The 66536-nt window shown below is 40.2% G+C and overlaps 1 protein-coding gene across 1 annotated transcript; it reads left to right on the top strand.

Annotated features, from left to right (window-relative positions):
- The first annotated feature begins 6178 nt into the window (after nt 1–6178).
- On the top strand, nt 6179–32051 carry CDC7 (cell division cycle 7). Its single transcript, XM_082660830.1, has 12 exons — nt 6179–6298; nt 6985–7173; nt 14827–14910; nt 16718–16853; nt 20172–20265; nt 20350–20492; nt 21404–21656; nt 22274–22369; nt 23128–23306; nt 24131–24213; nt 26732–26881; nt 30303–32051. The coding sequence occupies exons 2-12, from the start codon at nt 7065–7067 to the stop codon at nt 30695–30697; spliced, it is 1722 nt and encodes a 573-aa protein (XP_082516956.1). The 5' UTR covers nt 6179–6298; nt 6985–7064; the 3' UTR covers nt 30698–32051.
- The last annotated feature ends 34485 nt before the right edge of the window (nt 32052–66536 follow it).

The following is a 66536-nucleotide window of genomic DNA, read 5'->3' as shown; positions in this document are numbered from 1 at the left end:
AGGTATACTGGAAAAACTGGATATCCACATGCAAACAAGTGAAGTTGGACTTTTACCTGACACCATATACAAACATTAACTCAAAATGGATCAAAAACCTAAACATAAGAGCAAAAACTAAATGTCTCTTAGAAGGAAGCAAAGGGCAAAAGTCAGATTTGGCAGTTTCTTGAATATGACACCAAAAGCATGGGCAACAAAAGAAAAAAAATAGACAAATTGAATGTCATAAAAATGAAAAACTTTTATGCATCAAAAGACATTATCAATGGAGTAAAAAGACAACCCACAGAACAGGAGAAAATATTGGCAAATCATATATCTGATAAGGGATTAATATCCAGAATATGTAGAGAACCCCTAAAATTCAACAAAAACAAAATGCAATTCAAAAAGGGTGAAGAACTTGAATAGTTATTTCTTCAAATAGGATATACAAATGACCAAGGAGCACTTGAAAAGATGCTCAACATCACTAATCACTGGGGAAATGTAAATCAGAACTACAATGAGATACAACCTCACACCCATTAGTATGGCTCCTATCTAAAACAAAACCAAAAACCAGAAAATAAGAAGTGCTGGCAAGGATGTGGAGAAATTAGATCCCTTTATGCACTGTTGATGGGACTGTAAAATGGTACAGCTGCTGTGGAAAACGGTACGGAAAACTCAAAAAATTAAAAATAGAATTACCATATGAACCAGCAATTCCTCTTCTGGGTATATACCCCAAAGAAATGAAAACAAGGTTTTGAAAAGATATTTGTACACCCAAGTTTATAGCAGCATTATTTATAATAGCTAAAATGTGGAAGAAACTTGTGTCCACTGATCGATTAATGGATAATCAAAATGTGGTATATGTACACAGGGGAATATTATTAATCCATAAAAGGAAGGAAATTCTGACATATGCTACAACGTGGATGAACCTTAAAGACATTCTGCTTAGTGAAATAACTCAGGCACAAGAAGACAAATACTGTATGATTCCTCTTTTAGGTGGTACATAGAGTAGTCAAATTCATAGAGATAGAAAGTAGAATGGTGGCTGCCAGGGGCTGAGGGAAGCAGGGAATGGGGAGTTACTGTTTCACGGGTATAGAGTTTCTGCTTTGCAAGGTAAAAAAGAGTTCTGGAGTTGGCTGGTGCTGATGTCGCACAACAATATGCGTGGACTTAATACCACTGAACTGCATGCTTAAAAATGGTTAAGATGGGTAAGGTTATGTGTATTTTTGTTTTAAAAAATTTGTGTTTTAAATATAGTCGAGGTCTAATATAAACCAAGACCTTTGTAATCAAAGAGTCCTGGATTCAGATTCCAGTTCTGCCACTTACTGGCTGGTAGTCGTCAGCAATTTACTTAGTCTTTTCTAAAGCTCATTTTCCTAGGCCATAAAATAATTTCAATAATTAAAGAATTAATGAGATAGCACATATAAAGATCTTACTACAGGGCCCGACTGTGTGCCTGTGACAGTACCCATTCAATATATCCTTTTCTCTTCTTCTCATTATACCAATAATTCAAACATACATCAAACGGGATTGAAAGGGAATTCTTGGAAGTTTTCCCTTATTGCACTGCTATTGAACTTTCCTAATTTCCATTCAGGATGCCTGGATGAGAGGGAAGTCCCCTAGTTCGGTTGCTAGAATTTATGTCCCTCAATGCCACTACTGTGTTCTTTTACCTATAAATGTCCATTTCTCTCACTATTCCAATTTAAGACTAAGCTTAAACATTATCCACCTACCTCAGCTGGAGCTCGGCCCTGAGAACAGGGGCGGGGTGGGACCCATTTATCCCAATTCTCTCTCAACGATCCACCAGGTTTTTAAAAACAAACAGGCCTGTTTATTCGAGAGGCAGCAAGCCAAAAAGAAAGTAGTGCCAACAGCTGTCAGCCTCCTTTTGTGAGCCAGCACCTGTATACAGGGAATATCTGTTCTGTTTGTTCATATTCTCCCACCATGGACCCCAGAGCAGTGTAGTCTCTTGTTTTAGGTGTTTTCTCACCTAAAACAGAGATGTGTCTGAAGGCAAGTGTCATGTTAGTGACCTTTCCTGGACTGTGACTTCAATTGCAACTGACTCTCATCTTCAGGGGGAAGCAAGAAAAGGTAGAACCCAGTCTCAATCATCACCCAGACAAGCAGGATACACATAGGAAGTTCCTCCTGTGCCCAGGGTTCAGGCTGTCCCCTCTCTAGCCCCTACTCCACACAGGGCCCCACTGCTCACTAATCCACCTCCCTCAAAAATGGCTACATCAGAAGAAGGGATGTCTTCTTCATTGGCTAATTTGTTCCTACATCCACTCATTAGAATCACTGACCTAGTTATTATTGCTTCAGCTGTTTTCTCCTGCAAAGGAGACCACATTTGGCAACACTAGAAATAACATTCTTGTGGTCACATCAGCAATGATGAGAACAGGGTTGTTACTTTTGCTTTCTTGTAAACTTTTTAGTTTATAAACAAACTAGATGTGTCTCTCCTTTCAACATCTCTCAAGGAGAAATAAGCACAAACAAAATAGAAGGAACTTGTATGCAGCATAAAGCATCATGTAGGAATAAACTCCTTCTGAAACTTTTCCATAAAGAGACCATTACAGATCATCTGTTTCAAGTTTTCACTCTTGTTCGCTCTCTCTCTAAACACTTATTGAAAAGGGCACCTTGCTTATAGCTGCTTCCTCCTACACTCTCTCCTAAGTGATCTTAATAAAACTTGTGTTTTTCTCTCTCTCTCCTGCAGTTAATATCCTTTACTAGCTCTCTACCGCCCTCATTTTGAGAATAGCACACGAGAAGCTTCACGATGAGGTTCCTGTTTGTTTACTCTCTAGCTTTTCTGCTACCAATCTTTCTCTATTTGTGCTGAAATAATACCAAGCAACTTATAGTTCCCTGAACAGTCCTCTTAGAAAGCCTAAGAGAATGCCTCTTCCTTCCCCCATCACTGGGGAATTTCTATCAAATTTTCAAAACCCACCTTGGACTTCAACGCCCCTGGAAAAAGTTTTCTGATTCAGAATTAATAACTCCTTCTTCTATGCACTTATTCCATTCTACTCATTCATTTATTTGACAAATTCAATAACATTCGACAAATATTTACTGACCTACGTAACACATGTCAAGTACTGTGCTAGAGAATTTCATCACCATTATTGTCATCCTGGCTAACACTCACATAGAGTTCACACTGTGCCAGGCACTGTTTTAAATTATATACATGTACTAATTCATTGACCTGAGTAACAACTCTTTGAAGTAGATACTCTTACTATCACCATTGTGTAAATGAAGCAACTGAATCCCAGAGAAGTTAAGTAACTTGCCCTTGCTCCCCCGGCAGTCCAGCTTCAGAGTGCATGTTCAAGACAAGCCTCATCCGTATCGTAACAGAGATAACAAGGCTAATGAGGAAGATTGACATTAACAAGCAATTATAGCACAATGTGGTAAAAGAATGTATACAAGATGCCATGGAAGCGTGCATTTGAAGAACTAACCTATTCAGTTGGTGAGTTCCAATTCATTGTTCCCAGCACTTCTTATCTACCTATCTATTGATTCAACAGTCCATCAATCTATATATATCATTATCTATCACCTTCCTAAAATCTTTCCCCTTCACCTCCCAGAGATTCCGTGGTGCATCATTACAATCACTTCCTTGTAAATATCCTTACTTGCCCCTCTCTGTGTGATGTCCATCCTTAGTTAAATCCAGCTATTCCTTTCCACATCTGCATTCTCTTGACTGAAGTTTACTTCAGGACTCTTGACTGAAGTTTACTTGAGAAATAAACATAACACTATGCTGTCTGGACTCACTTTAAATTTATGACACAAATAGAAAATGGGCATTCAACCCCGCTGGCAATGTCACAATCTTTTTACACTTCACCTCCTCACAGAAGATACCTCTGACCTTCTCACTCCTCCAACCTTTAATATCCCCTTCTTGCTGAAGACCTCATCTCATATATTATTAAGAAAATTGATGCGATCAGGTAGGAGCTATCTTATTCTCCCATCCAAACACAAACCATTGCATCTGAATTAAATCTTCTGTCTTTTCCTCCTGTTAAAATGTTGGGAATCTGGGTTCTTTTCAAAGGTCCGTCCCCCCTCCTTATGCTTTGGATCCATTCCTTCATCCTCCTCTATAATTTCATTCCTGTAGGTATTCCCTTTTTCTCCAGCATCAAATAGTTCTTTCTGCATTACATCATTCCCACAAAAATACAAGCATTTATCTGCCAACACAACATCAACAACAAAAAACTTCCCTTTCTCTATTTGACCAACTATAGCCACCATCCTATTTCTCTGATCTTCCCCCTCCAAAAAAACAAAAACAACAAAAAGAAAACAAAAAAACAAACAAACCCAGAAACCAAAGAAACAAAACCTTAAGACTTGTCCTACTTGTACACCTTTTGTTCTTCATACACTTCAGTCTTTCTGTCTCACTATACCTCTGAAACTACTCTTGCCAGAGACTAATGATTGCCATGTTGCCAAATCCGTTGTCACTTCTGTCCTTGATACTTGACTTCCATGAAGCATTTACTATCGTTGACCACTCCTGTTCAATTGTAAAACATTCTCCTCTTGATTACTATGACATCACCTTCTATACCTCACAGGTTATTCCTTCTCATTCTCTTGCTGGTTCATCTTCTTCCTCTGCCCAACTTTGAAATGTTGGAGATTCCCCTAGCCCAGTTCTCTATCTACAGTCTTTGATTAGATAATCTCATCTAGTCCCAAAGTTTTAAGTTTCATGTATAAACTCATAACAACCAAGTTTATGTCTCCAGCCCAGAATCCATTCCAGACCAGTATATTCATCTGTTTACTTGACATTATCACTTAGATATCTAACAGGCATCTTGGACTTGATTATTGTCAATGCCCTCCAGCAAAAGACCGCTAGGAACACAACTGTAATTGAACGAGTTAGGTTTATTACTTGCTTCTGTGAGAATGCAAACCATGGAGAACCATGTGACATCTCAGTAAGAGGGTGTTAGCTACTTGGGTTTGTGTTATGTGATTTAGGGAAGGGTTCAAGGAAGAGGGATTTTGCTCTGGATTGGAAGCTGTAGGAAGGCAGGAGTAATTCTATAATTGTGTATTTTAATTAGTACTATCTAGAATGACTGAATGTTATCTACTGGACAGAGGCTAAGTAATTAGTACAGGAGCAGCAGTTCAGTCATATTATCCAGGATAAGGAAATGTTTGCTCATTTTTGTGGCTTGGACAATGTTTATGTTTAGTCTATATCCAGGCATGATTACAGTGATCTTTTTTTTTTTTTTTTTGTCTTCAAAAAGACTTTTTTTTTTTTGTCATCAATCATGGTCACAGAGTAGCCTTGTCTGGTGTTGATGTTCTGTGAAATTTCCCCCCTCTAACTTACCAAGCTCATTTCTACCTCTGCACTTACTCTGTCCTTTGCCAATTAGTCTCTTTCCGTTTTGGCTCCCATCATGGTGAGTCCTTCTTAGTCACCATCACATCCTTCCACTATTTTTCCTTCTTTGGAGCCCTAATCAATATCTAAAAAGAATGTTGCTCATTTGTTTGTTTATTGCCACTGCCTCACTGGAATTTAGCTTCATAAAGGGATGGCGGTTTTTTCTATCATGCGTTCGCCGCTGTAACTCCAGCCTCTAGAAACCAGCCTCAGAGCCAAGGGCTCAAATATATACTGACTGACCGGCTGACTGAGTGAATGTCACTGGGCTCATTTCTTCGAATACAGCCATAAACAAGTAGTATTTGCCTTTCTCTGTTTGCTTGCTTTTAACGGAGAGTAGGGCACTCAACAAAAACAAGTGAAGCTGGGAGTCAAGAAAATGAATGTCTTTTATTCAGCGTGCCCAATATCTCTGTAAGTCGGGATGTGTTACGACTCCAGTACCTGAGACTTTTATGTCTCTGAATTATCCTCTTTCCTGAAAATACTGTTAGATCCTTAACCTTACGTTTCACTCTATTTTTTAGTAAAGGATTATGCCCGGACTCTATAACTGTAACCGTTATTTCAGCCAGCCACAGCCTTGCGGAAGAAACCCAACCCGCTTGCGCAAGCGCCCAGTAGCAGATAACGCGGCGCACAGGGATTTACAGTGCGCATGAGCAATTAGAAGCAGCAACGCGAGAAGTGTTGCGCAGGCGCGTTTGGCAGACTCGCTAGGTGGGCGCTCTCGGAGGCGGCGACCTAGGCCTTTGGGGAACCAGAGAAGTCGTATTCCTTTAAACCGTGAGTTTCCGACGGTTTGCTCCATGGCGCGGGATTGTGAGGGATTAGAAACGAATTCTGGATCGTGACTTCGGTCTTTTAGCAGTGCGGTTACCCCCCCACACCCCACCCCCACTTCGGATCCCCCTGACCTGCGGCGGGAAAGTCGTGCGCCTGCGCACTAAGCATCCCGTTCGGTCTGGAGTCTGAGGGAAGAAGGTCCTTCCCCGCGGAGCTCGCAATCCGCGCTCGCCGAGGGATCCCATTCATTCTCTTCCTCCGCCCGGCGCTCGTGAGCCGTGTCGTATCAGTTCTCCACCAACTTGCGTGGGGCCTTGGACAAGCCTCCTGGCGCTCCCTTTCAGCAATCAAACGATCTCCTCCTCCAACCCTCTTCCTCAGGTCGAACCGCTCTCCCCACTAAGGCCTCTCCCCCCGCATTCGCTGCCTCTGCAGTTCCCACCGCCTCCCTTGCCCCTGACGGCGGCTGCCGGGGAGACTCCTGTTAGGCACATTTCCCTTCGGCCCCCTGCCGGTGTTTCTGGGAGGTGAAAGTGGACCCATGGAATCCTTAGGAATGGCTCACGGTTTTCCTTCCTTTGGGGATTTGGACATACGGTGCGCTTTTAATTGTTTGCCCCTTTGGGGACAGTAGCATTTTTTAGTGCTTAGTTCACTGAGTGATTTAAACTTCTCATCTTCTCCAGTATGCCGAGTTTCACAGCTGCTTTGCTCCCCCTGTGGACATGACCCCTTAGCTGGCGTTTTGCGCCGCAGTCGCTTTGCGATGGAGGCTTCTTTAGGGATTCAGATGCAGGAGCCAACGGCTTTTTCTCCTCGCGGCCGGTTTCTGGCGGATGGCTCATTAAAACATGAGCAGAATTTTAAACTACCAGGTATGTGTTCATTGCCAAAGATGTACAGGCAACAATTCTGGAATTTCGATTATTTAAAAACAAACAACAAAAAACACGTCCTGAATCTTAAAGTGAGTTGTATGTTTATATAGGAGCATTTTATGAATCAGTGAAGCTTCATAAGATCTAGATTTAGGATTGGATTGCATTTTAGAAGGAGGATTGTAGTCCAACCATGTCATTTTACAGATGAAGTTGCTGCAGTCTAATATTAGTCGTTGTCTAAGAACACAAAGTTTGTTGATACCCAAACTAGACAAACAAAGTTTGTTGATACCCAAACTAGAATTTCTCTTCTAGACCAATATGGTGATTATTTCTAATCACCATATTGCATTAAGCTTGAATTTAGAAATCGGCATTGGAGGGACTTTAACTTACATATTCAAAGGCAGAATTAGTTGACAAAAGTAAATGAAATGTTTGTAGCAGTAATGAAGGACTGTATCTCAGTGTACATCATGAAGTGTTGCTTCACCCTTACCCAGACCTTGAAATGAGAAGGAGAGGGTCAAACAATGCCTAATCTTGTACACTGTAACATGCACCTTCATTCCTGCAGCGTGCCTGGGACATAGCAGGCATTTAATAAATATTGGTTAAATAGGAGTTCCAATTGACTGTTTTTTTTTTCTCTTTTCTTTTCTTAAAATGTAGCTAAATGTTATTTTCTCTTTGTCTTAAGCATATTTAGTGCTTTTTCAAAAATATTAATTTTGACCTTTCATCCATGATATATACTTATGCACTACAAAATAGACTTTAACTCGACCCTAGAAAAATATGACATCCCATACTTTTGCTTTCTGACTAAGGGTAAACTCATCTTTATGTTAAAATGAGTACCATTCCTGATGTCCCTATTTGATGAAAGCCACTATTATTCCAGTTAAAGTTTCTATGCTTAAAACTTTAGAGTTATCTTTGACTTGTGCTTTGTATTTGCTCCCCTCATCCAGTCACCCAATTTTATCTTACTTCTTTTTAGTATGTATAGTGTTGCCTCTTCCCATTCCCACTTTCACCACATTCATTCATTCCCTTACACTTTGCTCCTGAATTACAACGAAGTTTCTTACTTAAACTGCCTGCTTTCACTTCTTTTTTCATCCTCCAGTTCATTTTGTACACTGCCACTAGAATAATCTTAAAATGCCACTTTCATCCAGTTTCATGGATGCTTTCCTTCTTGCCTTCCATATTTCTTGCAATTACCTGTTTTTCATGGTTCACCTTTCCCTATGTCATCAGACACATAATACAATAACAGTCATTATATTATTATTATTCTTGTATTGTTTAGCACTCTGTGTATTCTGTCTCTTCAGTTATACTATAAGGTCCTTGAAGGCAGTATCTTGTATAGCTCCTGATGTACATTGTGCATTAGGCAGAGTGTATGAATGAATGAATCTGACTTGGATCTAGCATACGTTCAGGTAAAAACTACTATTCTAATACTCTTCTGAACACCTGCTAGGAAATGAAGAGTGGTGTGAATTTTATTCCAAATTTCCAAAGTTTGGTGGCTTTTATATGTAACAGAACATTGAGCATTATAAACAGTACCTTTGATAATTTATAAAACATGCTGAAATTTTATTCATATGGTTCTTTTTTATTTGACCCTTAATAAAAGCTAAGATTATATCAAAAACATAACTTGAATAAGGAGTAAAGCTGATGAAGTCCAGGCACATAACTGTCTCATGATCTAATATGATTTACTCTCCTTTGATGTAATAACTTTTGAATGGTGGGATTTTTATATATCTTTGTATTCCCAGGGCCTAACAGTCTTCAGCACATAGTAGGTGCCTGAAAATATTAGGTTGAATGATTAGATATCATTCATCCAAAGAATAGAAAGTAAAATTTTTAGTACAATGCCTGCATAGTATGACCCTTTGTTTGGGGATATTTGTCAGCTTTTTATAACTATTTTTCTGATAAAAATTATAGATGCTTATTGAAGAAAATACAGAAAGTCAAAGTAAGAAAATATCCCACTGTACAGATATTGCTACTGTTGACATTTTGTTATATTTCTTTGGTCTTCCTGTGCATACAGAGATACATTTTTTAAAAAACAATTAGGATCACAGCGAACTTATTTCTGATCTCCATTTTTAACTTAGCAATATATATCTTGAACATTTCTTAATGTAACTAAATACTCTGCGCTTGGACTGCCTAATGTTCCACTGCATGGTATCGTATAATTTATTTAATTGCCTTTTCTTATTGAACCTTTAGATTGTTTTCCATTTTTTCCTATTAAGAAAAATGCTGGTGAACAAAGTACCTGGCAAAGTATTAGCTCAAATGTTTATTCTTTCATTCTTTCAGCAGGCTTTTTTTTTTTTTAAGTATCTACCATATGCCAAGTTTAGTAAGTGATAAATATCTTTTCAGTGAAAAATGAAGTATAAACTGTATATATACTGAATGTCTCCTCCATACTGTTGAACTGTACTGGAAGGCTTGCTTTCATTGTGTTATATGGATGCTCTTAGCCTACGATTCTAAAGTGGGTTATAGGTAACGTCCTGGTTTGCCTGAGACAGATCCAGTTTATTCCTGTTGTCACAGTGTAATTATTAGTGCCCCCTTTCACTCTGAAGACTCTCCCAGTTTCGGCTAAATTATATGATCTCCCTAGTTATAGGAAGCATTATTTTAGGCAAAACATGAAGCCCCAGAATAAGCATGACATATATTCCTGGAGGTCAGTTTTACTCCATGGTAAGTAATTGAAAACATTTCATTTGTATGATGAATATTTCTTAAATGTCTATGTCTTTTATGTGCAGGCACCTTTCTAGGTGCTAGGAATAAATCCGTTTGTAAAACAGACAAAAATCAGTGCCCTCAATCTAGTGGATAGAGATAGAAAATGAATAAATAGTATGTTCAAAAGTGATTAGTGCTGTGAAGAAAATGTAGAGGGGAAGGGGAGATAGGAGGTATTGGGAGAGGAGATTGTGATTTTAGTAAGTGTAATTGGTTGGAGAAGGCTTCAGTGTGGTAACATTTGAACTAGGACTTGAAGGTGGTGAAGGAGTGAGCTGTGCGTGTATCTGGGGAAGAGCATTCCAGACAGAGGAATCAGCAAGTACGAAGGCCCTAAGCTGGGAGTGTGACTAGCATTTAGAAATAGCTAGGAGGTCGTGGGAGAGTGATGGGAGTGAAGTCGAAGAGAGGGGTGAGGAAAGGAGGTAGTTCTTTGGCTTTTATGTGGAACAAGATGAGGGTGAAAGCAGGGAGTATAGTTAAGGATGCTGTTGCTGTAGCCAACTTGGATATATTATGTAGCAGAAAAAAAAATCGCTTAAAATTTCAAAACAGAAGCGTAGACCTTCATAATATTTAATGAAGACCTAAATAATATTTTAGTTTGTGGACTTTTTTCAGGGTCTTTCCCCAGTCCTCAAAGTATATATTCATTGGTCTCTGCCTTTAGTAGTATTTTCTAGCTTTTGATATGAGTACTCTCTTTCACTGTTTCCTCTCATCTCCCAATTCATAATCTGGGGATTTTTCATTCACTTTGGTTGTCAGGAAATTTTTCTGTTGTTCAGAAACATCAGAGTTGTTCTGCAGTGACAGGAAACCTTAACATAAACATAGTTTGAGTTTTGTAGAGATATGTAAGTGCATAGTAAGTGAGTGTTGGTGTGGAAGCATATTGAGCTTGCATAGTCATTCACATGGCCTTGCATTACAGTATTTTCTTACTACTTATATTTTCTTCCTGCTTATTTCTAACAGTTAACCAGCATCTCTACTACTAACTGCCAGCTCATGTTTATGCAAAGGGAAGTTCCAAAATGTGGAACTCGTAGGAAAAGCATAGAATATTGTAGTTGGAAGGTAAAGTTCATCTAATCCAGTTCCTTTGTTTTAAGGGTTAAAAACCTGAACAGTAATGTGGTTTAATTATAGGAGTTGAGTGAATCCAGACTCTTTAGATTCCAGGCTTTTTTCTGTATCAGCACTGTTCATTAGAACTTTATGCACTAACAGAAATGTTTGTATGTTGTCACATATGGCTAATGTGACTGAGGAAGTTGATTTTTAATTTTATTTAATTTTAATTTAAATAGCCACATGAAACTATATCATCCTACTACAAAGCTTTTGGTGTAATTAATCATGTATATACAACAAAGCATGCACACAAACACTTCAATACATTTAGTAATAAAAAGACCACAAATGGTTCTTAAAATATTTTGTCATACCTAAACACCATTAATTGTAAGATACACCATTATTTTATGTACTGCTCAGAAATACTGCCAGTTATACTGTGACAGTGCTTTCCTTAACACCTAGAATTTTTTTTTATAGTTATTGGAAGAGTTCTTTTAGATGTAATTAGACAAATAATTGTATATCTCTGGGACATACATGAAATGGAAAATAAACATTTCAGATCTGTCCCTTCTGAATCACTTTTTATACTCAGACTTGTTAATATCCTATTTTTTTCCCCTCACAATATTGTTCTCATACATTAGTTTTTGTTTTTTTGGCTGCATTGGGTCTTCATTGCAGTGCGCAGGCTTCTCACGGTGATGGCTTCTCTTGTTGCCGAGCACAGGCTGTAGACGCGTGGGCTTCAGTAGTTGCAGTATGCGGGCTCAGTAGTTGTGGCTCACGGGCTCTAGAGCGAGGCTTAGTAGTTGTGGATCACGGGCTTAGCTGCTCTGCGGCATGTGGGATCTTCCCGGACCAGGGCTCGAACCCATGTCCCCTGCATTGGCAGGCAGATTCTTAACCACTGCACCACCAGGGAAGTCCCTGTTCTCAAACATTAGTGATGCAGAATTTCTTTGAAGAATTCATTTTTTAAAAAAGCCATTGTTAATGAGTTCTTAAGAACAACCCAGTTATGTGGAGCTGGCCTACATTTGATTTCTACTTCACCACCTCTACTATTCCTCCCTACAGCCATTTTGGCTCTTAAGGATTAAATGTGAATGCTCCTCTGTGATTTCTTGAATTTTCTTCAGGTCATTGACACCTGTTGTATAAGTTTTGATGCTGGCCAGCAACAGTTGTAAGTTGCATCCCAATTTCAGAGTCGTTAAAATTGTGTCTTAGAATCAAAGAAATGTAATAACAAATTGAATATATCATTGTAGTGCCTTTTCATGATGCCTTTCCTATGACACTGGAATTTGAAGCTGGTTGGACTTGACACTCATTAGGAATGATTGTAATTGACTGTGGCAACTATTACTGCTAGAAAGCCAGCTTTTCCCCCAGGCCTTGGTTTTGTTTTCGAGAGAGAAGTAGTGTGGTAGCTGATGGTGAAGTGATTGCTTTTGTCTTTGGCTTCACTCTCTTGTAACTTGTAAACTTTTGCTTTTTTTTTTTTCCTACAGCTGTCTCTGAACAACCATGATGATAGTAAGAATTCATTCATTCAACAAACATGCCAGGAAGTTTTCTAAGAGCCGAGTGCATTGTGGTGAATTATACAGACAGGGAGCCTGTACTGGTGGAGCTTATATTCTAGTGGGAGGAGGCAGACAGCAAACAAATAAATAAACAGGATAATTTTATAGTGAATAAGAACTCCAAAGACAATAAACAGGGTAATGTGGATAATGGGAGGAGCGCTAATTTAACTAGCGATGTCAGAGGAAACTGTGACAATTGAGCCAGCCATACGAAGTTATAAGGGAAGAGGATTTCAAGCAGAGGGAATAGTAAGAGCAAAAGCCCTAAAGAAATAATGTTAATAATAGTAACCACAGCAATAAGAATCACCAGTATAATTTAATATTTACAATGTGTCGGGCATTGTGTTAGAAGCTGCTCTTGTGTTGTGTATATTATTTCATTTAATCCTCACAGTATTTCAGCAGCATGGGTACTGTTATGCCCCCTTTTCTATAGATGGGGAAATTAAGGCTCACAGAGGATAAGTTGTATGCTCTAGAAAGGTCATACCTGCTGGGTAATAGTGGAGCCAGCATTTTGATTTAGGCCTGTCATCTCCAAAACTGGTTCACAGGATTATTGTTATATTGCCTGTTATATTGAAATCCATGAAGCTTCTCCAGTTCATCTGCAAGGTAGATGGGAAGGTGAGGGTAATTTAAGTAAGTTCTTCCCATTACCTTAGATGGAGTGATGTAGTGGAAAGGCTACTGGATTAGGTCTTCTTGGCCTCTTATTTAATCTACACCTCTTAGTATTCTTAGTATTCTTCACCTCAGATTTATCCTCCACTTGTCATCTTCCTGCTTAAAAACTTTACATGGCCTTCCTTTGCATCCTCTGCCTTTCCTTCCTCAGCCACATTGAATTTTATTATCTCTCCTACTCTCCCCTCCCTCCACAATAACCCATGCCTTTTTCCTTTTCCATGTCTTTGCATACATAATAGTTCCTTCCTAAAATGCCTTCTTGCACTTTCTCTACTTGGTGAATGCTTCAAAACACAGGTTAACAGTCACCTGAAGCCACCTGGCACCTTCAGGAGTGTTCATTCCCCTCCCCCCTTCTACCTAGTAATATGTGCATTCCTCTAATATTACAGTTAAAATCTTGTATTAAAAGTGAGCTTTTAACATCTGTCTCTTCTACTAGGCTAAGCTCCTAGAGAACAGGGGCTTCCACTACCTTTGTTCATTTGTATTTTTAATATGCCAATTGCTGGGCACTTTTAAAAACACAGTGTTTGTTAAATGAGTGAGTCTATAAACTTACCAGCAGTACCTCTGTGAAATTGGATAAGTGATTTAATTTCCCTGAATATGGATTCCTTCTCTGAAAGATCAGGATAATTATTTCTGTTCTCCCAATATCACAGTGCTGTTATGTAGATCTGAAAAGATAATATGTGTGAAGGTGCTTTGAAAATGCCTTAAAACTGTTGCATGATGCAGAATGTTATTATAACTTTAAAAGTAGCTGATGCTTGGCCTAGATATTGTAATAAAATTTGAGGACTCTTAAGTATGTAGTTCTTTTTTGTATCCAGTAGTTTATCACATTTTGTATTATTGCCTCTCTGAATTTTAACCATGTAGGTTTTTGTAAAGAGCTTATATTTATTTAAAAGTAATGATTTTTCTGCTGTCAAGATATAGGATACTACTGTTAATTGGGACAATTTTTAAAGAATATATTTTTTAACATTCTTGAGACCTTTAGTAGACCTTCTTTCTAGAGTATACTGTGAATATTCAATATGTAAAACTTTTCCAAGCCTGTAAGATTTTGTATCTTTGGGGGAAAGAAACAGTTTTCAAGAAGATTGCATTGTGTCCTTGTCATGCCATCTAGTGATCGCAGCACAAATTGTTTAGTTATTTTTTAAATTTAGCCTCTTCATTGTGTTGTACTCTATGCAGTGACAATGTATCTATATGTTAGTATGTAATTTCAGAGTAGCAGCAATTGGGTGTGAGTGATTCAGTTACTTTGCAGTTTTGTCTGTTCAGGAGGTGTGTGAGTTAGAGCAACTTGATGGGGTTTTAGTCTTATCATGAGTTTAAGGTTTATTATAGATACTTTTATTTGTAATGTAATTACTTATGTTTTAGAAATTATTTTATTGAGATTTTTCAACCTAAGTAATTAATTGTACCTAAATTCTTTTTTCCTTGATAGGTGTTAAGAAAGATATTCAGAAGCTTTACGAAGCTGTACCACAGCTTGGTAATGTGTTTAAGATTAAGGACAAAATTGGAGAAGGTAATCTGGGGATATACTTCATTATCTTTATAAGCTTTTTTTCCTCCTGTTTTCCTTTATATAATCTTGATTTTCATTATTATTTCTTATTGGAAAAATACCCCTTTTAAAAATACTAAGACTATGGTTATATTACTAATTATCAGCTTTTCTTTTTTCCTTGGAAAGAATCTAAGAATAAATAAATATTTACAGTAAAATGAACAGTCCTATTTTAACCTTTATAATTTTATACTATGAAAAGTATTGCTGGGGGCTTCCCTGGTGGTGCAGTGGTTGAGAATCTACCTGCCAATGCAAGGGACACGGGTTCGAGCCCTGGTCTGGGAAGATCCCACATGCCGCGGAGCAACTAGGCACGTGAGCCACAACTACTGAGCCTGCGCATCTGGAGCCTGTGCTCCGCAACAGGAGAGGCCGCGACAGTGAGAGGCCCGCGCACTGCGATGAAGAGTGGCCCCCGCTCGCCACAACTAGAGAAAGCCCTCACACAGAAACGAAGACCCAACACAGCCAAAAATTAATTAATTAATTAATTAATTAAAAATAAAAAGGCAGATGCTTGCTTTAAAAAAAGTATTGCTATATTAATAATATATTATTAAAGATAATTATTAAAAATAAAAAGTTTAAGATTTAAGTGGGGGGATTTGATCATGGAAAGCTGAATCTTTTTTCTCTTTCTCCATTGCGTTTAGGTAGAATTGTACGTTGAACAATGGCAATTTTTCATGGCAAAATGATGAAAATAAAGTGGTACAATATTTATAGGATAGTCAGTATTTACGTAAATACCATCGAGAGACTAGCAATCATATTGATTGAATGAAGGGTAAATTTGGCAGACAAATGTGAAGGGATTGAGAAGATAACAGATAATAGAACTTTTTAGTGACTATATTGAGAAATAGTAAATAAAAACTTAACAGTAAAAAAAAAAACAACAAAACTTCCGTTTATTCATTGCTTGCTTTTCACAATGGAAAGTGTGAGATGAGAAAAGGCTGAGTCAGCGAGGGCAGAGAGATTAGAAGATGAGATGATTTGGGATGTAAGAAGCAAATCTTTATATTTTTTTTCTTACCTTTTTTTGAACACTGACTTAGTGTTCAAAAACTTTGTTCTGGAAAACTGATGTCCTCATAACAAATAGCGAACTATTCCTGGAGAGGGGGAGGAGTGGAGTGTGTTCTAAGGCTAATAAGTTTGAAAACTATAGCATGTATAGCTCCCTTTTCGTTATTTATGATGTACTTCAGTACATTAAAGTTCTAGAAATAATCTATCAATTTGCTTTAACTCAGTATTTCTCAGATTTAACTGACCACCAAATCTTATATTTTTTTCTCTTTAGTTTCATGGTGAATTTACAAGTTTAAAAAAACTTTTTAAAATAAAAAATGTAGTTTTTTTTGCCCCCTAAGACTGTTATCATTTTTACTTCTAACAGAACTGAATCCAAGTCTTAAGAAAGTAATTTACAATGATAAATTGTAGAAAGATACTTGGTAGATTGGGTCATACCGTGGAAATATTTTATGCTAACTCAGTTAAACAGATTTACTGTATAGCTTTGCTGAATTAATATACCCCCTAAAGATGTGAGGACAGTTAAGAATGTATTAAAAATTGAAAATAAGTTGTATTTACAAATGTGTTTGCTTTTTGTATTCAGTGTCATTAAAATATTGATGACAGATTATGATAATTTTATGGATTCCAAACAGTTTTTAAGAATTATTTTAGCATTGTCTCATAAACATTTTTAAAAACCAAATATTGAAAAATCTAATAAATTGTTTTACAGGCACTTTCAGCTCTGTGTATTTGGCCACAACACAGTTAAAAGTGGGACCTGAAGAGAAAATTGCTCTGAAACACTTAATTCCAACAAGTCATCCTGTAAGAATTGCAGCTGAGCTTCAGTGCCTAACAGTGGCTGGGTAGGCAATTTAAAGATATTTTTAATTGAACTGCTGTATATAATTTTTAAGATTTTTAAGTAGATATCTAATAGGGATGGTGAGATTGTGGATTAAACATATTCTTCAGTCAGGTGTTTGCAGTTTGCTAGCACTTTTCCACTAATCTTGGAATGGCTAGTTAAGTTTATATTAATTTTTAAAGTGGATTTCTCCTGAGGCTCAGCTTGACTTTCTGTTCTCTTACCACTTCTTTTTCTAATCTTCCTGCCAAATCATAAACCTTGGCTTCATGGTGTAGATATTTTTAAAAATGTGGGGAACTCATATTTCACATCTCCCCAGATATTGACAGCCTCATCTCATATTTTATTTTGAACAACAGAATCCTCTGGCATGTCTTTCTGTTTGGTTTCTCTCTGCTAGGTCATTCCTGTCAACATAGAGACGTGATGTAGTATCTCTTATCCTCCCTGTACCGCCGTCCCCCTTCCAGCTACTCCATTATTTCTTTGCTTCCCTTCATGGCCAGACTTCTCAAAAATTACCTGCACAGACTGTTTTCACTTCCACACCCGCCTTTTGCCACACACACACAGTGAGGCTGCTCTCCTCTATGCTAAGTGGAAACTACTTTAGGGGCAACCATGACTTTGTTTTGCCGGTTCCTTTTTCTGTTCACATGAACTCCTGGCAGTGTTTAACATAATTGATTTGAACCATTGTCTTTTGACTTCTGTACTACCATATACTCCTTGATTTCTTCCTGCTTTATTTGGCCCTTCATTTTCAGTATCCTTTGCCAGTTCTTCCTCTTCCACCTGACCCCTAAGTGTTGGAGTTCCTCAGTGCTTGATCCTGGACTTTCTTTCTCTAGACTTCTTTAGATGGTGTCATGTATTCCACGTGGCTTTAAATATATAGTAATGATTCCCGTAAGTATATCTAACCTCAGACCTCTTAACTGCAGATTTGTGTGTATCCACCTGACGATTTGATATTTCCATTTGGGTACCTAATAAACATCTCAAACCTAATATGCGAAAAACGAAATTTTAATTCACCTTCATCTGCCCCAAAAATTACCTGTGGCAACAATCTGCCTTCATCTATCCATCTCAGCAAATGGTACCACAGTCTACCTAGTTACTCAAGGCAGAAACCTAGTAATCACACTCAATTTCTCCATTTCTCTCCTAGTCCACTCCATCACCATGTCCTGGCAATTCTGCCTCCAAAATATATCTAAAATCTCATCCATATCTTTGTCTTCTCTACTGCTGTCTCAGTCCAAGTCTAGATTACTATAGTAGCCTGCTTCTTCTCTTCCCCTCCTAATCCCATAGTCACAAAACAGCCAGAGTGATCCTTAAAATATAAAAATATGTATGTATGTAATATAAATTGGATACTATTACTTCCACTACTTAACAATTCTTCAGTGGTTTCCCAATGTTCTTTGAAAAAAAAATCCAACTTTATCCCATGCCAGTCTTTCCACCTCCTTCACTGTGCTCTATTTTCTTTAGCTTCTCAAATTTGTGTCAAGAGCTTTCTCACTTCAGGGCCACTACCCATACTTCTTCCCTATCCAGGAAGACCCCTCCCAGTCCTTGCATGCTAACTCCTCATCTTTCTGCTCTGAGCAAGAATGGTACCACTTCAAAGAGGTCTTCTCTGAATTAGATTCTATTTTTTATTGTCACAGCACCTTTTGATATCTTTCAAAACCCTTACCATAATTTGTCATTATTTGTTACCTGGTTTATTATCCATATTGCCCACTATTTAGGAAAGTCCATGAGGGCAGAAATCATGTTAATTTTAATTCACCTTCTCATCCTTAATGTCTAACATAGTGTCTGTCAAGTAACAGTGCCCACTAAATATCTATTGAATGAATAAACACGCCTATTAATTTGTTTTACCCCTCAGAAGACAAGAGGATAAGATGGCTTCTGTAAGGCATGATTACATAATACCTTCTAGTCCCCTGAATAAGATTATTCCTTTTCCACACTTTAAATAACTCCCTCTACCACTTTTTCTTTCCTTGTTGTTCAAAAATGTGCATGCTAAAAAAAGTCTACCTGATCTTGCTTCCTTTCTAGCTCCCACACTGGTTTTTATTCTTTGACAGATATTTCAGGAAAATTGTCTTTATGTTCTGTTTCCATTGTGTACTATTTTCCCTCCTTAAATCCTGTTTGGCCTCTTCCTTTCCACTTAAACTGCTTTCTGAAAATTAGTTAATTTCTTTTTGCCAGTTAATTCCTCTTTGCCAGACTGAAAGCCTTCCCTCAGTCCTTATTCTAATTGACCTCCTTGTTGATCACCCCTTCCTTGAAAACTCCTCACTTGCGAATGTCCCTATCTGGGCTTTCTGCTCCTTCCTTATTTTGCCCTCCAACATGAGACTTTTCCAAGGCTCAGTTTTCTCTTCTCTAATAGTTTCACAGCTTTAGGTATCATTTATCTATAATATTGTCACTGACTTACACTTGACTTCTCACTTAAGATATAGTCTTGTATCTAGATACAAGATATCTAGATATCTATCTTGTATCTGATAGATACAAGATTCTGTATCTATCAGAATGATGAGGTTTTGGTTTTTGATGCTTCTTTTCCTGTTTTCTCCACATATTTTGTTGGTATCCATGTTGTTAGTTACTCAGTCTCAAAACTCTGAAAATCCAGTTTACCCTATTTTCCTCACCTTTCTCTGAGGTAGTATAGTATAGTGGTTAAGAGTCTAGGTCTGGAGCACACTGCCTGGATTCAGATTCTGGCTCCATGACCTACTAGTTGAGTTACCTTGGGGAAGTTCCTTAACCTGTCTGTCCCTCAGTTTCCTTATATGTTAAAAAAAAAAGGGGGGGGGTAGGAAATAATGGCACCATCCTTATAGGGTTGTTGTGAAAATTAAGTGAATTTGTTGATAGGTGTGAAGAGCTTGGCATGTAGTGAATGTTCAATAAATATTAGCTATTATTAATTTTTACTTGATTTATTTATTACTGTTACCATCTTATCTGCTACTAAGTCTTGTTAATTCATTTTTATTATTCATCTTTTCCTTCCCATTCTGTCACCTCCTCAATTAAAATTATCTCATTTTGAATTATAACCTCATAACTGGTACTGTTTGTTTAAAAAAAAAAACCCTTCATCTTGCATAAATCAGTTAAATGAGTAATCTCTCCTGTATGGTGATGGTTTTAAGTTAGTTTTCTGGCATTATTTATGCATTGCTAAAACTGCATTTTTTAAAAAACTGCATAAAGTTTCAGTTCATTTGACCTTTCTTCTCAAGTTCATTGTGCATTTTTCCACTAGGGGGCAAGACAATGTCATGGGAGTTAAATACTGCTTTAGGAAAAATGATCATGTGGTTATTGCTATGCCATATCTGGAACATGAGTCCTTTTTGGTAGGTTTTAATATTTCTTGAATTTTTATTAGCTAAATATTTCATTAAAACAATCTTATAACCTTATTCATAACTTTATTTTAGGACATTTTGAATTCTCTTTCTTTTCAAGAAGTACGGGAATATATGTTTAATCTGTTCAAAGCTTTGAAACGCATTCATCAGTTTGGTATTGTTCACCGTGATGTTAAGCCCAGCAATTTTTTATATAATAGGCGCTTGAGAAAGTAAGTATGGAAAGTTACCAGCAAATACTTAATACTTGACTGAATCTGTGCTGTGGGTCCACCTCTTAGATGCAGAGCATCCTGTAACAGCCACACACATCTTTTTCTGTTTCAGATTTTCACTGTGGTTGAGGAAGGGAAATACACTCAAGGAGAAAAAAAAATTGTATTAGTAAAACAGTGTACGTCATGAGGTGTACCATGGCTCAGTGGAAAGAGCTAAAAGACTTAGAAAGGGTCTAGTTTTTTGTTTGTTTAACCTTATACATTTATCTCTGGGCTTCATTTTTCTTTTCTAGTAAATGAGGGGATTGGACCACATGATAGCCAATTTCATGTCTCAACACTAAAGTTTTGTTTTTTGACTATTTTTTATGCTGATTATATACATAGAGGCATTGTAAGCTGAAAACTTAAAAACTGCTGTTTATATAATGGCTCATATTGAGTATAATAAGGATAATAGAACCATAACTTCTTTTCTTGGGCTTTTGTATTCCTGACTTTTAATTTTTTCTTTAATCAGATTTTTAAACCATGATTTTAATTTATTTTTCTTTTAAACTTGTTTAATTAAAAATTATCTGCTATGGTGCCATCTCTGCCACCATCAGAGGACAAAGGATTGTGTTTACATCCTGCATTCCTTGTTGTCTTGTCTGCACAAGCCATGGGAAGAAGGGGAGAAAAGATGTTTTCTTGTGTGGGATACATCTTTCCTTAATTTTCAGTAGTTAGCTATTAAATCCTTACCTTGTCTGTAAAACTTACTTTTCTTTTTTCAAGAATGTTATAAATCCTTAATTTATCCCCCAAAGAATACAGTTTCTGGGTGAATATGGTTTGAGCATATTATGATATTAACTAAGCTTTGTTACAGAGAAGTAAAAGTGCTTATTTTTGTTTCATAGGTATGCCTTGGTAGACTTTGGTTTGGCCCAAGGAACCCACGATACGAAAATAGAGCTTCTCAAATTTGTCCAGTCTGAAGCTCAGCAGGAAAGCTATTCACAAAATAAATCCTATGTAATCACCGGAAACAAAATTTCATTGAGCGGCCCAGCAGCACCTAAGGAGCTGGATCAGCAGCCTACCACAAAAACTGCTGTTAAAAGGCCCTACACAAGTGCACAGATTCAGATTAAACAAGGAAAAGATGGAAAGGTTCTACCTCTTTTATTTCTTAAGTACTAATACGGTTTTAGAAATGTACTCCATTCAACATGGGGAGTTATAATTCTAGGATAACGCAACAAAAGAACAATGTTGTTTACACGTGTTATATATTCAATTGATTAGATTTCACTAAGATTTACAATGGATTGTTTTATGATTTCAAAACTGAAAATTTTGCTTGGTAGATTTATAATGTCTTTATCATTATAATTGCATTATATAACAAAAACGGAAAGTAATTTTCCCTGCATGTTATAAAGTTCATATTAATTACCCTTTTTAAAAGAAAGCATTAGTTATAGGGGAAAAATTCTGAAGTGTCTATCTCCATTTTAGCTGCACAGCAAAATGTAACATCCATGCAGGTGGTTTTAGAATTTTTTAGTTATATATATTTGTGGACTATGATAACATTGTATGGGGGTTAAGAGTTCTGTCTAGACTGTTTTCGCCTTTCACAGAAGTGTTTTGATGCCTGAGAATGACTTGGATGCAGCTGTTTTTGTTTTATGTCACTTAACTCTTTCAAAACTATGGCAGAGTACAGCTGGCAGAAAGTGTTACAGATATAATCCTTATTTTCCTTGTTTTTGTTGGTATTGTAGGAGGGATCTGTAGGCCTTTCTGTCCAGCGCTCTGTTTTTGGAGAAAGAAATTTCAATATACACAGCTCCATTTCACATGAGAGCCCTGCAGTGAAAGTAAGTAATGTAGCTTAATAGTGCAATCATCAGTCAGTCGTACACTGGAGAGAATTTGGGGAATGGCTAGCTTTTATTATTAGTAAGTTTTTAAGAGTTTTGCTTTAGCAGAAGGTATTACTGCTTTGAGCATCTAGTCAATGCATTCATTTTCTCCAGTTCTGAACTTTTCTTTTGGAATTTTTTGTCATTTTTGATTAGCTGACTATTGTTGCTCTTTCTCTAAAGGAACATTTAGAACGTTAAGGCCTTTTCTCTCATTGGCTGGAACGTGAGCTCCCAACAACTAACACATTTCTGACACACAGTTGATAGCGTAAAGATGTTTGTAAAATTTACAAAATTATCACCAATGTTAAGTGGTTTTTAATTGACTTATAATATCCTGTAGGAGCTAGATAGCATGAGGAACAAATTAAAACTGATTTTAGCCAATGTAATTGTGCAGTTTACAGTTCTGAAATGGAGTTAGACACTAGAATGTAATTGTTTTGTAACGTTTCAGGAAAAGTTCTAATAAAGTGTAATTCAAATATTCACCAAACTAGGAATGGTTAGTAAATTTTTAATATGTTTATTCAACATAGTAACGTAAAAAGACCTTAAATATTTTGATAGACAAGTGTTTATTTACAATCCAACAGCACATTCAGCAGTTTTGAAAGTTATGCTTCCCCTATTGCTTTTTGCTCTACTAGCATCTCAAAGGCATCATGTTAAATGCCATGAAAATAGAGAATATGACTTTTCTTTTACAGCTTATGAAGCAGTCAAAGACTGTGGATTTACTATCTAGAAAATTAGCAACAAAAAAGAAGGCTATTTCTACAAAAGTTACGAATAGTAGTGTGATGAGGAAAACTGCCAGTTCTTGCCCAGCTAGCCTGACCTGTGACTGTTATGCAACAGATAAAGTTTGCAGTATTTGCCTTTCAAGGTAATGTGTTTTGATGGTGCTATAAAATCACCAGCATGCTGCCAGACAAGATGAGAAATTGCATTGATTTTGGTGGACAATTGATTTGAGTGAGTGAAAGGGAACAATGCAGTTCTGTGAACTGCATAGGCACTAATGCAGATTGGTACCTTGAAGAGCAAATGACAAGTATTGTCATATTTGTTCCCTTCACATGCAAATGCTGTTTGGAAAACACATTTACTTTTACATGCAAATAATTTTGGTAGGGGTAGGGATAGCTCTTATGAAACTTCAGAATTGTATGTTTTACTTGCTGATTTAATCTTGTTTTCTTTCTTTTTTCTTGCCTGTGTAGAATAACCTGAACCAAATACTAGAACTCTTCTCTCACTCCCACCTCCAACTCTTCGCCACATAAATTTTTTCTTCCCTTCAAGACTTTTATAAGCTTTCATGAGCCTTTCCTGATTAACTCAAGTATATAAGTGAACAAGTATCTCAGAAATTAATCACTCCAAACAGAAATAAATTTTTATACCTCAGAGTTCCCATTGTATTCTATTTTTCTGTTATGTTCTTACCATATACTACCTCTTTCTATGCCTGGAAGTTACCTTAAAACCCTTCTGGAATAAGGCCTGGGAACTGGTGTCGGGGGAGAGACCTATAGAAACAAAATCCAGGATTTTCATCACACTGGATTATCATTTGCTTTGTAATAGCTTTTATTTATATAGATATCAAGGTAGAATTTACTGTGAACTAAATTGATAAATGTTATTTTTTGGTCTTAAATAATTAAACTTTACATAACTAGAAAAATCTTATTTCATCATCATAAGGCGGCAACAGGTTGCACCTAGGGCAGGTACACCAGGATTCAGAGCACCAGAGGTCTTGACAAAGTGCCCCAACCAAACTACAGGTATGTTGCACTAGAAATACAGAACCCAGTTAAATTGGTTGCCGTGGGTGTATTTTATTTTATGATTTTTGTCTACTTATGATTAAATTTGAGCTCTGCTGCTTTTAACTAAGTTATGTAAGTGGTTCTAGCAGTGTGGCTTTCCCATTTTTGAGATAGTGCTATTTATGAAAGCTCCTAATCCTAGTGTTTCCTTTTTTTTTTTTTTTTTACCCGATAGATTGCATTTTGCTTATCTGTTTACAAGATGATTTCACCAGGAATAATTTTAACATCACCTTTGTGGGGGAAAAAATTGTGTTTAGTAGTATTTGCTAACTTAGCAACATTTTATGTTTGTCTAATACCTGAAAATTCTTCTGTGATACACATATGATTGTGTGTTTGATTAAAATTTTTTATTATTGTGAAAACAATATAATAGCATTAAAGAGATTTTTGAAAAAGAAAAGTCTATAGCCTGAAAGAGTTGTCATGGAACATCTTATTGAATAGATGAACCCTGCTGTTCACTTGGATTATGGACCTTACAGAAATGTATTCATTTGTTCTGTGTTTATTCTGTGCTTGCTAATGATATAAAAAATGAATGAAACTCTGCTTACACTCTGGTCAGGACATACTCGCAAATATAAAATAACCTGTTAAGTATGGTTATAAAACGTTATACAGAGTATTTTAGGGGTATCTAACCTTATCTGAAGGGATTATGGAAGGAAGTTCATGGAAGATAGAACGTCTGAAAAGAGAATGTAAATTGGAGTGAGGGGTTTGCATGAGCAGAGGAACTCAAGAAATAGCATGGTCATACAGGAATCAATAAGAGTTTAGTGTTGCTGGAATGTATGATGAAAGTCAAGGAGTGGTGAGAAATAAACCTGGAAAAAGGTAGACGGTCTCGGATCACAGTTGTTATATGGCTTGGACTGTACCCTGTAGGTTTTGGAAAGTTACTCAAGGGAAAGGGATGGTAATAATTGTATTCTAGATGGGTCATTCTGGCAGGTATGCAGAGAGGACCAGGTCCAGGTGAGAGATGATGAAAACCTGAACGAGGGCAGTAATAATACAAATGAACAGAAAAGTGAAGAATTGGGGACTTCCCTGGTGGTCCAGTGGTTAAGACTTCACCTTCCAGTGCAGGGTGTGCAGGTTCAATCCCTGGTCGGGGAGCTAGGATCCCGCATGCCTCATGGCCAAAAAAACAGAACATAGAACAGAAGCAATAGTGTAACAAATTCAATAAAAACTTTAAAAATGGTCCACATCAAAAAAATCTTTGAAAAGAAGAGCAAAGAATTGGAAAGGCAGAGCTTCATGGATAATTGGATGCGGGATTTGGGTATGAAGTGGTGGGGAAAAGGCATCCAAGATGTTTATCAGACTCCTAGATTGGGAGATTTGAATGGGTACCAGTAACCAAGGGGAGAATAAAGAGGTAACTGGTGTACAGGGAAAGATAAAGATGATTGGGGGCATAATTGGTTTGAGATATATGTGGAACATCCAGATAGAGATGTCCAACAGAATAAAAGTAAGTGAAGCACAGGGAAGTCTGGACTGGAAATACAGTTGACTGTCATGATTACTATATAAAAGGTAGCTGAAGCTGTGAAGTGTATGGGCCAATAAGGGAGAGTATATAGGGTAGAAGTTGGAACTCTGGGTAACCTCAGCCCTTAAGGCTTAGAGGAAACATTGAAGGAGCAGGCAGAGGTACAAAGGGAACCAAGAAAGGCAGATGATGCAGTGGCCAAGGGAGTAGAGCCAATAACTTGATGATACTGGGAGTTCAGCCATTAGGAGAGAAGATGTCCCTAAACATTTTTCTTTTGGCCACACGGCATGTGGGATCTTAGGCACGTGGGATCTTAGTTCCCCTACCAGGGATCAATCCCATGTCCCCTGCAGTAGATGTGCAGAGTCTTAACCACTGGACAGCCAGGGAAGTCCCCCTAAACATTTTTTAAAAAAATGAGTTTATTCTCATGAGGCTGAGCTGGTCTTAATCATAACTGCCAGAATTCTAGAGATTGATAGTTTCTACAGCAAAAGTTAGGGTTAACATCTTGCTGAAGATGAGCTTCTAACGTTTAATGCTTTTCACTAAAGTGAAACACTTTCATTACTATGGTGTGTAACTCTTGGGGTACATCCAGATTTTTTCCTACGTAGCTACTTTGGATTTATTTTGATGTTATAAAATGTGCATTTACTTAGTGATGAGATATCCTTTTAAACTTAGCAACTTTCATGTTGCTCAAGAAAGAAAATATTGTATTTTGCATTAAGGATGTTAAACCAGGGATTCTTAACCCTGAAATCATTAAAAGCACCTGAGGAACTTTAAAAAAAAACTGATGCCTGAGCCCTACTCCAGACCAATTAAATCAGAACCTCTGAGGGGATTGGCCGGGGCATCAAAATTTTTTTAAGGCTCTTAAGAGGATTTGAATATACAGTAACGGTTGAGAACTACTGATGTAGGAGTAAAATTAAAGTTTGTTTTCTGTTACAGCAATTGACATGTGGTCTGCAGGTGTCATATTCCTTTCTTTGCTTAGTGGACGATATCCATTTTATAAAGCAAGTGATGATTTAACCGCTTTGGCTCAAATTATGACAATTCGTGGATCCAAGGAAACTATCCAGGCTGCTAAAACTTTTGGTAAGCAGTTTTATATTATAGAACAAAACAAATACCTTTGATTTATCTCCTACAAATCACTTAATAAATTATTATGAAATTCTCTTTACAAATAAACATATAATGTTCTCTGGTGTTAGATACAAAGTTTCTCAATTGCTTGAAAATTAATTGCATTGTGTAAGAAAATAATTTATCACTTCTCTTCTCTACATGTAATCAGTTTATCTTATCAAGCGCAGAGTACTACACTTTTCCAATATTTAAAGTTCAACTTTATAATCTTAAAAGAATAAGGAATAAAATCTTAACTCCCTGTAGTTATGGTTTGACTTTATTGCATAAATATTTTTCATAATATGTTTTAATTTGTTTATTGTATATTTATTAAGCATCAGGTGCTCTTGGGCCTGCCTTAAATACTCTTAGTCTGTATTAACAAGTAAATAGTTAATTATAATACAGTGTAGTAAGGACTGCAGTAGGGGACATAATAGGATGTATGTTGTTGTCAGGTTCCTTAGGGTTAGAGTAGTAGAGAAGCGAAATGAACAGAATACCTTTACTGATGGAGTAATATTATAAGCATTTATTGGATGTGGGAAGTCATCTTAGCTACACAAGTTCCTGTACTTCAAGTCTGGGATATGCAGTGTACCTCATAGGGCACCTGAGAATTATCTCAGCCTTGCTCTTGCCAACAACTTGAACTCAGATGGCCACCTTGTATTTATTCTCCATGCACAATTATAGTTAATACTTTCCAAAGTGGGTGGGTGTAATTGAGTCAGCATGCTGCCCCAAAATATGGAACACTCCTTTGGGACAAAATTTCAGTCAGCCCACCTCAAAAGTAGCTGGGCTGCCTGTTGCCCAGCCCCAGAATCTGTGGGTCTTAATCAGGGGTGCATATCAGAATTGAGGAACTTCAAGAAATACATATGCCTGTCTCACCCCACCTATTCCTGGAAAATATGATTCAGAAAAGTATGATACCTAGAAAGCGTTGAGACTTGTTAGTTTGAAAAAACAAGTGATTTTGACCAAGAACTATTTCTGAGTAAGAACTACTGCAAAAATGATTGTCCCTCACTTGGGCACCGGTACCGTGGTGTGATCCACCAGGAAGGCTTAGTGGCGGTTGTGGTTCTGCAGCACAGTCAGTCTACGACTTGCACCTTTCTTGAAACTATAATAAGAAAATTTTATCTGAGGGTGATAGGGTGAGATATTACATATACACATGGGAAATGGAACCATGAAGCAAAGCCTTGGAAATTGTATTCTTACATGAGAATGTTTATTTTCAACTGATGGGGAAAACTATCATCTGCTATTGAATAACTTCATAAGAAGTTTATGAACATGAAATTTATCAAACCCTAAACATTTTGTTGAAGAACTCAAATCTCCCCCATTTGTAATAGTAAATGATGACCAAAAATGCAAGTGCAACATCTAACAAAAAAACATCGTAGGGCAAGCATCATGATAGCATAGCAGGCAAGGGCTTTTAGAGATTTATCATTGTAATGCTTGCTCTCATATTTTAAAAAATGCTATAGAGCACTTGTCTTAGTTTCATTAGTATGACTTCTTTAGTTACAGCTGACCCTTGAAAAACATGGGTTTGAACTTCTTGGATCCACTTATTTGCAGCTATTTTTCAGTAAGTACTACAGTACTGCACGATCCACAGTTGGTTGAATTCACAGATCAGAACTGCAGATACGGAGGACAAACTATAAATTTATATGTAGATTTTTGACTGCGTGGGGTCAGCCCTCCTGACTCCCTCGATGTTCAAGGGTCAGCTGTATTGCAGTCAAATCTTACTATAACTTTGGGCTGAATACAAAAGGATTCAGAACTTCAACAGCGATGACCTTGTCCCCCTTTATCACCCAAAGAGACTTACCAGAACAGCAGGAGCACTTCTCTACTTCTCTTGTGTTGTGTGTAACCTTCCCCTCTGTCCTCAACCCCTAGACCTGGCCCCATTGTAGACTGTCATTAAGTACTCGTCGAATTAAATAAATTCAGAAGAAAAACCTTGAGCTATTCTCCTCTGGCTATAATTTTTTAGAGAGAAGAGGAATAATGAAATAGATTTAAAAGTAAAACAGGATTAACATGCTATACCCCCACAAACTTAGTTTTGGGTAGTTTATTTCCTTTGTCCCCTCACTGCTTCCCCCCACCACCTTTTTTCCCACCACCTTAGTCCACCTATCCAGCAGAGATGAGTGTATGTAAAAGTAACTTTTTATCATCCAGAGATAGATTGTTTTATTAACAATCCACATGCCCCAGAAAGGAATCTAAGTGCTGTGCAAACTCATTGTTTAGAGCCATTTCTATTTAATAAGGAAATACGGCAAAAGTAACAGACTATTGCCTATTTGTGTGCCTAGCTTATTTTTGCCCGTGTCTAATAATTTTGTTGGGGAATTGTTTCAGACATTTATATTTTTTAAAACGAAGATCTGGTTGGTTTATTAACTGATTTAAAAACACTTATTGAGACCGTATGTGTACTAGGTTAGATAGACTATTATTGAGTCTCTTCTCATAGAGCTTAAATTCTAATGGGGGAGAAAAAATAAACAAATACATACTGTCAGACAGACGGGTGGTATTGCGAAAAATAAAAGGGTAAAGGGAGTGAAGAAGGCTTAGCTATTTTGAATAGGTTGGTTAAGGACTGCATCTGTAATAAGGATGTGATATTTGAACAAAGACGTGAGAAGCAGAATAATACCTTTTTGTCTAGTCCAACAGGCATTAATTGAGAACCTAGTATGTACCTAGTATGGATGTCTAGGTTTTGGGGGTTCAAAGATAAATAAGATAGTCCCTATCTTCAGAGAGCTCATAGTCTAGCAGGTGAGACAGACATATATTTTATCAGTTACAATACAGAATAGCAAAAGTAATAATAGAAACCTTCACAGGATATAACAGAAGCTTAGGATGATCAACTCTGTGAGTGTCAGGCATCTTAGAGGTAATGCTTGAACTGAGTGGTGCCCTAAGTGGGAGTATTCTGGGCACGGAGTTGGGGGGGAGGTGCAGGGCATCCTAATCAAAGACAGGAGGAACCATGTAGTTAGAGGCATGTAGAAGCTTGGAAGGGGGAGAGGGAATGGGAGCTGCTGCTGATTAAAGATTACAGAAGAATATAATGAAGCTGGAGACTTTGACAGAGTCAAGTGAGTCCTATACTTATTAAGTCACTGCTTTCTACTTACTACCTTTCACTTTATGATTTGACCTTCAGCTATGTAAGGTAAAACACAACTTAAATATAGCACGTGATGTTCTATCTCATATTCAGTGTAAATATATCCAAAAAGCATGCAGTTGGACTTGCATGTTTCTCGTGGGAGAGACTTCTCATATATTCAAATAATATAAAATATGTATATTTTTTCTCTTTTAGGCAAATCAATATTGTGTAGCAAAGAAGTTCCAGCACAAGACTTGAGAAAACTCTGTGAGAAGCTCAGAGGTGTAAATTCTAACACTCCTAAATTAACAAGTGATATACAAGAGCTCACTTCTCAAGACCCAGCTTTTTCAGAGAAGATGGACCATAAAGGTGCTCACCTCATACAAACACCTAAAGCACAACACTCAGGGAATTCATTGTGTAAAGGGGACAGTAATGGCTGTGGGGGTAATCTTGATGAGTCTCCTACCAATCTAGAAGGCTGGGATGAGGTACCTGATGCAGCTTACGACCTGCTTGATAAACTCCTAGATCTAAATCCGGCTTCAAGAATAACAGCAGAAGAAGCTTTGTTGCATCCATTTTTCAAAGATATGAGCTTATGATTATTGTTCTTTAAAGTTTGCTGTTGTGTATTGTGAGGTGAGGTGAAAAAGAGTTATTTGTAATAGCCATAAATTCTTGATTGGAGACCCGGGCAGGGTGAATAATTTGTTTAAAAATCTCCTGGCAGATTCTAAAATATGGATTAAGATTACTTAAAATGACTAGGATAGTTCTTAGACTAACAAAATGATCTTTGAGTTTGATCTACCCGAGTAGGATCAGATCTTTCATTTCCCTAATTACTTGTCACTGCCATATGCAGAAATAAGAGCAGTTTTAGCCTAGTACATAGGGGTTCAAGGTACGAGTCTTAAAATTAAAGGTTGTGACAGGGATTAAATGAGTCAAAAGACTTAGTTTACTGGTTTCTTCAAACTCTCTGTACTTTTGGAAAACTCCACCTGGTGCTGGTACTCTAACCATTCTGTAGGTAAAGAAGATAATTTCCTTTTCTAGAGGCATATATTATACCTTTTATGAACACTAAAACAATGAGAAAATATTGGGGGGGTATTACTTGAAATTGAATTTAATTTATTCATTTTTTTAAAGTATTTTGTGAAAGCATTTTTTGTGTGAATTGCCATGTTTTTCTTAATGGTTTCTCTTGATTTTTCTGCCTTCTCTAGCCCCACCTAACACATTCTCCTTGGAAATTTTATGATACTTTCCACAAAGTTTCTGGGTGCTTTGTTAAATATTGCCTGTGTTCACAGTTGAGAAATTAAAATAATGTGTTCACTGGTTGATAAAGGGAAGCTGCAGGACTAAGGTAGATATTGATAGTCCAAAATGCTTTTCTTTTTCTCTGAACATGTATGGTTTTTTCATACCATCTTAGATATGATTAGGTAGCTGCTAAAAGGAAAAGTGAACACAGAATTGAGAATATTATTGGAGATTTTTCCTCTGCCTAGAGCCATTCTATATCCTGTTTTGACCAAGTTGGTCCTGCTCAGAGAAGGATGCTTACTAGTGTCTTGAGGTAGGTTGGGAAGAGTTCTAATGAAGTAGGCAATGTAGAAAAGGAACTAAGGTAGAGGTTTATATATTACAACATTTCAAAATGATATATATATCAATGACAGCATATCAAATTTACTATGGGAAATAAGTCTGCGAGTGTGGGCCTGCTGAGAAGTTTCCCACTTAGTAGTCATAGAGGTATAATACAGCTAAGGAAGATACAACATTCTTTTTGTTGTTTTGAGCACTGAAGTTAGTATGTCTTATCTATACTCCGTTTGGCAAGTATTATATATATATATTTACCATTACCATTGATCTGCTATCTTCTCATGCTGTAATCTTTTTTTAAAAAAACTTGAATGTTCTTGAATTTGTATGTTTAATAAAGTCATCCTTTTATATTTTTTATGTCAATGTCAGACTACTCATTTGAAAAATGCCCTTTTTTAAAAAAGTATTGACCACTAGGATTATTTTCCTTCTGAGACTGATGAATTCTCTCTGTTCGGCAAATAGTTGGTAGTAGATTAACAAACATTGACCTGACTCAAGTAATATATGAAAGATAGATGTATTTCTTTCTAGAAATGTGGCTCACAATCAAGTTAACATATTCTCAGAAAATTAACAGGAAGAAAAATTTACCAAAAGTGCAAGTAAGGAGACATTCTCTAAGAAAGTTTAATATTCAGGGCTGTGTTTTCAACTTTCCATTAATGTCTTTTGAATAGAAAAGTTGAAATACTCGACTTTAAGAATAGAATTTGGTTGATATGTAAGGGAAGGTAAAAGGAGCTAGTGTTTTAAAAGATATCCAGGTTACAAGTTAGTTCTCAGGGAATTTCAATCCCACTAGAGAATGTTGCCTCAGGTTTTGGTGTTTTGTAGTTAAAAATTAGGAAGGAGCTTCCCTATTCATATTCTTCAGGTTTTTCAGCCTTCTGAACACTATAACGACAGATAACTCCCTAAAAGATGATATTAATGGGCAGAATAGTCATTTCTAGGGGAAGATTGAGAAGGTAACTAGTTAATGCCATTTCCTATTACTATGGAATCTCCCAGAATATTCAGCTATTTTTCATTGTCAGCTTTTTAAAATTCTTATTGCTCAGACTCTTGAGATAAAACTTATGGGTGTTTTCATTTAATAAGCCTTAGACATTTATAACTATTAATATAACAAGCTACAAGTATTGGTTTTCAAAACAGGCTGCAGCTCTCTAGCATTTTTAATGAAACTTTTCCTTATAAGGAGATGCTTATGGTTGTCTTAATGACCTAAATAAAAATGTGGCTCAAGAATGGTTATTCCAAAGAATTAAACTTAGTTTATTCAAAATCTGAACATAAGTCATCAAGTGATGTTATTAATCTCTTACGTTCCTGGCATCAGTAACAAAATGGTGTTACAGATGTCAGAGTATTGATTGCATGAAATCTTGAAACCCACAAAACTCGTAGGCTTAGGTCTTAGTAATTTCTGCTGTTTATGTAATTTCAGCCCTACGCGTCACCGAAAAGTTATTTATCTTAAGAAACTGTGGCCAAATTTGGCGGGTAATGCTGTCTGCCAGTGTCTGCAGATGTATTGTTTCCGCCTACAACTGTGTGTGCTGTCTGTGGTCTTTAAAGAACACTAACACCAGGCAGAAATGTCAATTCTCTGTTCAGATTTTTTCCTATGTTCTTAGAACTGACGTTGCCATTTCCTAATTTTGTCAAATTAGGTGTTTCAACTATCTTCCTTTCTTGAAAGCTGGGTATTATCACCCATGTACTAGGTAAGTAATCAGAAGTAGTTAATGCTGTGTCAAACTACAGCAGGATTTTCAACAAAGTCACCACAAAGTTCAGTGCTAAGGCAAGTATATAGTAAATAACGACATTTTAGATACCTGAAGTAAAAAGGCATGATCTTCGCAAAGCAGTTGGAAGTTGGCTGAGAAAATTATAAAAATGAAGTTCAGAAGAAAGAGATTCCAAAATAGTTTGTGCTTAATCTGAGCTGCTATTTTTTTTTTTTCTCAATAGAAGAAAATGAACTAAGGGAATAGAATTTCCCTATCCCTAACCTCTGTTTTGAGTACTTTAAAAAATTAGCAATGTATGTAAAAGAATTCTAGAGGAGCGAAAAACTTATTTGGAGAGTATGTACAAACCCTTTATAAGGCAAGAAAGATGACTACAAAACATGTAAATGTTGTATCTTTTTGGCCTTGCTGGGCTTAGTTCCCTGATCAGGGATCTAACCCAGGCCCCCCAGCCATGAAAGCACTGAGTGGTAACCACTGGACTGCCAGGGAACTCCCAAGATGTAAATGGTTTAGAATTTTGATGCACTGTATGCAAAATGCCCATTTAAATTTAACACGACACTGTCCCAGCCCTTAAGCAGATTCCATCTTGGACCCTACTGAAGCAATTCTTTGAGGAAAGTAATGGATTTAACACTAGAAAATTTAATCCTATCTTATGAAGGGAAATGAAGACCAAAGAGCATCTAGATTGATCTCTAGTTCTAGATTTAGAGAAGGCCAAGGTCACCCACTCTAGTAGGGAACCAAGAAGATGAACCAAGGGACAGGCTTCTGACATCCTGAAATCAGAACAGTAATAAAAACACTGTCAGCTGCAGGGGTGAGTGGCACAAATCAGAAAATGAAAGAGCCATCTGATAATTCTTTCTAATTTTTGCATGTTTCTTGTCTACATTCTATTCATGGTGTGTCTTTATATGTGTATATTTAATTATGTATTCACCCTTTGTGTAAATTCCTTCTGTAATTTCTCTGAAGACTGTAGCATATGATCTAGAAATGACTCCAACTAGGACAAGACTAAGACAGTAAATCAGAAACAGATGTATGGCTCCGTAGCCTCACATTGTTGTTTCAGCTCTGTCCATAAGCAAAAGGAGCAGGGGGCCCGGGAATCCAGCCACCTTCGAATTTCTCTAGACACTCATCTTACTGCTTTTTTACCCGATAGAAGTTTCTCTGTTTCTTCTGGCATGTTGCTGGTCTTCCTACACACAAATGTTCTGACTGAAATCAAAACCAGCCCCACTGTATGTGTATGTATATGAGTAATCTTTAGACAAATATTATCAATGCTCCTTTACGCTTTTCCCCAAGGTTAGTGAAATGAATGTCTGGTGTTCTGTGAGTGTCCTTTTTGTCATTTTCACTTTTTATTTTAAAACTCCGTAAATGGGGGCTTCCCTGGTGGCGCAGTGGTTGAGAGTCCGCCTGCCGATGCAGGGGACACGGGTTCGTGCCCCGGTCCGGGAAGATCCCACATGTCACGGAGCGGCTGGGCCCGTGAGCCATGGCCGCTGAACCTGTGCGTCTGGAGCCTGTGCTCCGCAACGGGAGAGGCCACAACAGTGAGAGGCCCGCGTACCACACACAAAAAAAAAAACCTCCATAAATGGCCATATCAAATGTATACTCCTCTTTAAAATTTCAATCACTTTTATGTGTTAAACACCAGCATCTTTACATCTCTATGTTGCGTATTATGAAGAAACATCTTTTTTGTTTGCCCCTGTACACTGTGACTAGGCATTTATTGAGTGGGTGTTCAATGGATATTTGTTGAGTGCATTCATTTAAGTTACACCTAATTAATTTGCTTCTTTTGGCAAGATATAAGCCAAAAGCCTCTCTTAAGAAGGGTGCCTATTTTCCTGTTTGGTACAACTTATTTGATAGGGAGTGACACCAAATGGTAAGAAAAATGAAATGCCTCATCCCTCCTTACATAATCTCCAGTCGACCGTCCCTTCCCACTCCCCGCCCCAACAAATATGTAGTGTAAAGAAGGCACGATTTTGATGCCAGGCTTTAGGTTCAGGATAGCCCTAAAGGGGTCTTTGGACTTTTAGTTGCCTTTCCCTCCCTTAGCCCAGATGCATTCATTGTTACTAGGCTACCAGTAGTCTCACTCCTTCCTCTACAAAACCTTCCCTGATCACTCCAATCCAAAGGATCGTTTTCTCAGTTCCCTGTACCCAGATTGTAGGAGGGTAGAGACTGTTTTATGTCCCCCCCACCCCCCCACACACATTTCTTATCAACACATTAGAGACTTAAGTACTCAGTCAAAACGGGTTGACGAAGGACCTGACACCAGGGGTTATTTCCAAACCCCAACAAAATAATCTCAGCCTAAAGGCAGCCACTTTCATTCTTAAACATCTACAGGATTATAACATTTTCCCGTGGTAGTCTGTCCTAAAATTTCCCAGCTTCTCACCCCCTTCCCATCCATATCATTTCTAATTTTTCTCCACTCCAATTCCCATCGCTTTGACCTCAGAGACAGAGAACAGCTGGTGGACATTCTGTTTTTAATAACCCTTAACATCCTTGTATAAGAGGCAAGTGAGCAAAAATTTTATAATTATTATAGTCATGGTTTTAGCGCCTATTGTGTGCCAAGCACCATAACAACAACAAAATCAGTTTGTTTTAATGACTTATAAGCATGTGTAAATTCCTATGGGAAATCATTATATACACACTTGATTATGCTTTGCTAATGCGATTCATCTTCATACGTGCAGGACCCTATTCATCTTGGATTTTTCTGAGGCAGCTTCTGTTACAAAAATATCAGTCCTCATTGATGTGTTCTGAGAATTCCAATATTTTCTGCATCCAAATCGCGTTGGAATGTCTTTCTAACTAGAATTAGTGTGAAATTGTTAGAAATGCATTCTACTCTTTTTAGCTTTGAAAATGTGTCCACTATAACATATGTGGCATTTGAAGTTCTCTTCTTTGGGAACCAGCTGATGTATATATTATTGAGTATAATGGAGAGTCTTCTAATGCCTTTTGAGCACCGAATGGGGCCTTAAGTATTTTCATTGAGGTCCTCACACTTAAAAGTATAGAGGTCACAACCGGAGAACTAATGCCCTCTTACTCACCCTTTGTCGATTAAAAATAAACCCTAGGGAATTCCCTGGCGGTCCAGCGGTTAGGACTCAATGCTCTCACTGCCAAGGGCCCAGGGTTCGATCCCTGGTCGGGGAACTAAGATCCCACAAGCCAAGCAGCACGGCTAACAATCCAAAAAAACCCTACCTAGAGGCAGTATAACGTAAAGGAGTCAGCCAAGGCTGGCTTTTCCCTTTACTGAGAGTCTTGGTTTCCTCAACTGCAAAACGGGGTTGATACGCCTATCTGTTGTTTGGAGGAATGAGAGCCTGCTTCCTAAGTATAATGTTGACACAGTACACAGTTGTTCTCCTTTCTGCCCCCAATTTTCCCTTCATCTCCCCCATACAGGGGAGTAGGGCCTGAGAACATTTGTATATATTTCTCCCTTAACCTTTAAAAAAAAATTAGCGCATCAGGGCTTTTATACCTTTGAATGGAAAACTGCGATAATCGGGGATGCTGTGAACCCGACGTTATAGTAATGCTAATCTTCTATGCATTGTGATGTTCTGTCTGTCCACCAGATGGCAGGAGTTCCTCTGGCACGTCCTGTCAGCTGTCTAGACACATTCGGACTGGTGTATCAGTAAGGCTACTAAAACAGACAAGAAGGTACCCAAAAATACTGGCCCTTACACAATCAAAACAATTTTACCAGGCAAAGGAGGAGCTAGTGATCATCTACCACACACTCATCTTTTTCAGTCACAAACTTACATGTTCTGCTCTTTCTCTCCTGGGCTTCTGCATATCCTGCTTCCTTTGCCTGGAACTCTTCTCCACCAAACCCCAGCCACCATCACCTGGATAACTCCAGTTCATCCTTCAGGGCTCAGTTCAGACATCACCACCCTTAGGAAGGCTTCCTTGACTTCTCATTCTGGGTTCAGTGTACCGTACTCTTCTTCCCTGATTCCTGGATCCTGTCACTATTCAGTACCCTGCTCAAATGTTGCCTGCTCATATAGGCCTCCCAGTTTACTTATTTATCATCTCTTCCTCTAGGCTCTAGAACAGTGCTTGGGACGAGTAGACACTCAGACCCCTATGGTAAGGAATGACTGTGCTCCCATAGTACCCTGTAGCCTCCAGTCATTCCTGTGTGGTGCTTACAGCCTATATCATCAGTCTTATCTGTATCACCTACTAGATTGTAAACATCATGACAACAAGAATCATGTCAATTTTATGCACCATCGAATCTTCAATGCCCGGCACAAAATTGGGTCTCAGTAAATCTTTGTTGAAAAATGAGCACATATAACAATAATATACACATAAGCACACAGTATGAACGAAGTGAAGCAAACGATTTTATTTTGTGTTTTGAAGAGCTCAGTGAAGCAGAGGAAGAGAAATGGTAGGAGGGACCTATACTAGGCCTTTTTTTTCCCCCTACAACAACATCTGTACATTCGGAGTCAGCCAGGTGGGCTTTTGACAGCTGCTGCACTAAATTAATAGGTTTTATGTTGGCCTGAATTCTCTAGTGGATTTAGAATTAATGTCAAACTTTGTAGGAAGTTAAACGTGGTTTGCAGAGCAAGAGTTTGGGAGGCTGCAGAAAATTTGAAGAGGTAGAAAAGATGTTTGTGAGCAGCCATCTGGTGACCAAACAGATATGGTGATATAAAAATACATAACAGGAAAAGTTAGATTTAGACAGTTATAGAAATGAGGCTGAGGTATAACGTTCAGCAAAAGATTCAGACTTGAACATGAGAAGCACTTCTAAGGATGTGCTCTGGGTCTTGACCAGCACGTGATGCTCACGTAAATGTGTGTCAGAGGGTCCCAAGATAAAGGTAGAACCAGTTTTAGCCAGAGTCAAGAAGGGTCACTTCCATTTCCTTAAAGATCCCAATATATTATTTTAAAAGAATGACAAGGGACTTCCCTGGTGGTGCAGTGGTTAAGAATCCACCTGCCAATGCAGGGGACACAGGTTTGAATCCTGGTCCGGGAAGATCCCACATGCCGCAGAGCAACTAAGCCCGTGCGCCACAACTACTGAGCCCACGTGCCACAACTACTGAAGCCCGTGCTCCACAACAAGAGAAGCCACTGCAATGAGAAGCCCGCACACCACAACGAAGAGTAGCCCCCGCCCGCTGCAACTAGAGAAAACCCGCTCACAGCAACGAACACCCAATGCAGCCAAAAATAAATAAATAACTTTAAAACATAAAAATATAAGAATGAGATGACAAAGCAGGTTTACAAAAATGATAATTTTTAAATATTTCATCTAACAAATTATCATCAACATATAATTTACAATGTATGTTATGTATTAAGTTAAGCCACATGATATTACTGATATTCAACCACTTTTTTGACCTAGAAAAACAACTGTTTCATATAGTTCCACTTAATACAAACTCACCTGGAGATAAATGTCAGAAATCTGAATGGGAGGCTCTGCTCTTCCATCTCATGACTATGAGCAGTGAGCTAAATCCACACTGCCCATTCTGACTCCCCCAGTATTGACCAGAGCCTTAAGATTGAGGGCGTCTCATTTGTGTGTGAGCATGAACTCTCAACTTCCAAACAAAAGTGGTCTCAGCTCTCTGACCCAGGGCTGGAGGCCAAACATCTGGCTAAAAGAAAGCTACATTCTAGAGACGAAGCCTATGTATTCATTAAGGGTGAGGAGGTGTCTGCTGCATCTTTGTATGTCTCCAAGTGCAAATGCTGGAGGTTTCTCTGTCCCTAAGTAAGTTCCCAAGTCAAAGAAGATGCAGCTGTGCCTGACCCGAAGTGGGCCTACAGAAATATTGACTGGCTCGTTTTCTCCCTCAATGGATCACCTCCTGGCTCTCTACTGCTAAAGGTGAGACTGATTGTTTACTTACTCTCCCCTACTTCAGTAGTGAAAACCGTGCTAACAACTCCTGTTCTTCCTTTCCTTTCCCACCTGTTCCCAAGCATATGCACCCTCCTCCCTCCTTAATCTCCCTGCTTCTTTAGCCTTCCCTTCCTCTGCATCCCCTTCGTCCCCGCCTCCTCCCATAACCACTGACTAAAGATAAGCCAAATGATTGGTGGTCATTGAGGAAGACCCCATATCAGATTCCCCGCCTCCGTATCAGATCCTAAGCTGATCTTTCCTGACCCTGAGACGTCATGAGATGCACCTGGTGCTCTCAATAAAGAAGTTGTTTGGATAATCCCAATGGGACCAGATGTTTAAATTCTTCTTCTCACTCTCACCACCATAATGTGAGATGGATCCAAATATGTTGCAACAGCATGGCCTTGGGCCTGCAGCTCATGAGTTATGAAACATTGCAGCAAACTCCTTGTATGGCGATGTTATCAGCAAAGGACTCTGTCCTGTCCTTAACCCTATCAGTAAGAATTGCACACAGCTTTCTTGTCTGTGCCCACAGACTTTCAGGCGTGTCTCCCTGATCATCTGCAATCTTTGCCGGAGTATAGGCAGGATTCTCCTCTAGCAAGTCCCTTTTTCCTTCCCAGGTACCGTGTTTATACAGTCCATCTAAGCAGGGCTTGGCAGTGGCACGTGAGCCCCCTAACTGATGCTTCCCTAAGTGCACATTTAAAGGGTGACATGTTTGAATTGGCAGCTGGGCTGCAGTAGGTGAAAATAAGAACATTGTGTTCCTTTCCGCATGGAGTCATGCATGTATAGATTCTCCAGCATATGATGAAGTTGCAAAAAGAAGGAAAATACGGACTTTAGTTTTTTGGTTTTCCTCTGCATATAAATTTTAGGAATCTCTCCATATTGTAAAACATCACAGCACTTTGTACATCTTGGAGCGTGGCTTCCTTTATCCTGACTTGTATTGTCGTGATTTATTTGCTTATCTTATCCTTGAGCCAGATCTTACTGATTTTCACATCCCAACTTTATTTCTTTCCCCACCCAGTGTCTAGCATAGTACTTTACACAGCGTAAGCATTCAATTTGTGGAACTGTTAAAGATGCTTTGCTTTGGAGCTGTTTTCATCCAACCCTTCCATTATCCAATTTTATTTGGAGAACATAGTATTTAAAATATTAGAAAGATGGCTGTAGGTGACTCAAGTTAGGGTGTGTGCCTGGGTCTCAACAGTTCCCTTTTCCTGTGGGAAACGTCTCTAATACATGGGAGTGATAATCATATTAGTGTTTGGTTACCTTGCCCCCTCCCAAACACCCTACCATAGCCAAATGATCCAGGACTTACACCTGACCAGGTGGGGGTCCCTCAAATTTTCACCTTCAGATATTTGAAACTTTAAGGGAGTAGACTTGACCTGAGTCCTATTAAAGACTGGGATCTTAAGGGAAGATTCAAGGACTCATATCACTGGGACTGCCTTTGTTCCCACTTCATCCAAGGTCTAGTCCTTCAGCTCCTCCAATTACCTGAGCTGCCCGAACATCCTTCCAGGAAATCCTTTTTGTGCTCAAGTTGGCTAGTCAGTTTCTGTTGCACATACTCAAAGGACCTGAGCCAATACAATGATTGAAAAGGACACAAAGAAAGCCTACTAGGCTTTGAGGCCTGACCCTGTCTTCCAGTTACTGTGTGACATATTGGGCTGGCCAAAAAGTTCATTCGGGTTTTTCATGTTACAGAAAACCCGAAAGAACTTTTTGCCCAACCCATGGTACCAGTCATGAACCACTGTGAACCTCGCATACTTATCTTTCTTTCTTTCTTTCTTTCTTTCTTCCTTCCTTCCTTCCTTCCTTCCTTCCTTCCTTCCTTCCTTCCTTCCTTCCTTCCTTTCTTTCTTTCTTTCTTTCCTTTCTTTCTTTCTTTCTTTCTTTCTTTCTTTCCTTTCTTCCTTTCTTCCTTTCTTCCTTTCTTCCTTTCTTCCTTTCTTCCTTTCTTCCTTTCTTTCTTTCTTTCTTTCTTTCTTTCTTCAGGCCTCTCACTGTTGTGGCCTCTCCCGTTGCAGAGCACAGGCTCCGGACGCTCAGGCTCAGCGGCCATGGCTCACGGGCCCAGCCGCTCCGGGGCATGTGGGATCTTCCTGGACCAGGGCACGAACCCATGTCCCCTGCATTGGCAGGCAGACTCTCAACTACTGCACAACCAGGGAAGCGCACACACATCTTTAAATCACCAGTGATTCAAGCCAGTGCTGTTAAGAGTACATTGAAGGACGGATAGAATTGTAAGATGCAGAAATTGCAGAGGGAGAAAGAAGAATAGCATGGGCAAAGACATGGGTGCAGGAGAGCAGGGGCTTATTTGGGAAGCAGAGAGAGCTCCTCGAGAACAAGTGTAGGTTTTATTATTATTTAGATCTGGCAAGAACAACCAATTAGGAGAGGACTGCCATTGAAAAGATAGGCATACTCACAGGTCCCAGGAGAAGGTGGCATGCCATACCACAGGGGGCCACACAGGGAAGACTCAGGATTGGTCAGAAGCAGAAGGAGCAGAGGAAAACACGAGCAAGAGTTTTTATTGTGGTTTCCATGGGAAGAAATGGGCAAGACAGAGTGAGCAGGCTTGGGATTGGCAAATGTGAATAATTTCAGTGGGCTTAGGGGCACAGAGATCATTCCTAGTTGTTTGGTATTTGGCCCTGGGGTGTTTCGGGCAGAGGAATAGTAGCCCTAGGTGGGAAAGCCCCATAGAGGGGGTGGTTGGGAGTGTGGGCTCTGGATTGATTGTTCTGCCTTTGAAAGGTGCACTCAGGGGCTAGTCATTTACCACCTCTAGGAATTGGTTAGCCCTGGGAGGAGCAGTCCCTCTGGGGTCAGCAAAGCCCCAGACGTCAAAGAACCAAAGAAAAAGACATGGTTGATATACAGGAAAGTAGCAGAACTTGAGAGAGGAAGTGGGAGAATGGGAGTTGGGAGTAGATCATGAGGAAAAACAGATGTTAAGCTAAGGAGTTTGGGTTTCATTCTACAAATTCTTCTGCGACACCCTGAAGGATTTTGAGCAGGGGACATAAGAGCTGCGTACTAAGAATACTACTTTGTGTCTTTGGACAGAATGAGGTAGAATTTAAGGATCAGATCAACAGGACCTAGTCACTAACTGCATGAGGGGATGAGGAAAAGAGAGGAAAAATATTTCTAGCCTTTGTGATTGGAAGATATTACTACTATTAATAGATACAGGTCTCTGAGGAGAAGGCACCTCCAGTAGGAGACTGGAGAGAAATGTGGACAGAAATTATCCGACAGGTTTCAGAGATATTGAGAGGGAAATGGTACCATCTCTGTGGCCATGACCAATGAACAGTTCCCATTTATCACTGCTTTGTGTGATTAGAAGGCATTGTGTGCATCTCAGCTCTCCAGCTATATCAGAAGGACCCTAAAGACTCGTGTCTTACTATCTTTGTCCCTCCCCAGGACCTAGCACAGAGCTTCATTCCCTTGGTGCCTGCCCTTTGAGAGGTTAACCTAGACTGTTTCTCAGGGGGCATATCCGCCAAGATTTGTCCACGTGAAAAAGGAACCAGTCTGGGCTCTCTCACTACTTAGCAGGGGTCTAAATGTGTCACAGATTACCCACCCAGGACACAGATAAGAGGCTTAATTCCAGTGAACTTTGACTTCCCATCTGTAAATGAAAGAGATTCCTAACTGTTCTCTAAAGTCTTTTCTGGTGCTAATATTTTGTGAATCATTTTTGAGACTTTTTTTTTTTTTTTTTTTTTTTTTGCAGTACGCGGGCCTCTCACTGTTATGACCTCTCCCGTTGCGGGGCACAGGCTCCGGACACGCAGGCTCAGTGGCCATGGCTCACGGGCCCAGCCGCTCTGCGGCATGTGGGATCTTCGCAGATCGGGGCACGAACCTGTGTCCCCTGCATCGGCAGGCAGACTCTCAACCACTGCGCCACCGGGGAAGCCCTGAGACTTTTTATGCTAGAAAGGTACCTAGTGGATTAGAGAAGTTGCATGCTCTGTTTTGTCAATATCAACTTTAGGCACGCCTCTTCCTTCTTGACTCTTAGCAAACCTTATTAGTCTGAGATGTAGTCAATTCCGAAGGTGTTAGTGCCTTCCTATTCCCTTCATCAACCTTTTAGTTTTTGCCTCCCTTTATCCTGGGGTAAGGACCCCCCACCAAGTTGGCCCATCTGTTGGGTTGAGTGGTTTCCAACTTCTGCTTTAAACACAATAGGCAAATTTTCAGTCACTGAATCAAATCAGGACTTCTCTGGAGCGTCCTAATTCTGCTCTAAGAACATGGATACAAGTGGGCTATTCAGTGGCAAAGGAACCATGACGAAGACAACAGCCAGGAGAAAGTCACATATTAAGGGCCTTCCATATGTGGCCCTCTACTGGATTCCCTGGATCCCCTTACGAACCACACTCACAGGGCCTTGAACTATTACAACACCAGATTTGTAAACATTAAGTTCAATGACTCTCTTCCCATTAGAGTCTGTGCTCCATGAAGACAGGGACTGTGCTATGTCTGTCTTATTCACTTTTCTATTCTGGTTCCTCAGAGTGCCAAGAAAATGGTGTCTGCTGGGTATACAGTAAATGGAGGAATAAATAAATGCTTTTAATCCTAACGAATTAAATTAGTTCTGCAAAGCAATAGTATCTCCATTTTACAGAACTGAGGCTTAGAGGGATTTAATGACTTGCCTGTGGTCACATGGTTAGAAAGTTGAGGAGTCGATAACTAAAGTAGGTGACTGAAGCTGGGCTCTCTCTGCCCCCCTTTCATGTCCTCTATGAAAACTGCCCCGAGCAAGAGTGCCAGAGCCGTGCCGCATGTCTGTTCTTTGAAACAGAAATGGACCACAGCTAACGTAAGCAAAACAGAACTTTTCAGAATGATATCAGGGGCTCACAAAATAGATGGAGAGTTGAGAAACTGGGGCAGGGCTGGGTTTCATGTTGTAGGTGTAAGTAAAAGTTGAGTGAGGGCCTAGCATCATTTCCTCTCCAACAGTGTTTTGGGGTTTTTTTTCCCCATCCTTGTCCATCACTCATCTCAACTCAGAGTCCAGGAGGGAGAGTTTAATTGGCCAGAGGAGGGCAGTTTACCTGTATTGACAGCCGCACCTAGACTGTACATAATGAGGAGAGAAAATTCGCAAACAAAGAATCCAAGTGATCTTACTAGAAAAGGGGAGGAGCTTGTGCTGGGCCTCCAGAAGTATAGCAAGCATCCACTACACACTGTTACATGGAGGGCTACCAGTGTCCTGAACCAGAAATGAGCTAGCCCCTCAAGCCACTACTTGTCCCTCTGCTCCTCCGGGAGAGATTAATGGAGGAGGGGAAGGGAGGTGAAGGAATCTATCACAAAGCCATGTTTGAATACCAGCTGGGCTCTTCCTCAGAAATTCCTAAAGTGTTGAAGAAAGTGAGAACTCACTTGTCTCAACCAACACGCCCCCAACCTACCCCCAGCCAGACCTGGCCTGGCTGGCTTCGTTTGTTACTTCTGTTGTTATTCACACCTTCCTGTGGGATCATTTTAAATCCCTGTTTCCTGATGATCCAACATCCTTCTTCAATCAACCGGCAGGGGGTGAAGCCTGCCAAAACCTCAGGTAGCAGCCCTGCCCGTCACCATTTTCAGTAACATCCTGTGTTCACATCTTTCCTGTTCAGCTCCAAATGCCAGTTTAGTTTATGAAAATTTCCATGGCCTCCTGCTGAGCTAATATTCACATATCCCAGCCCATAGGCACAGGGACCTTGGTCAGATTCTATTTCTTTCACACTGGACTCTAGCCCCCGATGTGTGCCGGAGCCATTACTACCTTACACAGGACACTTAATGTTGGCAGTGAGCTCTGACTTCAGAAGCATCCCAATAACCCTATTTGGGAGGTGGGATATATATTAGGAACCCAGAGAGGTCAGGGAGCACTGTTATACAGTACGATTGTGGTAGAGCCAGTACTGAACCCCAAGGCTTCTGGCCCAGGCTCCTAGGCTTCCTCATTAAAAAAGCTGCTAAATCAGGTCAGTGAGAGACTTATAATCCTGCTGCAACGCACCAGAGGACCCGTAATTCTACAGTTACTACCAAGCCCTGAATCATCTGCAGAAGTAATTGGTCCAGAATTTTCCCTCAGCAAATACCTACTATGGTGTCAGGCTCTGAACTAAGCAATTTACATACATCACTTTCAGTGCTCACAATTACCTTGGTGTTTATCAGGAGCCCCATTTCACAGAGGCTCAAAGAGGTTAAGTCATTTGTCTCAAGTTCATACAGGTAGTAAGTGGGAGAACCAAGATTCAGACCCAGTAACCTGGCTCCAGAACCCCTGTGTTTTTCCACTGCAATTAAATTCATAACTATCTCCCATAGATGTTTTCTCTCTTCCTGTGACAACCACACACACACACACACACACACACACACACACGCACACGCACATGCACACGTACACACATACACCACACCCTCTCCCCAGAGATCTCTCTAGGAGTCTCCCTGTACTTTATTTTAAATAGCTTTATTAAGGTATAATTTACATACTATAAAATTCACCATCATAAGTGTACAGTTTGATAATTAAAGTAACTTTAAACAGTCATGCAATCATCACAATTATCATAAAATCCAGTTTTAGAATTCTTCCATTGCACCAAAAATTTCCCTCTTATTCTTACACAATCAATCCCATTCCCACTTTCACTCCTCTGACTTGCTTTCTGTCTCTATACTTTTGCCTTTTCTACAAACCTCACATAAATGAAATCACACAAAATGTCTACTGTGTCTGACTTTTTCTACTTTGCATGTTTTTGAAGCTCATCCATGTCATTGCATGTTTTTCAGTAGTTCATTCCTTTTTATTGCTAAGTAGTATTCCATTGTATGCATGTACTAGATTTTGTTTATCTATTATATATCAGTGGATGGACATTTGGATTATGCCCAGCTTGGGGTGTAGGGGAGGGAAAAATAATTTTCCTTCTCCCCTTCTGAGTTCTTGGCTGAGACCCCTGTAATGAAAGCCAGATTAATTTTTTTTTTTTTTTTTTTTGGCCACACCAGTGTGGCTCGTGGGATTTTAGTTCCCTGACCAGGGATTGAATCTGGGCCCTCGGCAGTGAGAGTGTGGAGTCCTAATCACTGGACTGCCAGGGAATTCCCAGACAGATTTTTTTTAAAAAGGAAGTGTATTAACATGTATACCTTCAAGTACATATGGGAGATATCCAGGAATAAAATAAGTAACTCCCTTAGGTGGCCTAAGCTACTAGTTTAAATACCATCTTCAGCTAAAGACAAAAGAGAGTTGTGCGTGGGGAGGCTGGTAGTGGAGTTATGAGAGGTTACCAAGAAAAGCAAGGAAAACAAGGGTAAGGATTAATACGCAGCTTTAAATCAGTGTTTTCTCCATTTTTTAGATTCTCTTGTGATTTAGAGTCATCCTTTTCTTTACAGAGAGGGAGATAACATTACAAATGGAGACTTCCTTCATAAATGTAAAATTTCACTTACAAAAGAGTAACTGCTACTCTGTTTTCAGAGCTTCTCCTGTGTCTGATGTTTCTCAAAATAATCCTTATGCCAAAAATGTATATTTTGGGGTGACATATTTTGCTACCCTTTGAGGGCTATTATAAATAATGCAGTTATGAACATTTGCATATGTTTATACAGATATATATCTTCACTCCTCTTCAGTAAATACTTAGGAATGAAACTGCTAGGTCATATGGTAAATATGTAGTTAACAGTTTGAGAAACTGCCAAACTGTTATCCAAATTAGGTATTTTATATTCCCAAAGGCAATGTATGAGAGTTCCAGTTTCTCCACATCCTTGTCAATATTTGACGTTGTCAGTCTTGTATTATAGCCATTCTATTGGCGGGTAGGAGTGGTTCAGTGTAGTTTTAATTTGCATTTCCTTATAACTAGTGATGTTGAGTATCTTTTCATATGCTTACAACCATTTGTATATCTGCTTTGGCAAAATGCCTACTCAAGTCTTTTGCTCATGTTAAAAAAAATCAATTTGTTTATCTTCTTATTGAGTTATAAGAGTTCTTTATATAGTCTGGATATGAGTCCTTTATCAGATGTATGATTTCAAATACTTTCTCCCAGTCTGTGGCTTGCCTTTTCATTTTTTGCATGGTATCTTCTGAAAAGCAAAAGTTTTTTTATTTGATGAAGTCCAATTTATCAAAATTTTATAATTCATGTTTTTGGTGTCATATCTAATAAATCTGTGCCTAATCCATGTTCAAAAAGGCTTTTTACTATGTTTTCTCCTAGAAATTTTATAATTTTAACTCTTCCATTTTGCTCTATGATTCATTTTGAGTTAATTTTTGCATATGGTGTGAGGTAAGGATATAAGTTCTTTTTTTTTTTTTGCAAATGGATATCCAATTGTTCCAGCATCATTTATAGAAAAGACTATTGCATTGCCTTGACAGCTTTGTCAAAATCAACTGACCACAAATGTAAGTGTTTATTTCTGGAATCTATTCTGTCCCATTGATCTACGTACCTATCTTTTGGTCAATGTCTTGAATACTATAGCTTTATAATAAATCCTCCAACTTTGTTCTTCTTTTTCAAAATTATTTTGATTTATCTAGCTCCTTTGCATTTTCATATAAATTTTAGGATCATCTTACCAAATCCTACCCCAAAAAGAGTTGCTGGGATTTTGATATGGATTGTGTTGAAACCATAGATCAATGTGGGGACAATTCCTATGTTAACAACATTGAATTTTCCAATCCATGAACATAGTACATGTCTCTATTTGTTAAGATCTTCTTTAATTTCTCTTAGCAATGTTTTGAGGTTTTCAGTGTACATGTCTTGCACTTCATTTAATTTCATTAAGTATCATACTCTTTTTTATGCTACTGTGAATGGAATTATTTTCTTAATTTCATTTTTTGATTATTTGTTAATAGTGTAACTCACAACACTAAACTTGCTTATTGGTTCCAGTAGACATTTTTTTTAAAATTAATTACTTTTATTTTTGGCTGCATTGGGTCTTCGTTGCTGCGCTGCACACGGGCTTTCTCTAGTTGTGGTGAGAGGGGGCTACTCTTCGTTGTGGTGCATGGGCTTCTCATTGCGGTGGCTTCTCTTCTTGCGGAGCTTGGGCTCAGTAGTTGTGGCGCGAGGGCTCTAGAACACAGGCTCAGTAGTTGTGGTGCAAGGGCTTAGTTGCTCCACGGCATGTGGAATCTTCCCGGACCAGGGCTCAAACCTGTGTCCCCTACACTAGCAGGCAGATTCTTAACCACTGTGCCACCAGGGAAGTCCCTCCAGTAGACTTTCATAGGTTCCTTAGGCTTTTCTACAAACAAGATCATGTCATCTACAAATAAAGACCGTTTTACTTCTTCCTCTCAAATCTGTATGTCCTTAATGTCTTTTTCTTGCCCAATTGTTCTGCCTAGGACTCCTGTATAAAATTGAATAGAAGTAGTGCCTCTTTCTGTCCTGTCCTTTTGACAGATCCTGGATGTTCTCTTTTCAAGGGAGCCCTGATGTCTCTTCCAGAAGGAGGAGGTATTGCAGACACCCAGGATCTCACAGTGCAACACCTTTATGGCAGTGGCCTGAGACTCTCATGTTATCTAGCTTCTCCCCAGTGCTGCCCCCTTCTTAAAGCCCAGGTTCCTGGCCCCACAGCCAGTCCTGTGCCCAAAGTCTTTCTGCTTCCTTAGGGTCTCCCCTCAGCATCTCCTCCTGCCTTCTTGGATCCATGCTTAAAAGACTTTACAAACTTCTAAGACACCCGTATTTCTCTCTCAAAGGTCCCTTTGGAGCAGCCTCATCCTTTCAGCACCAGAGTTTTAGTACGTCTGATAAGTAACACCAGTTTTTTTGGCTCCCATCCATGGAAATTCAGTGAGGGGGAATTGAAAATCAACTGAAGTGCTTGGAACTCTGATGAAAGATCTCCCTAAAGCCCCAAAGGAGCTGAGGATGCGTCTCAGGAGAAGACCCTGACAGCTGAGGCCCTCCTAAGCACTGTGGGGTCCTGCAGTGAGCTCCTCTCTAAGCTCCAGCTACCTGTGCTCTCTCCTCTCCCATGCTCTTCAAAGAACCTGCTAAACTCCAAACAGCCTAAATCCTCTAAAGCCCCATAAACTCACCATGTTCATCTCAGGGTCTTTGGTTATGCTGCCCCTCCCTCCCGGAATGCCTTCCCACTTTCCTCTCCCTATCCATAGTCTGCCCATCCTTCAGCACCTGTGTCCAGTTCTCCCCCTTCCACAAAACTTTTCCTGTCCCTTAGGGATCTCTCTACTTCACCACAGCAGTACTCAACTGCCACCCAACTTAGCACATGATCACAGCAGGTTTACACCATGTAATTAGTATGGATTTTCCCAGACCACTTGAATGTAAGAAACTTCACATTTATTTGTTCTAAATCATGACCTCTGGCTTGGCCACACTCACCAACACTGATGAGAAATCCAGTATCGGCCATCAACAGGGTTGTCTCCTCCTCTTTGAGGTTTAGGTAGTGGCTGAGGGGACAAGACTTCAATATACCTCATCCTTGCTAAGTCACTACCTACACCCCAAACCCATTAGCTAGGCAGTGGGAGCCAAATTCAGCTGCCATGCTGAGCCCAGTGGAAACACCCAGTGTCTTGTTGACCAATTGACAGAGAGGGTAGACTAGCTTCTCTCCTGCCACAGTCAGAACAAATCTCCGACTTGTTCATTGTGTCCTCCCTCCCTACAGAGAAGTCTCCCAGCTCTCCTCAACATCCCACAGTACCCAGCTGTGGGATGACTAACCTTGTCCCACGTGATTACAGAAGTGGGCAGAGCCAGCTGCAGCCGCTTCTAGCCCAGCAGGCGGGGCAGGGGTAGTGGTAGACCCAGAGGTCTGCAGGAACTGCCAACCCCTACCCCAGCAGCCCCTGCCTCCCCAAGGCTGCCCTGGCACCTTGAGCAACCCCATCCTTGACCTTGGAGCCCGAAATTGTCTCACAGTTCATGCTCTTTCTGCCTGAAGGGTGCATGCCTGTCTCACTGCTTTGCCAGCATTTCCAGAGCACGCAGAGGGCCATGAATTACAAAAGTTACTTTTCTCCAGTCAATTTAAGTCAGCCTGGCACAAGTCCCTCATTCTCCTTTGTCAATGAGGGAAAGAGTCAGTTGTTCACCCAGCTTTGTCTTGCAGCAAGGCAGCCCTTTCTCTGCCCTTCCTCTCTCCCTCAGAAGTCCTGATTGTGCCTTTCATTTGACCCTCTATGAAATGCGTGGAAAATCTGCTTTTTTCTACCATTCCTTTCTGCCCAAGTGAGGCCACTCCAGGATAGGTTAGACTAGGGACAGGGAAGGAGGAGGTAATTCCAACAATTTGCAATCGGCAGCTCCTTAGTTGGGTGTTATTTTACTTCTGGGCAAGAACGATCAAAATAACACCTGTGGGGAGTCTCCAAAAGCCCAGGCACTGCAGGTTGTTGCACTATCCTGAGCAGGAGGGCAGGATGTGGTCTGGTCACTGCCTCAGGCACTCACCATCGTCACCATCAGGAGCTGTTGGAGGAGAGTGCCCTGCGGGTCCTTGACAGAGTGAGGTTATTCTCTCCAATTTTTAAAACACCTCCTCGAGCTTGTTTCTTCCTGCCTGGGTACCTCCACCTTTCAGTCCCGTAACTCAGCAACATCCTCCATCCACTTCCGCTACTGCCCCTGGATTATCCCCTGCAAGGCCCAGTGTGAAATTCACTTCTACCTGGAAGTCTCGCTCTTCTCACCTCATCCAGTACAGTTCCCTACAGGTTTATTTTTCAGCACCCAGGTATTCTGTGTGATTTCTTTTGCATGTGTCAGCCGGGACTTTCAAAGGATCTGAAATCCTATCTCTTAGTTTAAAATTCCCTAAAGCCAGAGAGTGTGGCTTTCCTCACCCTCCGCTGTGCCTCTTTCAGTACTTGGCCCGCAGTATATCAACCAGGTCCAACAAAGCCTCACATGTGTCTCCCAGCCAAACCCCAGGACATCTGAAGGACAAACTCCAGAGTGGCTCCTTGGACGTGGTAGACATGCTACCCTCCCAGTACCTCATAATTGCCAGGTCCCTTGATGCCTTCCCCTGCATGTAGACCAAGGTGTGTTCATGGAGGTTAACAGGTTGATTTTCTGTTTGTACTCCCTTAACCCAAAGAAAAGGCTTGGTAGAAAAGCAAGTAGAAATTCATAAAGGGGAGTTATGTCACAGCTGGTCTTTCTGAGCCCTTGAGACACACCAGTAGATGGCTGGGGTCTCAGAGTCTGCAATTTAAAGGTGATACTGACTACAGTTACCTTTAAGAGTCAGTGGTAGATCCTTGCTGCTGAAAATGTGGTCCTTGGACAAATAGCATCAGCCTCACCTGGGAGTTTTTAAGAAATGTAGACTTTTAAGCCCCACCCAGACCTACTGAATCAGAATCTGCATTTTAGCAAGATCTCTTGGTGATTGGTATATACAGTGTATACCGTATACCAGTTGTATATACAGTGTATACTCCTTCCCCTGTATTAATGCTTGCATTGGGACATGAGCTTAAACTCAGACATCGTGGACTTATGGTCACCCTCCCTCTAAGGGAGATGGTGCAGGGAGCACCTAAAAGGGGTAGAAGGGAAGTTTGGGCAGCCACGGCTCAAACTGGGCCCTGGTTTGGGAATACTATGATCTCAAGAGCCTGTCTTTCGGTCCCCGGTTCTCCCAATAGGCAAATATCTCATAACTGAACTGTTTGCTATGCTGGTTGGTTTTGTTTGTTGCTAGGAGGGAGCAGGGTGTGTCCATGGGAGCAAGGAGGAGGCGTCAGTAGCCTGTGGAGCTGGTTCGTCCATGCTCACCCGTACATCTACCACCTCGTACAGAGGCCTCCCCCTCAGTAACCTTAGTTTCTATGAATGTTCTCTTCCTACATCCTGTTTCTGCTTTTTCTACTGCTGCTTCTTTTTTTTTTTGGCTTGTGGGATCTTAGTTCCCCAATGAGGCAGGGAGTGAACCCTGCGTGGAAACGCAGAGCCCTAACCACTGGACCACCGGGGAAGTCCCTGCTTTTTCTACTTCTTGATATTTTGGCTTTTTATCCTGTTCCAGACCCTCAGTTTGCTTCCTGGCCTCCAATCTGACTCTTCTATTAACCTTTAAGCCTTCTACAGATAGTCCTTTCAGCACCTTCTGTGTACTAAGGCAAGCACCATTTATTCAAAATGAACCCAAGACACAATCCCTGCTTCCTAGGGCTTACAGCATGGTAAGCACTGTAAGTATGCCAGTGGCTGTGCTAAGAGCTTCACTTCCATCATCTAATTTAATTTTCACAAGCATATCTTTGAGGTTGTCCCCACTTTCTAGTTGAAGAAGCTGAACTCCAAGAGTCAAGATATTTCCCCAAGGTCACAGCTAATTAGTGGCATAGGCAGGATTTAAGCCCAAGTCTGATTGCTTCAAGTCTCCTAAACTGGATATAAAAGACTATCTTCTTTGTTACTGCATCTCCAGTGCTCAGGACAACGCCTGGGCATGTGTCACACAATCAACATTTGTGGAAGGAAGAAGACTGTTTTGAACCATCTGTTGGGCTCCACCCTTCAACCACAGAGCCCTTCAAGCCCAGGTCCCTCAGCACCTCTGGGCATTACAGTCTTCCCGATGCACAGACCCCTAGCCCAGCATCCAGGGCCCTCCCTGATTTACCTCTGCCTCTCAGGGACACACAGGCAGACCAGGAAACTGGAGTTAATCCAAGATTTTTACCTAAAAACACCAAGATTTTTACCTAAAAACACCAAAATTTTTACCTAAAAAACACCAAAATCCTGAAGCTTTAGAATTTGTACAGCAGATAATAAAAATGTTGAAGGAATTTAAGTAGATGAATATGGCACAACCTCTACTCTCCTGGCATTTTCTCGGCTGCTGTACTATACCAGCTGCCTCCCACTAGAGCTAGAGGTGAAAACTTGGTGTCTGCCCCTCTTCCTGCTTAACCTGGACAAGTTAAGTTAATCCTCCGCGGCATGGATCATAAGATTTCACCTTTCCTACTTATTCCTCTAAAGGGAAAAAGCACAATATAGGCCACAGAGAATGGTTTAGGTTTCCTGTAGTGCAGATGAGATTTTTATTGTGATTATATGGTGGCTTTTTTTTTTTTTTTTCCTGTGCTCCTAGCGGGCAGCGAAAAAAAGTCCTGGAGGCTAAAATGGATTGAAACGGTTTTAGACAAGCTAAGTTAGAATCCTTCTTCTGTTAGGCCTTTCAGAAAGTTTTACAGGACTGGGAAATACAGAGCAGAGATTAGTCCCATCTTATAGACTAGGAAACTGAGACAGAGAAAAGTCAGTGAGGGACCTAGAGTCATAGGAGTGGTTAGTGCAGGAATGAGACAGGACACAGAGGCCTTGACGTACTTTACACCCCCCACAACACCACGTGCTGTCTCCTGAATTGAATACTTTGATCCTCTCTATTATAAGAAGACTCAAATGAAATATATCTGTATCTATACATTTTCATATCCTATGCTTTTCTTTCTTTCTTTTTTTTTTTTTTTGGCCACTCTAGAAGTGTTACTACTTTTCATGAATTCCAATGAATGTTAAGGTTGGAGGGGTCGTAATTAAAACCTTGAGTTTTAGAGTCAGGAAAGTCTGTCCATACCTGGACGAGTTAATCAACCTCAGCTTCCCGGCCCATAAAGAACTGATTTATCCCTCCTTTATTGGCACATGCCATGAGGAATTATGTGATTCATGTAGAGCACTTGGTAGAGTGCCTGGCATACAGTAAGCACTCAGTAAGTGTTAGTTGATATAACTGTTCTTAAAGCTATTATTATGTGAGGCCATCTTTAGTTGGTTAGCAAGCCTTGAAATGAGTTTCTCAGGCAGCTTCCTGAGGAGTCCTCCTTGTTTGCTGAACCAGTAAGGCTAGTCCTTGCAGACTCCAGTTCCATGCAGATTTTGTTTGTCAATTTTTTCTTGACCTATTTTCTGTCTATAGCTTCTAGCTTCAGGATTGCAACCACATCCTTTTAAGTCTTTACACTCATTGCAGACATGACTTTCAAAACTGAGATTTTAGTTGATTGACTGAAGATGATATTGGGTCATGGAACAGACACCCCTACACGTTATTATGATTTCCTGATAACTCAGATCTGAAATGCCCGTGGCTGAGGGTGTAGAGAAGTTAGGTCAGGTAGAGGAGGTCCAAGCCAAAGAATTCATATCCCTTTTGAAAGAGAGATCTTGCTTCCTTCAGCCTCTATAGCAAAAATTGCACCCTAGGCATCAATTTATCTGAGACATGTTGCAATAGAGGGGTTTAATGTGTATCAACTATGTTAGATTCAAAACTATTTGCATCTCTGGGAATTTTTCAAGTCTAAAGAAAGAATTCTCCAGGAATAGACTTGCTCTAATGTGTCATTTGAGAAATTTTGCAAGATATCCATGTCAATTGACATTGGTTTTTTGGATACAGAATGATAAACATGGCTACTTCATAGTTTTCATCTGAAGCACATCCCAAGCTTGGCCATTCAGATTTGCAAACCTGTTGCAAAATAAAGCATCTGATTTTTCACTCCTGTTTGGCTGCCTTCCATTCATTTATTTGATAAACATTTATGGGTCCCCTACTATGTGCTAGCCACTATTCAGTAAGCTAGAGATAATGTTGAACAAAGTGTTATTTCCCCCACTCTAGTGAGAGAAGACACTCAATAGAGCAAACAAATTCATAAACAAGAAAACTATCAGATAGTGAGGAGCTACACAGAGAATTAGAATAGGGGGATTCAATAGAGAGTAACTGGGTGACTGCTTTATATCGAGCTGTCAGCAAAGCATTCTCCGAGGAAGCAAATGACAAGAAGAACCTGCCTGGAAGGGGGAAAAAAAAAATCTAAATCCAAGGCTCTAGGACTTATATGAATTTGACATTTTATCTTTGCTCTCCTCCATTCTACACTTAAGCTGTAAACTCCAAGTAGTCAAGAAGTAGATGATCCATTTTTATGATAAGAAAGTGATTTCTTCAACTAACCTGTTACCTCCTTCAGTCTTGTTAAAACTTTGTAAAGTGTGAGTCAGAGTGTTTCAGGAAATTTCTACAGTCTCTACTTTGATGAAGGCAACCACTGTACCCGGTTGTTCAAGTAGAAACCTGGGGTTCATTCAAGGCTTTGTTTGGTAAGCTGGCTATTTTTTATATACTTTTTTTTTTCTAGCTGGAAAAATATAGCTAAAAGTGCTCACATTACCTGACTTAGCCTAATTTCTTCTTTTCTTTCAGTATTAAGCTTAGACATCCCCACACTCAGAGAGTGTGTATTGGTTAGGGGAAGCGAGGCTAGGTTACAACAAATTCCAAACTGCAATCTTTCTGTGGCTCTCCTCCAAGTGGTGACTCAGGGATCCACATTCCTTTCATCTCATATTGCTGCCATCTGGATTCACCAAAGAAGTGAAATTAAGAAACTGGACGATTACACAATGAATTTTATGGTCAGACCTGAGAGTAACATACATCATTTCTACTCTATCCTATTAGCTAGAATCCAGTCATGTGGCCCCAACCTGAAAAGGACTCCCAAAGGGACCTAGGAAATGTGCTTGGAAAAGAGATGAATGGCACGAGATTTGGGGAATTCTGGGTTAGGTTCCCTTCTTTGTGTGTAGCACAATGTCTGACTTGCAGTAGGCACTAAATAAATGATCGGTTGGATGGAAGGAAGGATGGATGGATTATAACCTAAGGTCTTATAGTTAGTAAAAGAGTGGACTAAAATGAATATGTGTTGAATTAATTAGCTAATTAATAGAAAATTCCATATTAATTCACCATATGCCCAAGAATTATAGGAAGAAACCAAAACCATACTGTTCAAAAATAGACTAGGTCGGGGATTCCTAGGAAATTCTTTGTATTATTTCATATCATTTCAACATACAACCTACTAGCCAAAGTCACTCCAACTCTCCTCCCCTCTGAACCCTCTGGCAATCACTCTGTAGTTGTTTCAAATACTGGGAAATTATTCTGAAGGCAGCATGGTCTATCGATGGCATTGACTTTGGCTCTCCTCACCATCACTCTCAGTGTTGCCATAAGCTCGTTTTTAAGTCCCTGAAGTTGGCTGCCCTTGAAATGAAATGGGAAAACCTGAGTTTGTGGGCCAGCTTGGTTCCCAGCCCAGTTCTCCAGCCAAAGAGAGTGAACAATCCTGTGTTTGTGGCACCCTGAGCCTGCAGTGACCTTCCAGGCCAGCAAGGATGCCGGAGGGAGCATACATTCTCTGAAATGACAGTAGAGGAAGAACCAACCCATTGCCCAAGGACTGATGAATAGGCCCCTCTTTTCCCCCGGGACAGCCTCTGAAAGGTCCCATGCAGGGCTTAACTCTTTCCTATCTTGAACTCTATACCTAGAGTCTCATCTATCCTCTTAGCTGAAAACTAATCAGCCTGAAGATAAATAATAATTAGTCCCCAGTGCTAACTACAGCCAGTTATGTTTTTGAGTAATGATTTCATTAATGTATTTCTCCATCACTAGGACAAGGCAAGGACAATGTCTGCTTTATCATTTTATTCCCTAGTATCTAGCACAGTGCAGGGCAAAGAGTAGGTACTATGGACGTTTATTAAATGCAGAATGACTATGGGCAAACCTTGTCTCAAAGCTTAGGCTCTCGTGTTGCTTTGATTTAGCACCATCTGACCCAAAAGTCATCATTTTCATTTCTCATTATAAACACAAAATGTACATTAAGCGGCTTCTGCTGTTTGTTTTTGACTCAGTGAATCTCAGAACCATCAGGGCAGAAGCGTGGGGTCAGCACCTTCAGCAACTTTCAATTTGGGGCTGGTGGTGAAAATTTCTTGGCTTTCAAATTGTTCATATATACACACATCCTGGATATAATAACCAGTAGGATTGCTGCAGAAATCCAGGGGGCAAATACTGTCATATTTATTTTTTTCACACAAAACAAGTGGCTTAATTTCCCATCATTTAATAGATCGTGGGATTAGCAAAAAGTCCAGCATCTCTGTCATGGGGCTGTCTCCCACCCCATGACTCGTCCAAAATCTTGAAGACTCTTTTGGGTTTTCTTTGCTTTTTAGGATTTATTTTATTTTATTTTATCTTATTTATTTTTGGCTGTGCCATGGGGCATGTGGGATCTTTGTTCCCTGACCAGGGATTGAATCTGTTTCCCCTGCATTGGGAGTGCAGAGTCTGAGGACTCTTTTTGGATTAAAGAAGGGCCAGCCTGACTTCTACACGCCAGTGGAAGAAATGTCACTGATCGCTGCCTCGTGGCTGTGGAAGATGCCCCACACGAGCCTTCAGATGATGTTGTGCAGGGCTCTGCACAAGCTGCTGAAGATCTGTGTGGGAAGGAGATTCTTGAGACCTCATGCTCAGCCCAGCTGAGACTGTCCCTTGCTTAGGTTCCCAGAATTGCAGCTCTTAGTGCTAATTTTCAGTCCCTTATGTGATCTTTCCCCAAAGATCCAGTCACCTGAGAGGGCTGCATCAGATTTTATCAGGCTGTCCGGCTCTGCAGACCCCAAACTTCCATAAACTTTCCATCTCCAGGGACCACGCCACTGTAGGTCTGGCAACCTTTCCTTTTCAACCCTTGAAATACAAGAGGTCTTCATTTCCAGCAAACAGGGCTACCCAGCACTTCTTATGTCTGGGCATCCTGATGGGCTCTAAGGGGCCTTATTGCCCTCAGACGGAGGGAGCTACTGCAGTGCCTCAGGACAGCTCACCCGCCCAGACTTTCTGATTTCTTTCTTGGTAGAAAAGAGAGGCAGGAGGAAGAGATGGAGTAGGGGGAGAAGGATGAGAACACTACCACAGAAGCTAAGTATCAGCAGATCATTCCACTACACAGTTCTTCACACATTGACTGCATAGACAAATTCCCCGCTTTGAGCAGAAGGCAGGTTTCCTTCTGTAATTTGTACATATTCCAACATTTATGATACAAATTTACAACCAGGAAGAAAACTGAGAGATCGTCCTGTTGAGTTGTCTGGCTTCAAGGTGCCAAATCTTCACTGGACATTACAGGAAAATAATTGAAAATTTTATGCAAAATAATATTTCAGGTGATGGTATGGACAGGCTCCTGGGGTAGAATAACAGTGTGCTTGGCGGAGGTTGTCAAATGTTTTCTTTTTAGAATAAGAGTTTTATTTTGGTGGGAGGACAACTCCTTCACAGACACAGCAGCATGTACCGGCTCTTGAGTCTGACACGGGGCTCCTTTTCAGGGCCTGTGGCGTGTCCTCCAGGGCCTACTGCCGTCTTAAAGATATCACCAGCCACCTAATTGCAGCTGTCAGCATCTGGCTACAGTCGGGGAAGCAAGTACTGATTCAAAATGCGTGATCCAGAGCACTATGACCATCAGTAGTGGGTTTGGAAGGAAAACGTCAAACCATGCGGAGGTGGGAGAAGTTGTCACAACTCGTTAATTTATGAGACCAAACTTTAAGACCAGTGAAAATACCCCCAAACATCCTACACTCCGTGAGGCTGCTGTGAGAAACAAATGAATCAAGTGAAGAATCAAGCATAGAAGCCTTCCAATGTCACAGACCAGGCCCCCAGTTGTGCCTTGAGCCCTAAGACAGCGGTCCCCAGCCTTTCTGGCACCAGGGACCGGTTTTATGGGAGACAATTTTTCCACGGACGGCATTGGGTCATGGTTCAGACGGTAATGCGAGCGATGGGGAGAGGCAGCTGAAGCTTTGCTTGCCCGCCCTGCTGCTCCCCTCCTGCTGTGCGGCCCGGTTCCTGACAGGCCAGGCCAGGGGGTTGGGGAGCCCTGCCCTAAGACATCAGAGCATGAGACCCCTGCGAGGGAGAGTGACTCAGTTTCACAGATTAAGAGCCTGTGAGCTAAACCAACTCTGTTTCCTCGGAAGCATGCCTCGTTGCTGAGTCACACAGGTGAGTTCTCGTGGGGTTTCTTCTTGCATGGTTCGCTTCTGTAACAACCATTTCAGAAGTTAAACAACAGCTGCTACCTGTTTCCTCTTTCAATCCTGCATTTTCACAGGCAGGAGCCACTGGCCTTCCTGAGGATTTGCAAAGGGGAATTCCATTGTGAAGGAGCTGTCACCACTCTCCTTCAGTTGGTTAAAAGTGATTCTATTCAATTCCATTGCAAAGCAGGCACGGAGCAGCTGGTGTGTGCATGCACTGGCACCGCTGGGGCGGCCAGGACAAGTAGGATGCTGCCAGCACCCAGGTAGAGCACATCATCAAGCAGGGGCCACGGGTAGGTAGGGAACAGAGGAGGGGGGTGATACTTTTTGTACCGGGTGAGTCAGGGAAGACGGGAGTAAAGGTGATGTTTGAGCTGGGTCTTGAAGGATGAGTTGGTCTTTTGGGCAAGATAGGAAAGGGCCCGTCAGCTGATGCAGAGGATTAACAAAGACCTCAGCAGTGTGTGAGGTCTACGGGGAGCCAGGTGTGTGGTGGGCAGGAGGTGGGGCAGATACTAGAACAATGTTAGGAAGCAGGGGTCGGGGCGTGGAGGAGCTTGGATCCTTGTGCGGTGCTGAGGCTTCCGACAGAAGCTCGCTAATATGGGCCAAAACCTCGTTGCCCTGCAACATTGCACCCGGAGCGCCTGGCTCTCACAGGATGCTGGTTCAGGATGGAAGTTATTTCCTTGAGGCTTTGCCGCTGGTGCCAGAAATTCCCAGCATTCCACTCACTCCTCAGAGGCCTTCTGGAAATGTGCACAAACCTGTTCCCTGAAGGGGGTAATAGACGAATGCCCTGACCCTGTCCCCTTGCACTCACTGCCAACTACATCTCAATCAGTCACATTTCTGGAACTCAAAGGCGGGCTCTGGGGCTGGGCTGCCCAGTTTCAAAGCCCAGCTCTGCCACTTGCAGCCGTGGAGCATGGGGCAAGCTACTGAAGCAGCCAGGCACCAGTGTGTGAGGCTCTGCAGGTGGAGATTCCTGGCAGGGAGCAGCACCCCTGGGCACATCTGCATGCCTTTGCCCTTGGGCACCATTTCCCACACCCTGCCCCCTCGCAGCAGACCACCCTAGAACAGTGCTGATGAACAGAAATATAATGTGAGCCACATATGTAATTAAAATTTTTTCTTGATTACAAAAAAGTAAAAGGAAATTAAGAATATATTTTATTTCACCAAATATATCCAAAACATTGTCATTTTTAACTTGTGATAAATATAAAAATTATTAGGGAAATATCTTACAATCTTTTTGGGGTACTAAGTCTTTATTTATTTATTTGTTTGTCTATTTATTTTTGGCTGTGCCATGCAGCTTGCAGGTCCCTGACCAGTGATTGAAGCCTGGCCACGGCAGTGAAAGCACCGAATCCTAACCACTAGACCACCAGGGAACTCTGGGTTACTAAGTCTTTAAAATCCAGTGTGTGGTTATTCTTACAGCACATCTCAACTTGGAATAGCCACATTTCGACATTTCGAGTGACTATTAAGTAGCTCAATGGTCCCTCCTGGCTAGAGGCTATCATATTGGATAGCACAGCTTTAGAACAATGGCCCACATAACTGGACTGAAATAATAGCAATAGTTAATATTTCTTGACTGCCAGCTGAGAGACCTTGGGCAAATTACTAAACCTGTGCCTATGTCCTCTGTAAGAGAGAAGAAATAGTACAACATAACACCTAACATTGTGTTGGGGGCCTTAAGTTGGAACACATATCTGAAACCCTGAATGTGATTATCATTTCCTCTTTACCTTTGTGCATGTAATTTTCTCAGCCCAAAATGCCCTGTCTTTTCCACCTGCAAATCCTTATTCGTTCGTTAAGACCTTGTTCAAATGTCACCTCCTCTGGGAAGCCTACCCACCTTGCCTCTTAGTTAGCATCAGCTGCTCCTTGTTCTGGACCAACTTAGCACATTTTCAGACCTCTCTAATGGTGCTTCTTACCTTGCTTTGTGATTGTTTTCCTAGTTGTGTTCCAGGTGAATCTGGAAGGAATTACTGCATTTCATTCATTGAAGATGCAGATTTTCAACTTTTTAGCATCTCTGAAATCAGGATGCATTTATATTACAATTGGCAGTGTTTTTTCCTCTCTTAGTGAGGTTTAAAAAAAAGGATCAATGGCGTGATTGCAATATATAACATAGATTTGATACATTTTTTTATTTTATATTTTATTTATTTTCATCATTATTATCGTTATTATTATTATTATTGGTTGTGTCGGGCCTTCGTTGCGGCGCACAGCCTTCTCTCTAGTTGTGTGTGGGTTTTCTCTCTCTAGTTATGGTGCACGGGCTCCAGGGCACATGGGCTCTGTAGTTGTGGCGCACGGGCTCTCTAGTTTGCAGCACCTGGGCTCTCTAGTTGAGGCACGCGAGCTCAGCACTTGCGGTGCACAGGCTTAGTTGTCCCAGGGCATGTGGGATCTTAGTTCCCTGACCAGGGATGGAATCCCTGTCCCCTGCATTGGAACGAGGATTCTTTACCCCTGGACCACCAGGGAAGTCCTAGATTTGATACATTTTAGTATTTGCGTTTGTGAACCCCTGGGCAGTGGGCTCAATTAATGCAATAAATGTGTCAAATGTTCTGACAACACTAATAAAAGTTTATTGCAATTACCACATGTGTAAATTATTTGGCTAGCTGCCTCTGCTCCATTCTGAGTGGTAACCTCTCCAAGGGCAGAGACTGGGGGCTCTTTCATAGTAATGGGCTGGACATCTTGTGAGAGACCAAAATGTAATACCTGGTTTTTGAGGAAAATGTGTCCTTGAGTTACATGCTAGGAAAGAAATCCCACCTTCCCACTACAGCATGATTAGGCTTTAAAATTTTCTTCACCAAAATATCTGATTACTGCATCAGGAAGCAGAGCGATCCAGCTAGAGTGTCGGGTTGAGAAATGCACACTTGTGGGACCAGAGGGGGAGAGAGAGCATTTCCCCTCAAAGCTGCATGTTTCCTCAGAAACTCCGTAGGGCCCCAAGCAGATTATCTTTCAAAGGACTCATTACAAGGAAAGAAGAGCTTTTAAATTCCAAGTGTTTTAACAAAGTCTTTTCTACCTAACGTCAAATCGTGCTGTCTCTCCCCAATTCATAAAATGATACACAAATTTTTTAAATGCCGAAAAACCCTCTTATCAAGAGAGCTCCAACTATAGCCAAATACCAATCATTAGAGGGATAAAAAATAACGCTTCATCCAAAAAAAGCCAAAGGGTAGGGGGGGTGGGGGGGGGGCGGGTAGGGGAATAAGGACCGTCTTATGAGTGGTGATGCCCAAGCAATACCCCATCAGAAACAAGGAATTTAGAAAGACCCAAATATGAAATGTCTGGAATGTACACAGAGCTCCTATACGCAAATATTGACTTGTAAGACGTTGAGCTTACCTCAGAGCTGTTGTTTGAAGGTGTACCTCGATTCTTCCTCGCTGAGTGGCTTGGAGTTCCTATCAGGTAAAAAAAAAAAAAAAAAAAAAAAGGACTCACTCTATTTAGGGATTTTACCCAATTAAATACACACAGAGACACCATCCCTCAAACTATCACCACCCCTCCTTAGGGGAAGTCGCATCTGTTCTATCTTTGGCAAACAGCGCAAACACTTTCACTCAACTAAGGGTGTATGGTTTTACCTTTTTTTTTTTTTCGGCCTGAAAAGAAAAGGTGGCTTTACAAATTCAGTTAACATAAATTGCTCCCTGACTTACTAAAGTCTCAGATGGGCTCAGGGTTTAGAGTTCCAGGGCTGGGCCTGGCTAGATTTGGGCTGCAGGGGCTCCTGGGAGCACTGGTTAAACTGGGCCTCTCCTGCATCCTGGATTTGAAAAGGAACCAATCACACACTTTAACTTCCTGTTTTCCCTTCTCTTCCTTCTCTCCTCAAGTTCAGTTTAAAAGAAATTACTCTGGCTGATGGACCTAAAATGGTCAGCAAGTAGGTGATCACCAGGTCCTTCCTGGGAATACTCCCACTGTTCTCCTTTCTTCGCCCATATAAACGTGTGCCCATATTAATAAGCGGCCCATACCCACCTTCTTCCTGGAGAAGATTCCTGCTGTGGGACTGAAGCCCTCCTAAGTCTGCATACTAATGGGTTAGGCAGCTGCAAGACATGTTAATGTAATGCCACTCCCCTTGCTGAGCTCTGAGAAGAGTTCACGGCCCCCATTCAGCAGGTACCCTCAGTCCTGTAGAGACACAGTTTCACTAGGGTAGGGCCTATAACAGGTGTACGAACAGAGCCCTTGACAGGAGGAATGAAGAGCTCTTAACAGTCTACCTAGTAACTACCCATCAAGTGCTTGCTACATGCAGGCACCTTTCACACAGGATTTCCTTTCGAACTTATATAAGGGCCAGTTGCCAAGTCTGACTCCCGAGAAAGGCAGACTCAGCTGACACGGCGCTCAGCAGCCCTCTCCTTCTTAACCAGCTCTCTTGATCAATTCCTTTCCCCTTAGTTCAGCTGAAACAAAACCAGGATTTTTTTCTCCCCCACAAATAATTTTACTGGAACTAAGGAGGAAGCTAAGGAGGGAGATACAAAAACACAGAAGCAGATGAGTTTACAGAGACAGATTTCTTATCTGGCAGAGCTTCCTGGGGAATCGGCTTCCTCTCCCTACCCGCACCCTCCATAAAAAAAGGCCCTGATCCTTTGTGTACAGTGAGATAAACACATTTCCAAAGGGGGATGGGCCCCTCTCTTCTAGAGATATTTCTTTCCCTTCATCCTGCTCCGCCCTCTCCCCCAAGGTCCTGACACCAATTAAGAAGAACATGATCACCATTAATACATTAAAAAAAAAACCAAAAAACCAAAAAACCTAGTAGTGCTATGAACCCAAATTGAAAAACGTACAACAACAAAAAAACTGACATGTCATCATCAAACATATTGAGGTCATAAAAGCTAAGGAAAGAGAGAACATTTCCAAAATGAGAGACTGAAGAGAAGTTACACCAACACATAATGCATGATTCTGGACTGGCTCCTTTGGTTTTAAAGATTATTATTGGCAAAGATTGAATGGAGTCCAAGGATTAGATAGTAGTATTGGACCAATGTTAATTTCCTGATTTTAATAGTTATATTGTGGTTATTCAGGCAAATGTTTTTGCTTATAGGAAATACATACTAAAGTATTCAGTGGTGATAGGGCATCGTTTCAGCAACTGACTCTCAAATGGTGCAGGAAATAAATGTTCTTTGTACTCTACAACTTTTTTAAAGTTTGAGATTGTTAAAAAAAAATTTTTTTTAACTACTCTATATCCAGCAATTCCATTTTTAGGAACCTATTCCAAAGATATACTGCTGAAAATACAGAAAGAAAGGAAAGAATAGAGGGAAGGAAGGAGGGGGGAAGGGAGGGAGGCAGGAAGGAAGGAAGGAACGAAGAAGGAGTACAAGGCTATTACTTTTGCCAACAAAGATAAAACAACCAAATATCCATCATTAAGGGATTGGCTGAGTAAATTCAACCAATCTAAAAAGAAAAAAGAAATATCTCTATATATCACTATGGAGTGATCGCCAAGATATAGTAAGCAAAAAGAGCAGAGTAAATTGTGTATATATAATTGACCCTTGAACAACACGGATTTGAACTGCGAGGATCCACTTATACACTGGTGTACTACACAGTCCCTGGTTGGTTGAATCTGCTTATGAGGGACGAGGATTCTGGGGGCCGACTGTAAAGTTATATGCAGATTTCCCACCCCTAACCTCCTTGTTGTTCAAGGGTCAACTGTATGTCTAAGAAAAGGAAATATGTATCTGTGTGAGTGTGTGTGTTTATGTAACTTTTTTTTTTTTTTTTGCATTACGCGGGCCTCTCACTGCTGTGGCCTCTCCCGTTGCGGAGCACAGGCTCCGGACGCGCAGGCTCAGCGGCCATGGCTCACGGGCCCAGCCGTTCCGCGGCATGTGGGATCTTCCCGGACCGGGGCACGAACCCGTGTCCCCTGCATCGGCAGGCAGACTCTCAACCACTGCGCCACCAGGGAAGCCCTATGTAACATTTTTAAAACAAGCAATAGAAGAATAAATCATAAAATTTAAAAACAAATGATTACTTATAAGATGTAGGAAGAAATAGGGTTGAAGAAGATATGAAATAGAAGCCAAACTACTTTAAATATATTTGGTTTTATAGACTTGGCTTTCAAACCATGTAAAAGTTTTATAAAACTATGTGTCAAAAAAGTAATCCTGGAAAATAAAATGAAACAAATCATCCTAAATGTCAATACAGTTTACATAACCACAGGCAGAAAAACTATTCCATGGACTTGAAAACTTCAGCTTGACTTCAGGTCCCTAGGGAGATGCATCCTAGGGACAAATAGAGCTACAAGAACAAAAACAAAACCCACTTGAACTCTTTTCAGGAGTCATACTATTGGTGGAAATGTTGGTGGTTTTTCTGAGACGTGTGTGTGTGTGTGTGTGTGTGTGTGTGTGTGTTGTATGACAGAACAAATGCATAATTATGTGATAATTCCCAGTGTCTCTGAAAACTAGGATTCTCAACTTTGGGAGAGAGGAGATACAGGATTGAAGACATTAAGCAAAATCTATGTAATCCTGAACTTGAATTGGAAGTATCGATATGAACTCATAAAACTTATGACTTTAAGTAATGAATATATTTTCTAAAAAGGCCTAGAAACAAGTAACCAGTTATGACAGAGCACCCCTGTGCCCAGAGTGAGCTCCAGAAACACCATTTCCCACTGAAAGGAGCAAGGTTTCTTGGAGGAACAGTTGATTTCAGAATTAGAGCAGGAAATGCACAAGATGTGGCTGGAGCATCTTGTCATATACCAGATTGAAAGTTATCAAAGATGAGTAGGATTTCATCAAAGGACTGAAGAATCTACCTTAAGAGACTCCCACTGGCCAAAGATGGGACAGTTTGAAAA

The sequence above is a fragment of the Grampus griseus genome (genome assembly GCF_964374135.1).
Source record: "Grampus griseus genome assembly, chromosome: 1".
Classification (NCBI taxonomy): Eukaryota; Metazoa; Chordata; class Mammalia; order Artiodactyla; family Delphinidae; genus Grampus; species Grampus griseus.
This window is presented reverse-complemented; position numbering and strand designations above follow the sequence as displayed.

Excerpts from the sequence above, each read along its gene's own strand:
- CDC7 (XM_082660830.1), top strand. The coding sequence starts at position 7,065 with ATGGAGGCTTCTTTAGGGATTCAGATGCAGGAGCCAACGGCTTTTTCT. Across the intron at positions 14,911-16,717 it reads TAAGGACAAAATTGGAGAAG|GCACTTTCAGCTCTGTGTAT; the intron begins GTAATCTGGGGA and ends ATTGTTTTACAG. Across the intron at positions 26,882-30,302 it reads CCAGGCTGCTAAAACTTTTG|GCAAATCAATATTGTGTAGC; the intron begins GTAAGCAGTTTT and ends TTTCTCTTTTAG.